The sequence below is a fragment of the Gymnogyps californianus genome, chromosome 10, assembly GCF_018139145.2.
Source record: "Gymnogyps californianus isolate 813 chromosome 10, ASM1813914v2, whole genome shotgun sequence".
NCBI classification, from domain to species: Eukaryota; Metazoa; Chordata; class Aves; order Accipitriformes; family Cathartidae; genus Gymnogyps; species Gymnogyps californianus.
In genome coordinates this window covers 2,986,751-3,047,698 of record NC_059480.1, presented here as the reverse complement: position 1 = coordinate 3,047,698, position 60,948 = coordinate 2,986,751, and the positions used below count along the sequence as shown (strand labels likewise).

At 45.7% G+C, this 60,948-nt stretch overlaps 2 protein-coding genes across 4 annotated transcripts in view; both read right to left on the bottom strand.

Annotated features, from left to right (window-relative positions):
• Positions 1 to 280: 280 nt before the first annotated feature.
• Positions 281 to 55,758, bottom strand: INPP5D (inositol polyphosphate-5-phosphatase D). Its single transcript, XM_050902899.1, is given in 27 exon segments — positions 281 to 741; positions 1,485 to 2,061; positions 3,647 to 3,916; positions 4,886 to 4,994; positions 5,761 to 5,910; positions 6,666 to 6,753; positions 7,805 to 7,887; positions 9,005 to 9,118; positions 9,282 to 9,371; positions 10,576 to 10,657; positions 10,893 to 10,981; positions 11,137 to 11,245; positions 11,924 to 12,062; positions 13,415 to 13,511; positions 14,019 to 14,136; positions 14,940 to 15,136; positions 15,968 to 16,070; positions 16,613 to 16,719; positions 17,814 to 17,937; positions 18,214 to 18,285; positions 18,464 to 18,544; positions 19,304 to 19,391; positions 24,258 to 24,398; positions 25,647 to 25,818; positions 27,940 to 28,090; positions 50,507 to 50,570; positions 55,625 to 55,758. Coding segments are annotated over 27 exon segments (3,552 nt in total). The 3' UTR covers positions 281 to 738.
• A 5,087-nt stretch (positions 55,759 to 60,845) lies between these two features.
• NEU2 (neuraminidase 2) overlaps positions 60,846 to 60,948 on the bottom strand; it is an 8,602-nt gene continuing 8,499 nt past the window's right edge. For all 3 annotated transcript variants that reach the window (XM_050902912.1, XM_050902911.1, XM_050902910.1), the window contains exon 3: positions 60,846 to 60,948. This exon is cut by the window's right edge and continues 1,001 nt beyond it. The gene's annotated coding sequence lies outside the window, so the exon portion shown is untranslated.

Genomic DNA, 60,948 nt, shown 5'->3' with positions numbered 1-60,948 from the left:
ACTCTAGGCTGCCTATGGACCCTGCCTATTCTCCCATTTCCGCATGTAGTTCTGATATTCCCCTTTGTTTGTTAGGGGTACAAAAGCACTACCTGCTAGAAAAAAAAAGAGCTACAGTGCCAAGGGCCAGCCCTCACACTCTGCATGAATAATGCATGTATGCAGCCTGGGAGCTCACGCTAGAGGCAAAGCTGGCTCCGTTGACAGTGTGTGACAGTCATCAGTATCTGCTATTCAAACTCTTTTCCCACCCTCCCCTAACTCCCTGCTCCATGGATAGAACATGCTTTTGGAGCTGTACCGCTTTCAAAATGCTTTCTTTTACATATCACTCTCTAATAGGAATTCTGTAACACAAAATAAAAATTTTGCTTTTGTAGAAAGGGGGTTCTTACACCCCTTCCATCTCCTAGTCCTTATACCGTACCTTCCTCTTTTTCAAAACATTTACTAATGCATGTACTTAACCACCTGCCTCTTAACAGAAGTACCAAAGTGACACTACAAAAGGCTAACTTGCATTTGGTATTGTGGTCTTGGCTCCTCTTGGTCTGAGCAACATAGGATAAACTTCTCAGCTAGAACATTTTCATAATCATAGAGAGGGATACACCCTCAAAAATAAAACCCCCCAGTCTTTTCAGAACCAGACCAGAGGACATCAGGGTGAACAAAGCAGTAATCTCCATCTTTCTTCCCATCAGGATTCCTCCTAGGGTGCCATCTGCCATGTCCTTTTCACTGTAGAGACAAGAGAAGACATCAGCTTGTCTATTGTCAATTCTAAAAGTTTTGATGGAGAAGGAAAAAAACCCTACAGCTTGCTCAATTGGGCTCTCTTTTTCTCCCAAGCCCACTTACTAAGACCTCCCCTACTCCTTCTCATCCAGCTCCTGATGCTCAGTGGGGAAAAAAAAAACCCAAACAAACAAACAACAAAAAACCCACCAGCCCAGAAAAGTGGATGTGTGATTATTTCTGCAGAGGGTTCAGTAATGTTTTTGGACACCACTGTTCTAAGTTGGTAAGTGTTTCCCGTAGATAACTACTTTTAATCATCTTTTTATTAATTACAGCAAAGCAAATCTATTAGCCAATACTGTAGATTTGTGCTGTCAGGCCAAGTTTGGACATTCTCAGAAACAATACAGTATGCACCAAATGAGTAATAACAAAGTAGCTGACTATTTGCATTCCTTTTCTGGCCATCAAGCTTAAACAGTCCAGAAGAAGTTAAAACTTCATACAAAACTAAGGCTGTGGTTTCACAACATGACATCTTCTGCAGCAATATTGCTTTAAGATACTCCCTTGCATCCCCTGCTCTGCAAGCCCTATTGGTTTGTGGGACAGTGCTCTGAGCTTGGCTAGGAAATACAGAGCAAGGGCACAGTGATTAAGCCAGTACTACTCTAGTAGTATTCTGCTGTGACACCACAGTCTAATAAAACTTCCACCCTGCCTTATTCCCACAAGTAACACACCGGTGTAGTTGTCCTGCCGACTGGTCCCTCTTCTGTCCGATGCTTCCCGGAGTGCGGCAGCTCTGAACTGTCCCGATAGTCTCGGCCCTTGGAGTTCTGCATGTCCAGCACTGCCCGGCTCTTCGAGGGAAGGGGTGGCTTGTTGTGCTGTCCCTGGGTGCTTGGGCTGACTTCAGACCTCAATGGCTTGACTAGTTTTTTGAGTGGTGCTGAGTTTTCTAATGATGTAGTCATCTTCGGTTTGCCTTGAGTCTTTTCACCTGTATTCTTTTCTTCAGATTGGCCGGAGCAGGTATAGGACCGAAATCGCTGTGTGGGGACCAGGAAAGGTGGTGATGGCTGTTTGCCAGAGGTCTTGTTGCTCTCAGGCTCCTGTGACTTTGTGAGATGACAGCTCTGATCAGGCAGTGGCGGCTGCTCTTTTCGCAAGGCCTTGGGGTAATCCTGCTCTTTCTTTGATGCCACCTTGCCCTTACAGCCCATAGAGCCATACAGTGGGTTCTCAAACATCTCTGGCTTTTGCTGTCCCTCCTCCTGAAGCAAAGGCTCTGCTGCGATTTTCCCCAGTTCAGGTGGCCTACAGTCATCAAAGCAGTGTAAAAAGGAGACTTGTAAAGAGCACGCAAGAGACACTGACTGATTTAAAGAGAAAATTAATAGGAAACGACCGTGATAAAATTAAACTGACTGTGCAAAGGGGTAACAGGATAATAATTAAACTCAGGGGGAGAGAACAGAATTGTGTATTGTTTTTACTTTGTTTAATCATTATTAACATGACAGCTGAGAGCAGATATGCATGGTACTCTATAAATTCCCTTCTGGACTACAGGCTTGTCAGAGTGATACTTGGCTTCTCTTTAAACAGAGATAAGCTACTGAGCCAAACTGTGCCAAGTGCTTTGATGGCTCTGCGACATGCACAAATCTGAATTTAAATATTAATAAGAATCCTCAGATCTGGCAGAGAGGATTGAAATGGCTGTCTGGACGGTTAATGTAAGAGCTCACATCACATTGTAGCATTTTATAACTAGGTCAATCTCCTCTTGCTACCAATGCCACATGGTATTCCTAGGGAAGGGATAAAACTCTTTAATGCACCCAAATGCACAATACATAAGTAATAGCTATATACTGTAGGGTGACAAAATCGTTGTGCGTTCACAGCTGAGCCCTTTGAATTGAGGCTCAGACTGGAATGACAGCACAGCTGTACAACGGGACAAGGGAGGTTTCGTGGTTTTTGTATGACTCGACCTGATTTGGCAAGGCTTTCATCTGGAGAACCGCCACGATACTGAAAAGATCAGCCACAATATCACTGAACAGAGTGGAACAGGGGTGAGCGGCACATGTTCTTTGAGTGTCTTCAAATGAGTTGTGTTCCCTGTTTCAAGTTACTTTCTGGAAATCAATACATGCAGGAGCAAAGAGCTGAGTGCATGATGAAGCGTTGTCAGGTACATAACAGATTGAGGCAGTGCTTGCAGCTCTGACTTCTGCAAGTTCTGGCTTAGAGAGTGCCACATACATTTACCAGTGAACTCTAGCCCAGACTCAGCAGCTGTCACTATGAAAAAAGAGGTCTGGAACGAGGACACTGATTGCATACACGCACTAGGGTGGAGTAGCCTCATCACTTTACTAAGTTGGGTAGGGACTGGATATTTTCAATTGCTAGATGGAAATTCTGCATCAAGACTTGTGATAGATGCAGCACATGGATGCTAACTCCTATAGCAAGCTGGACATTTGTATAGTAGTGTAAGTAGAAATTCAGTTAAAGTACTTCACACATGACATGTGAAGGAGCTCTCCTTCCCATGCAGTGGAAAGATCTATGCCACACTCTTCCCTTTTCTTCTTTGTTACTACAGTCAACTCTGTAGTCTTCTCCTTCTCTTCTCTTGGTAGAGAATTAAACTTATATGTATATTTTTGGCTTTCCTTTCACAAAAGTCTGAGGAACTACTAAACTAGTTTTCTTTGAGTATGTGATGTCTGCACTTGTGACCTTCACTTATCTTTTTCTAATTCTAGAGATAAAAGACTGAAAGAACACGCTGCACCTTGAACCCTCCATACAGATAATGAAACAGTGACTGTGCAGAATGACAGGAGAGAGGGGACTAGCCCCAGTGCAAAACTCAAAGACTCACAGGTACTCTTGACTCCGACTACAAATGCTTCTGTTTACTGTAGGCTGGAGGGATGTTTTTGGAGATAGAGGCGACACGGAGGGTGATGTGGAGGATGACTGACTCTGTCCCATTACGGAGGTAGTCTCTTTGGGCTGCTGCTCGTAGCTCCAGAGAGAAGGTGACTGGTCTGGTGAAGGTATCTGCTTAAGCTGGCTGGTTGCAGAGGGTTGCTGAGAGAAAGCAGCCATCCCCAGGTAGTTGGGGTTGCTGATGTCTGTGGGAGTGGAGCTGCTGAAGAGAAGAAATATTGTTAGGAAGATACATGCACAAATGCATTTATTTTTTTGTCTCCCTGCCAGCTACAAAGGAGTTAGTGCCCACTGACTGCTTAAATTCAATACCACCTACTTTTTGGTTTTTTTGTCACTGTTGTTTCAGAATCAGAGAATGAGTGGGAGTCCTGTTAGCGCCTCCCTCCCCTGGGTCACTGGAGAGGAAGCAGCTGGGTCAAGGCCACCTCCCCCAGCCCCAAAAAGTTCCTCTGGCTGTGGCAGACACCTCCATTTCCAGGCTGCAGAGAGCACTCAGCTTCTGCAGCCACATATCGGGGCTTTTACAGGTTTCTGGGCCCAGCAGTTCAGCTGGCAGCAGGACAGCTCCAAGCAAGAGGCAAATCGCAGCACTGGGCAACATTGCGCAGCATAGGAATATGCTGCTGGAAAAACAGGAGAGACATTTGGCCTTTTGAGGTGTACCCACATAGACTAGCAGGCAGAAGGCAGGAAGCTGTCTGCAAAGAAATGCACCTGTGAAACTGGAGTGAAAGGACAGCCTTACCCAGAAGCGTCCTATGACTCTTGGAAAGGAAAAGACAGGCAGTTTGAGCATAGCTTCCCCCCCAAGCTGGCAGAGGTAAAGCAGCGAGATTACCGTAACATATCCTCCTTTCCCGGGTTATCTGGAGAAGAGGAAGCGCTCCCCCAATAGCGAGCAATGGCTGCTGCCTCTCTGGCCATCAGATGAGTAGATTTTGACTTTCTGTTGGAAATAAAAGGGCCCTTTTTAAGCGAGGTGCAGGCACCCAGTCTGACTAATGCATTCTCAGCTTTTGAAGCTTTGGGCACAGAAGCACTGAGCAGCCCTGACCAGAGAGCCACAAAGGCAGCTTCCCAGTGCTCACCATGCCTATTAATACTGCTCCCACAGCAAGCCCAGCTTTGCGTTATTGAGCCAACTGGTTTTCTGTAACTGACTTACCCACTTGCCCTTTACCTGTTAGTCTGATCCCAGTCTTTGCTAGGCTCTAAATTGCTGATGTTCTTTGGTTTCTGCCCAGCGATTTCATCACGTTCAATCTTGACAAAATCTGAAGGAATGAAAAGGCATACAAGAGTGTTTTGGCAGCTTCAGAGTCTGATTCCCTAAGTTTTCTGTGTTACTGCTTGTATTAAGGCATCTCTCTTTGTCTATCAGAATGACAGTGAGACAGTTTTAAATAGTTGTTGCTATTATGTTTTCAACTGCCCACTAATACATATGTTTTGTTGACATAGGAAAAAGTGTGTATCTTGAAATACAAAGGTCACGATCCCCCAAACAGTCATATACAGGTCATTCTACCATTGATAATAGTAGTAAATGTCATGAGGCTGCTTTTGTACTCTGAAAGAGAACAACAGTAGCAAGGTGAAAATAAGCAAAGTTTGTGATCTTTTAGCTGCGGAACTGCTCCTTGAGAGCCTCACATGCTCTTTGCAGATGTTCCCCAGAGTGACTGGAGCAGGGACAGCTTCGGCACCTTGTCATATAGCCACTGCAAGTGGAAATAAGGTATCACCATTCAATAAAATCAGTATCAGTGACAGACAGGGGGCTCTCTCAGTCTGCCAAATTTACTTGAATGATGAAAAAGAAAAACCCAAATGGAATTGCTGTGTCTTTCTGAAAGACTACAGGTATACTCCTGAGAACTAACAATACTCACATCTCCTTGCAGCCAGCCTCAAAAGCTCTTGCCTCTTTGGGACTAAAAGCACTGCAAGGATAATTTTCAATTCCTTGACAGTTATCAGAAATCTTTTGAGATGGATATTCTCTAGAGCAAGCATTGCAGAGATGATCTCGCTCCTTACCATACAGTTTCTCTCTCTGTTTTCCTTGTGATGTTTGTAACTTGATTTCACCTTGGAAGACCCCTGTTTTCTCACCATGGTGTGTCAGCACAGTATGGATAGGAACTAAGGATTCTGTTGCTTCTATTCGCAGGGCAATGCAGCCTTCCCCTAGAGGATGACAAGGAGACAATGAGCCTGGGACTGAGAAAAAAAGCATTGAAATCTCTTTCTTGTGTCAGTCATCTACTACAACTGTGCCGACAGGGCTGAGATGACTGGAGAGAATCTGCTTTGGATCACAGGAAGGAGTGTAATATCTCTTGAGAAATCAAGGGCATTCATTTCACTTCTTCACATGTGTGTGAAGGATTTGGGCATTGGAGACACTCGCAGGTGACTACAGGGTTCTGAGCTTCCATTACTGGTAAGGAAAACATGATCCTGTGACTGCCATTTCAGTTAATGGGATTTCAGCAAAGAGCCTTCTGTGGGCAAGGACTGCAGTCTCTGGCTGGTTAGAATTTGGAAGCAAGCAGCACTGACAATGACTTTTCTGTAGCCAGGAGAAATGCATCAAGTAAGTGCAAGTGAAACAGGATTTGTACGTTCTGAGTAAACCCATTTAAACAGACTGACTCCTGATTTAATTCCTGTAAAGTACTTTCTTTTTAAGCCACTGCTCTTTTAGGGCTGGTAAAGCTCACACAGATTGTTGCTTCTAGTTCATATTCCTCTGATCATCATTACCTCACAAAATACTGCCCACAATGTATTTTTGTATGTATTGAGTTCTAAATCAGAAGTCAGAGCATCATAGATGTTCAGTCTATAAGAGTTACTTCTGTTCTCTCCCACTCTTTCAGCGGTTTGGAAAAATCTAAGTAGATTTTGACTCATCCAGAACTTTAGAGCTAAGCACTTACCATAAGATTCATCACTGTCTGATGACTTAATGCTGATTAGGATGTGTTGATCCAGTAGGTATTCTGGGTCTGAAATAATTGGAGTCAGCTGCAAAGACAAGTTAATGTGGGTCAACACAATAGGTGGTCTACATGAACACAGTTCTCCCTGTGCCTCAGTCCCAAATGAGCAAAACTCAGCTGAACAGACCCATGAGGGTATCATGTCACCCCCAGGATCAGCCTCTTCGATGACGTTTGGAGATCTGCGGTAGAAGGCTACACACTTTTAGAGTCCCCCCACTCTTGCTCCCAGCACAGCAGACAGAATGCTACACATCAAACACTCACAGTGGGCTGAGCTACAGTTTTTTCCTACAGTGCAGACTGAAAATTGCTCTAAGAGGAAGTGATCTGGACTCTGATTACAGTCTGTTCCCAAAAATCTGTTTGGCTGTTGTTACAATCATTTGTTGTAGAGTCTTTCCCCAATCTCTCAGTGTAAGGCACTCTTTCCAAAGTCAGCGGTTCTTCTTTTGGGCTATTCAGAAGGGTACTGACATGCATATTTGCTCCAAATCTAAGAGCTCTGATAGTTCTTCCAGCTCCCACCATGCCAGGAAATGGAGAACAGCTCTGATCTCAAGGATAGGACTTGTCTCTGACACTGACATGCAGAACACTACTTCTGGCCATTGATGGTCTTTTTAAAACAGGTCAAAAATACTTAGTCAACTTTTCTCAAAAATACCAAGAAAAAAAACTTTGTCTCACTGGGCAAAGAAACTCCAGCACAGCTGTTTTACCTTCCATCTAAAACAAACAAACAAAAAAAATGGGCCTGCTTAAGAGACTTGTCAGCATAGTTATGTTCACTAAAAAGGTGAGAAAAAAGTCACGCTCTTGAGTGATGTAATCAGGCCAGCAAAATTCCCGATACAGATGAAAGTATACTGGCAAGAAAGTCCCTTCCTGCTTATAATATACTCTGTTTAGCTTAAGCCCATCCTGCATTCTTACAGTCCCTTTTGAGTGTAAACAAGACCACAACCATGTTCCTGAAAGTAATGTTTATATAAGCAAAAGACATAATGTTGCTTATGGGATGCAAGTGGAAGGCTTCTCTTCCATATGGATATGGAAACATAGTCCCAGTTTACCTTTGGAAGAGCATCAGCGAACTTTACCACAAGCTCCCCTTCATTCCCATCCTCATTTTCTCCTTCCTGGCTCTTTACAAAACCTGCAAAGTGATGAGAAAGGAGTTCACCAGAAGAGAGAGAGCAAGAACTTGGCTACAAATCCTTTTCAGATGCTAGATCTCCAAAAGGCCTACAATTATTTTCCCATTTGGACACAAGTTTTAAAAGTATTAAGAAGCTTAAAGTCTGATCTTTGGGTGAATGTTTACACAGTAAATTTACAAGTGATTTTACTGGAGCATTGTTAAATGGTTTTATTTTACAGTTAAACTTGGCACTGAAAAGCTCAGTGCATACATGGACTGGAGGATAAGAACATGACAGCTCTTCCTACGCCACTCAAGATAGCACACTTTTGAAATTCTAATTTAAGATTCGTAATACACTGTTTCCATAGAAATTTATGCAAATTTTGATACAGCCAAAAAATAATCTTTTATGGAACTGTCTTTGACACAGCGCTCTGACATGCGATAATGTGATGAAGCATACACCGAAGGCATGCTGTCCCACTTACAGGAGCAGTCCTGTGATGGGGAATCGCTTAAAAAAAACCACAGCAAGGGCATGTAGGCTCGCATTACATAAACAGCTGAGACAGCCCTGCTGCACAGGGACAGAGAGTAAAATCTGCAGCACTGGTGGGTACACAGTCCCATTTACAGAATCAAATCACTATCTTTCCTTTCACTTTAAGTTGATCCTCTGACTTATTCTTTTTTAAGCCAGGGTAATTAAATTATTTTTATTAGCATAATGCAGATGCTTTATTTTGAAAGCACCTGATCATTTGTAGCAGGCACAATTAGAAATGTAATCAATCATGTGTTTGCTAAGTAGAGATTTTCTGTGTGACAAGCAAGAACATGTGTTGTTCTTCAAGAAAGAGATGATCAGATGATTGCCAAACAAGATAGAAGAAATAGTGGAAGGCTACATGTCTAAGCATGGATTACAGGTAAATGGCTGTGGGTTTTGGATTGTATTGCTGACAGTATAGGATGACTTGTAAACTACAACAAATCTCTAGGACATCCCTGTTTTGCACTGGAACAAGGGATCCACACAGCTATTTATTTAGAACAAAGCAAGAGGAATGGGAACTAATCCAAACAAGCAGGAAACCGACAGAAAGAATAAAGATAGGCAAAACCATACTTTCTAAGCAGCTAGAGTGAAACTCGATGTAGAACTTGGTCTGGGACTTGGTCTTCAGAGTAGCGTAGCAGTGCAGGAACTCTATCTCCCCTTGGGAATCCATGTACTTGGAATCTAGGAAAGAGGAAGGGAAAATAATGGCATTTTCAGTGGGAGATAAAGAGAGGGCGTTTTTGAGTGGATTCTTTAAGAATCAGCTTTTTCTTTCAACATATACAAAGCACTGCATTATATATTCAAAGGTGAAGACAGCACGCTTGCACCCAGCCTGACTAACCATTCTTTGAAACAAACTGTGAGGTGACTCCCACTTCAAAGGTGGCAAAGACAGGACTGTGGTCACTTGTCATGATGTCAGCGGTGCAGCCTGCCAACGACAAATGGAGGATAGTTACTGCCCTGCTCTTCTGCCCTGCTCCAGTGAGATCGCTACAATAGAAATATTATTCGGTACTTTTCCAGAAAACATAACTGTCGCTGTGGTAACTGTCTCTAGTCAAAGGTGTTTCTACATAATCTCATGTTATTATATAGGAATGTAACTCTCTTGTCAAAATACATAAAGATTTGGTTAATGGACACAACTTTACCATATAATTTTGCAAGCGACTGTCAGTGTTAGATTCCCCCCATACAAAAAGCACTTGCAGGCTTCCTGGTTGCCTCTGCGACATGCACAGCTAATTAAAGCTCTAATATGGCAGGAAATCACACAAAAATACACTGGTGCTACTTAAGTGCTACAGAGCAACTCCTGGCCCAAGATTAACAGCGAGTGAGCAAGGTCTTGACTTGACCTAAGTGCACACTGAGTTCCAGCAAGCCCAGTCCATTGAACAGAACAGTGTATAAAAGCAGATGCCAGACTTTCTAGAGGTGCTTATTTGACCACACACTTCATCATCATCGGCTCTGAGATCAGATCAGTCCACTTTATCCCCCAAGAGAATTCTACAGCCCTCTTCTCAATCCCATGAATAGGAAACCATCAACATCATACTCAGATGCTTGGTCCTACATCTAGTCGATGAAATTTCAGGAACTACTATCTGAGTCTTTTTTTAAACAGGTCTTGTGGGCTTCCTCTCTTCCCTGCACTGCACTTTTGTGACGCTTCTCAGCAAGAAAGGGAACAGGCTCTTGGTACCACACAGTCCTTCTGGAATATGATTTGATAGAAAAGAGATGTTTGCAGCTCCAGCCTCTGCAGACTGGACTGTGTACACAGGGTCTGCCCCGCTGGCACCATCAAGTAAGCAGCTCCTGGTGGTAACTGCACAGGAAAAGTGGTGGTTGTTGCCAAGAAATAACTGGTGTAAAGTGATCCTGCAGCGTGGCCTAAAGCTGGACAGCTGCAGCTGAGTGGTATTCTGCATATAAAAGAATAACAGAATTAATTCCCAACCTTGTAAGGTTACAGGCAGAGAGATTTGGCTCCACTCTGCCTGGTTTAACATCAGGTCCCTCTATGCTGAGTGCCTGGCAGTGCAGGGAGATCCTACAGACTCTGCTCTGAATCATTTCCGTTTCAGACTGATTGCTTTGCTATCTACAATCTGTTATCTACCCACCATAGGACTGACACACAACGTGCACCATGGGGTATGATTTCCAGAGCACTCGATCACACCAGGATGGCAAATTGTACTTCATCTGCAAACCAAAGGAGAAGTGATGTCAAGAAGGGAAAGGATCCGTTCACAAAAGAACAGGAAATTCACTTGCCCAAGCACCATCTATTTGTGTCAAATCTTTTTGGTTGTATTGACTCCTTTCAAAACACTACAAGGGCAGAAAACTCAGAGATTGGTTTAGGTCACTTTCTTCTGTAGGAGTTACTTTCCCTGCTCTGCCATATACTTCTGAAGGGAAATCAGTTTTCACCTACCCCTGTAGCTTTTTGCTTGGTGTAAGCATACTTCTCCCGGGTGCCTCTTTCAAAACGGTAGGTTGGAGCAAAAGTAATCTCTTCTTCCTCTAAAACAGAGAGATAGCTCTGTTACAGTTTGGCCCATTGAGAACCCTCATCTGGGCAAGACAGCCGAGCTCTGTACACCCTGCCCCACATCAAGTCTGGCAGAGAAAGTTGCTGGAAATGGGAGAGGAACCTGGCAACAAACTCAGAATCTTACCGAACTGCAGAAACACCTTTTGGTCCTTTCTCTCTATAAGCAGCTGGTCGAAAGCCAGCAGCTCCGGATACTGCTGCTGCCTGATCTTCTGGATAATATTCTCTGCTTCCTGCCAACAGGGAAACAGCAGAGCTGCAGATGATGCAAAACCTTCTTATAAATATTCCCTTCATTGGTGAGCTGGCAAGTGCTTCTGAACTGTTTCACAGAGCCATACCCCTTGCCACTTCCCCACCTTTCCCCTCACTGAAAGGCCCCAGTCTTTGCTGTGTGGCTGAATATTTGTCTATCAAAACAGGCATCAAAATGCCCACACATCCCCTACACAAGCATACACACACACACACCCCCCCCAGATGCACATCAACACCAGGCTTGCTGTTGTCTCCCGCCTACTGAAACCTACCCAGTATTTATTTATGGCTTGCCTGTTTCTGAAGGCCTGTTTTGAGCCATTAAAAGCTAACCAAATAGAGCAGAAAGGCAATCTCTGGATCAAGCTGTTCAGGGACAGATGCTTGCTCACATTGGGACGGAGAGTTGGGAGGTCTGGGGAAGCAATGCTGCCTGGAGCAGCAAAGTGTGCCAGTCGGCATTCCTGGTCCATTAATCCTTGGAGAGGGCAAAGGGAATTTCCTTACTTTCCCTCAACTGGTGTCACACTCATGCCCTGGGGATCCCTTCTGCCTCCCCTCTTTCTGCCATGTTGCCCTAGATTAGAAAAAGGTAGTGCTTCTATAGCAACACAGTGTTTTTTCTCTCCAGGGATTCACACAGAGTCCCTAACCGTTGGGGGCTGTTCCACGCGGTAGTTCAAGTCTCCCAGCCAGAAAAGATGAGTAAAGCGATGAGTGATGTTAAACGGACTCAGTTTCTTATCTCCCAGTGTCAGGAAGCGCAGGATGTTCATGTAGTTCTGGTTGCGTCTGTCAAGACAAGAAACATCTGCCTGACATACTAAATTGCCATGCAATTTCTAAATGCCTGGGCTGGCAGAGACTGCCGCTTTACCAGGCAAGAACCTATCTGGCTCAACATCTAGAGAAGAGCAGATCAGAAGCTGAGAGCTTGCCACCCCTGCCTCGCACTGCACCTCAGCAGACAGGCCCAGGTAACGTGCTCAGTGTCTCCCAGTGAGCCAACCTACTTCATGCAACCAGCAACGCAGCACAGCTCTCATGCTGCAGTTTGTATTGTGTGTGGGCTGGGGAGCAGGAGGGCAGCCTGCAGTGAGGAGGGGGCAGTGGCATTTACAGCAGCTCCGGGCTGCTCTACCTTGAGTGTCGGACTGTTTCCACCTGAATTGAAAGGCTGGAAAGCTGTCCTAAAGCCACTTCTGTTGCCTCCTGGGGCTGTGCTTTTCTGAGCTGCATGTCCTAGAAACCCAGCATTAGATTGTTGCCTTCAGATTTCAGCAGCAAACACATAACTAGATTTTGGCAGCTATTCCAGGCCCTGGGGAACCCTTCCATAGACGTTAACTCCATCAGTGGCAAAGACCTTGTGCAGAAATCCCACACCATCTGTTTTCTGGGTCCTGGACTGGGAAAGATGGCAAAGCCAACCTCTTCATTTCAAGTCCTCTTTGCTTTCAAAACTACTCCTTCCAACTGCTCCAGATCCTCCCAGTGTGGGCACAGATCTCCCACCAATGTCGGGATCTTTGCCTTCCAGTCCTGTGCTGCACAGAACCTGCCTAGACCATGGAAACTCATTTCACAGCTGGGTATAGAGAATTAGCCACTGCGGAGATATTTCTGTGCTACACGCCTCCCTCTTGGTATTCCTGACAGCATGCTCTGCCTAGCAGGATCTTTCTCAGCTGTGCCCCAGGGCGCACCACAGCTCCCATGCTTGAGCGCTGCGTACAGTGAGGAGGCAGACAGTCCCCTTCAGCACATTATTCTGGGATGGGAAGAGCCTTCCCACATCTCTCCAAAACACTGTAGATCAGGGAACTGTTTTCTTCATGTGCTGGGCTTGCATGACAGGTCACACAAGTGTTGTGCAAGACATTTACACTTGGCTCTGAAATCATTTTGCTGTCCATTTCAGCTGCACCCATGTGGTATGGCCATATAGCAGAAGTCCCTCATTTAAATGGTGACACAGTGAGCAGCGTCTTTAGCACAGGATGCCCTCCCAGGATACATTTAACAATTTTTTATGGTCCGGAAAACATGCTTGTGACTGTCTGGTGGGCCCTCCTTCCAAATATGGCCCAGAGAATTTCACCCTGGGTCAACATCCATTTTTGAGAGGGGAGGATGTATCTTACCTGTGTTTCTTTTCACTTCCTGAAGTCAAATGGCTGTTAACAAACCCAAAGGAGGTTCCATTAAACATGAATGACACCCCCACAGCTCCTTTATTACCTGGAAAAAGATAAGCCAAAAACGTCAAGAAATCAATCCACCTCCAGGCTGAGTCTAGCAAAGATAATAAAGCACCTAGCACATCTTAAGTGAAGTGAAGGATGGAGAAGAGAAATAACTTGACTTAATCAGCACAGAAAGAACTAGTACATACAGCAAAGACTGTGGTAACAAATGTTCTAAGGATGCTAAAAAAAATTAGCTGAAGGGAAAGAAGTGCAATTTCCTCATGAAAGCCAAGAAAGAGCAGTCCAATAGCCAAATCAAAGGTGTTTGCCGGGAATACAAATACACATATATATGCACTAAGTATACACACAAATAGATTTCCTTTCTTACAGGGTAAGATATAATCAGTGCTAGTGGGATATAACTTTAGTACCACTAGTGTCACATAAACGTAGTCAAAGAAGTCTTGTGGAGAAAGAGCTGTTCCATTTCAAGGACAGTATTGGCACAGACTGAACAGATCTCAGTCCTTTGGACAACACCGGGTCTGTTCCTCACCCAGTGTGTTTGCGATGCCTGTCTTCACGTTGTCTGTGCAGATGTGGCTGATGCGGTTCTCATGTTCTGGCTTGGCCAGTACAACAATCCTGATGTTCCAGAGGGTATGGATTGCTATCTGCAGGGATGGGAAGGTTAGAGGTTATCTTTCTGCACATACCTGCAGAGCTGTGCTGTAGCTGCAGCCTTCCTGATTCCTTCTGTAGTACTTCTCCTACACAAATTTTCTTCCTGTGCTCAGGATATGCTCTCAGTCATTTAAATCAAAGGTGGGAGGAAGGACCTAGCTATTTTCTAGTGCTATGTTTTAGTTAATCATTGGATTGCCTTGCTTGCACAAAATACAGTTTCCCAATCACCATGAGAGTCCTAAGTCCTGCTCTTCTGTGGCTTTCCAGATATGCTTAGATTTGTTTCTTGACATCACTGCAACTCAGGAATGCCCAAACCTGGTCTTAATAAGGTTCAGTTTCTTTTATGATTGTGCCTGTGTGTTGTTACATCCTATTCTGAAAGTGCAATAGCCTCGGGTGAGATCTAGGCTACAGCTGGCTCAGAAAGTTTTACAGTCTCCTCCTTTATGAAGGTCAAAATATCACCACCACTTGATTCAGGTGCTCAGCATCTGCCCCTTGCTCCCAGGCTGGCCAGCAGAGGAGCTTCATGGCAGGGTTCCTGCTTTGGCAGTTCGGGGGTCACGGTCCATCGCAGTATGCCCATCTAGCCAGCTCCAGGGGAGGATCTCGTGGAGTCCACAGACAGATTCAGTTCACTCTCCCTCATCCAAATGCAATGACAATAAAGGGAGGGAAGCAGAGGAGGTGTAGGCAAAATGCCACTTATTCCTCTGTCTCTTATTTGCACAACATGTACTCTCCTCATATGCCTGAGTTATGTGCAATAACTGGAATAACTTCTCACCACTTTGAAGCTGATACTGGTGATTTCCTGCAGGGATTGCCTCAGGGTCTCCAGCCATTCCTTCTCCCCTTGGGGATCCTCCTGGGTGCCAATCACATAGATGTCATGAGGAATGTAGTCAGCAGTGTCATCACGGGTCTTCCCCTGCCCCTTGGAGAGAAACCAGGAGGTGATCTTCTTTGGGGGAGGTGCAGCACCTTTTATTAACAGATCAAACACCAAAGTAAGTCAGAGTATGTTCCGTCAAACCCAGGATACAGACAACCCATGGGGACAGAACTAACAGGCTTCACATTCACTCTGTGCTGTATCAGTTTCATATCAGCCAGGGCACACTATTCTAAGATGACAAAGACGTTAACCCCACCTGACTCACTGATGAAGGAGTGACTCTGCTTTGACCATCTTCCTCTGTTCCATTAGCTTACCAAGGCCAAGGCTAGCCAAGTGTAAAGGTAGGGAGCTGTACTCCTGGCCTGCCACTGCCTTTACCTTACCCCTTAAGTATGACTGAGCATAGACAGCTCAGCTTACAGCAGTTGAACCAGGCTTTTCTCCCAAAGTGGGAAAAATAACTTAAATTCCACTATCCTCAACTACACCCTGTCCCCTTCTCTAAATATTGCAGATACTCAGCTCTCTTCCCAGGCTGGACATGAACAGTCCCTAGTCAGGTTCAGAAGCAGCTGACATGCAGTTATTGGAATTGCTCCTGCCCTTTCTGCAAGGTGGAGGATAGCATACACTGCTGCACCAGCTTTGTGCCAGCCACTACTCCCTGTCATTGGAGGAATCCTTCAGTACCCATCAGGGCCAACTTTATGGTCCTTTGACTGGAACCATGAAAAGTGTCAAACCGCATGCAAGAATAAGCCTAGAGATCAGCTCTTCCCCTGTCCCAGTGGAAGACAATCCTGGTATACAGATCTGCTACAGAACAAACACAGTGTCTGGAGCTCATCATGGCAGGTGAGCACACATTTTGGCAAGTGTCTGAAGGAACACCCATGTCAGAAGGGAGCCCATACCCATATTCCAGGTCCCAATGAAGATGGTGATCATATCAGGCTCTGGTTGCTCCGAGTGTTTATTCTTCATCTGCTGCAGAAGTTGGCAGAACCCTTCTCTCTTCTAGACACGGAGAAGCAGAGACAATTAATGAGATGCTTAACTCCTCCAACACCACCTCTTGAAAAACTAGCTGAACCAGGAAATTCCAAGCACACTGGAAGAGCAGATTAGCTCTCCACTATCCTGAAACCTTCGAAGAGGCTGTCTTTCCTATGGTACTTTCTTGGGCACTTAGCTTGTGGATTACTTTAACAAGTGCTGAGCCGGCCAGAAGAAAGTCTAGACTTCCCTCTTGTTTGTCTATATGAACCTTTTTGCAGCTACCCTCACACGACTCTCCTTGCCTCTTCTTACTGCTTGCTGACACTCTGTTCTCCTGCCTCAGTGACAGCACCTAGGTATGGTTGCCCTCTCCAATATCTCCCTTTACACAGTACACTTGTTCATTTTCCGGATGTTTCCAGAACAAAGGAGAAATTTCATTTTTGCAAAGCCAATTACTGTCCTTCAACAGTTCCTCTTTCTGCTAAGGAATGCCCCTTGTACCACTCCCACCCAGGTACCTGCTCTGGGCTGGCAGGAAGGAAACATTGTGTATGTACCTTGGAATCAGAAAAGACATATTCCTTCCGCTGCGTTTTTTCTTTTTCTGTTTCCAGCACAATCACCAGTTTGTTAGGGACCTTCTGGGACTTGATAAGCTGCAAGACTAAACAGAGACTGGGTGTCATGAGCTGCAGTCACTGAAACTAGAATCCCACCAAAACTAACAGGACCCTGCTCGCAGGCTCAGGACTTAGATGGTCTTTTATGTCTGAGGCTTACTTTGCCCCACATAACTACATTTTAATGAGGACCCCCAAAACTCATTCTGCCTGGAGCTGTTGTCCATACCAAGCCCTGCAGTCCGAAGTGAAGCCTTGGCTTCCTGCAGGCAATCTCTCTGTATCCTGAGGCAGCCTACATACATTCCTTCCCCATCTGTGAAAGAGGAGGTAAAACCTCATTTGGTGGTAAAGGTGATTCTTCCCCATCTAAAATAGCAGCTAAGTAATTATGAACACCAGCTGGAGAAAGCCATACATGAAAGCTAATCTTTTCAATCACTGCCAGCAACAGGTTGATTTTCTAGCAGGAGAGAGCCCAAGGGCATCGTTTACTCTCTGATAAATCCTACCCTGTTTGGCTCAATCTCAGTGAGCTGCCTGCCCAGAAACACAACAGAAAAAAAGGGAAGTTGTTTGAATTGGGCCTTCACAGACCAAACTGGCATTGCTCATCAGTAGAGATATTGATTCACATACCAAAAAAAAAAAAAAAAAAAAAAAAAAAAAAATCAAGGGGAAATTCACTGAAAAAATGTCACTGAAACTGAGTATCTGGCTTTTTACCATCAAAAATCATCACAGAAGTCAGTATGTTCCTGCAGAATGTTGGGGTTTTTTTCCAAGTGACATTGCTTTTCAGTAGAAAATGGGTCTATTGCAACCAGCTCTATGGGGAATCTTCTATCAAAACCTGCTCCCTTGCAGTCCTGCTACCACTGTCTTCATTTAGACCAGGAGGCCAGGTCTAAAACAATCTGTGCAAGTTGGTTACCCCAGTACTGACTCCTTGCTCTCTGCAGGCCGCTTTGGGGATAGGCAGTCTAGACTGACTGGAGCCTTGCACAACACCCAGGACCTAGCAGAAATATCTGCACTCTGGGCCAAACCTTGCCCTCAGTGGGGCCAAAGGGAACCCCTCCCCATCATCCAAGGGACCGAGAGTCTAGTCCTGCATTTGTGACCTGAAGCACCTTACTTTTCTTGTGGGTATAAAACTTGTCTTCTGGACCATCCTTAGCTCTCTTGATAATCAGTTTTCCCATTTCCACATCAACCTTGAGATGTATTTTTGAGAAAATTCCTAGGGAGTCAGCTTTCACCTATTGGAAAACAGAGAGATTTTTCATAAGTGATCTTCTACACTTCAGTCATGTGTATTACAAATGTAACACTTGCCTGAATTCATGGACACATATCGTCGTTATGCCAATCTCACTAGACATCTCTTAAGCATTTGCATGGTGCTAAACAGCATCCAGGAATAGCTGTTATCTCTGTGGCAGCACAGCAAAGTTCCCAGGAACTGAGATACCGACATAAATCTGCGTTACTGTCCTTCCACATTGTGATCACCATTGTTAAAGAAGTATGTTTACCTCGAAAGTGACAGGGGGGATAAGGGAGCGCCGGTGTGTTGAATCAGGGCCTTCAATCAACAGTGTTTTCACCTGTAAAAGAATTTATGCGTACCAAATTGCATTTGGTGATTCTGCACTACATTGAGAGTAATGAAGTCAGAGCAAAGACATCTTACTGTAGCAGAGGATTGCACTGATGATGAACAAGAAGCATAACTAGTGGCAAAAGATGACAAGAAGATAAGATAAAATAGCTTTAAAACTCTACCTTTTCTTCAATGGAAGACAGCAAAGAAATCAGCTGATTGAGTTTCAATACAATATTGACTGGACTAGCTTCACCGAGAATCTGATAACCGCAACATAGAAACAAAAAGAGAGAGAGAGATATGCATAATTACAAAACCCACAGACATGGCCTGGAAGCGCAGCAGTCTCGCCCCAGGAACAGCTCTCACACAGAGCAAGGAGCAGCACTTGTGCCTCTGCCACTCTAATCCATAACGGGCAGCACAAGAGCATGGAGTTTGGCTGAACATGCAGAAGTATGGGAGGGTGGAAGGACAAATTTGCAAACCTTGTCCATAGGTTAGAGGCAGCTGGGCATGCAAGGGAGTCAGCTTGCTGCTGGGGGACAGGTTTGCATGACCAGGTCCAGGGCTCAACATATAGAAGTCCTGGACTTCTGGTTTTCTGGGCTACTGGCAAGGAGAGGAAGGTCATGGGACTTACGTGGGCTGGAGGAAGGAAGGATTTGGCAGTGAAACACCCTGGAGTGAGTTTATGGAAAGACAAATGTGCAGTCCTAGCCCACAGGCTGAGGGAGGATGGGGAGACAAAAGTCCTCAGGCAGTTCGCTGCACTTTCCTCTTGGGCAGGACGGGGGAGCAGGCAGAGGGGACTATGGGATAAGTGAAACTGTGGGGATGTAACTCACTGTGTGCCCTCGGCACTGCAGCCAGAAAGAGGCTAGAGAGAACAGAAGTGGTAACTGACCACCTGAATCCCACTGGTCACTGCTGTGCAACCGGAACCCTTCCCTCCCCCTGTGCTGACAGCCACCCACACTCCTCTCTCTTCTCCTTTTCCTACCTTCCAGCCGACTTACTTGTGAGCGCTGATGGATACCAGGGTGCAGCTGCTGCTCAAACACCTTCTGGATGGATTCCAGAGATGGGAGAGTCCTAGAGGCTTCGCTGGGAACAGAGACATGGCAGAGGTCTAAGGCTGCGGTTGGGTCCCTGCGTAGGTTAGCACTTGGTCTCTTTGGACAAAGCCACGCAGCAGAGACTACGGGCACACATTCACACTAGGCCTGCTCTTGCCATGTGTCATGCTCTTGTCCTCTGCTGCTAACTGCCCTCTGAGTTGGTGGGATGGGTGATGAGAGCATTTCTGAGCTGCCTTAATGACATTGCCAACGAAGGCAGCTTAGACTTAGGCAACTGACTTTATCCGGCAATGGCTGAAGCATGGGCATACCGGCTGTTCCTCGGTTTTTGCTTTGGAGATGTTAACTTCCTAAATCTCCCCAGAAAGATGGCCCAGTCTGGGCCAAACCTGAGGACGCTGTGTAAAACCAGCATCAACCCAACTATGGCAACTCATAGATGAAAGTGCACTCAAAAATCTCAAAGCCCAGCGAAGTTTGGTGCCTATGAATGCCGCAGCGGCAGGAGCAGCTCGGTTTTGCACAGGTCTTGTGCAGCTGCTGAGGCTGATGCAGGGTGCTGGGGACACTGCACGAAGAGGAAACTAATTTTTAGATTTTTCAGCTCACATGACAAAGAGGGGCCAGGCGCAGCGAGGGGGTGGAAGAGCCAGCCTTTAATCTCTTGAACGGGAACCGTTTGCGGGTGACAACGAGATTCCTTCGGCATTTTCCAATTAGATTCCACAGGATGCTCATTTGTCAAAATGCTGTTGTATGAATTTGGCACAGAAGCCACGCTCCGATAATGACAAGACTTATCACGGAAAGAGCAGCCAGGGAGCGCAGGTCAAAAGGAAGGTGATGGTGGGGAGCAGCGCTAGGATGCTTGCATTGTGCCTAGTCAACAGTGGATATTAATGATTTCCCTCACTTTCCTAAGTCTGAACGGACCGGATTTTACTCCCTGTTTGGAGCACTGGGAAAGTGCTCCAAAGTGAAAGTATGCCTGACTGTCTGAAGCTTAGATATTTGTCTAGGTGCTGAACCATGGATGATTAATTGCCTAAATTAAGCATTCATGTTTCACATTTCGGTCTGAAAGACTTGCCATGGGGCACACAGAAGTACAAGACACTTGTAGGAACCTGGATCTGCTAAACTTAGTCCTCCAACACCACTATTCAGCTTTGGATCACCTAGGGCCAGTGTCGCTGCAAATGGTTCTGGCCCCAAACCCAAGACTCCCATTGATTTCTGCAGCCATGGAGTCAGGCCCCAGGAGGCTGCAGGCAGTTGCAGGAGCATTGGGTGAAGTTCAATTTGAAAAGAATGAAAGGATATTAACTGTGACCATGACTGCAGGACGTGTAGGCCACCTCTCGAAAACACAGAGCAGCAGCTGCTTGAAGCAGTTCAGAAACTATTTCTCATGGGAAAACTGCCCTCTGTTTACTGTACGGTGCAACGTGTAGCATGCGTGTGAGGATGGGGGAAGAGCATCTGCAGGCGTTCAAACTCAACAAAACCACAAAGTGGTTTTAATTGCACTTATAACTCCTTTTGTTTTCTTCTCTTGACAGCATAAAGGAAATATATGTAGTGATCTCCATTGAAGTGCCAGAAGCCTGTGTGTCCACATACGATTGCACAAGTACTGGTATCACAAGTGCTTGAAAAGCTGCCGTAAAAGCTCTATGTGCAAATTATCCAGTAAGGGAGAATAAATAGGAGCATGCAGAGCAGTGATCGATGACCAAATGATGGCTTCAGACAGTAGCAGGCTGAACAGGCCACTATTAGTGTTTTTCACTTAAAGCTGGTAGGAAACTCTGAACAAAGTCCACTCACATGGGTAGTCCCACTCTTAGCTGCACTGGCACCAAGCTCTCCATGAGTCAGCTTTCCAGCCCCTGGCAGATCCCCCTGACTAAGGAAACCCTTGTATGCCAATTTCTTTTAGCACTGAATGCTTCACAAAAGTACCCAGCAGCCTTACAAGTCTCTGTTTTGTTTCATTTTTAGTATATGGGCTGCCAGAGTGAACAGCCTCTCCCAAGAGTCGTTGCCCCACTGTCCCCCAGGCTCTGATAAGAAGACGTGCCATGGCTGTCCTGACCCCCTTGGCCACAGCTAGCCCTAGAAGGCAGCGGCAGCTTCCAGCAGAGTTAAAACCAGCTTTCAATGTCTCTAATGCACATTGGGGTCTGGTCCTTGCTGAATTAATCAGGGATCAGTGGTGAGGAGGGGGAGGGGAAGAGATCACAAACTCTGTGCTCCTGGTCTGCTGTGGCCCAGCTGTGCTTGAGCTCCTTGGTCAGAAATGGGTCCTGCACCTGTCCATGGATAATACACGAACTGCAAAAGGCACAGACTGTTCACAAACAGTTGGCCCAACTCCTTTCCCAACCCCATGGTTCACTATAAGCTCTTTTCTTCTCCTAATCACTGAGCAGCTCCAGTATGCATCCCCTCTACCTTGCTAACGTTGGCAGTCAGTGCTTACCCACAGCCCGGTATTAAAACACAGAAGTGAGTCAGCCAAAGGGCATCAGGATGCTAATTTTTCACAGTGACGGCAGTGCGTCTGAGAGTGACCCTGAAAGATGGCACAGCTGGGCTCTGGGAGCTCGGAAGAAGCCAGAATACAACATTGCAAAAACCTCAGATTCACAGCAAATTAGCGTGGCTCACAAACAGCTGGGGTCAGCCCAGCCACAGCGAGTGTCTGCCTGCACACTCTTAACCCTCGGCAGTGCCAGGAAATTCAGAGGAGCTTCAACTCCAGTGAAAGACCTCAAGCTGTGCCAATTAACATTTCTTGTTGTTTGTTTGGTTTTTTTAACCTATTCTCAAATATCGTAAAAATAATGAAATTGAACATTATTAAGAATAAGAGGACACAGCCACTGAGAAGCAGCCTAGGAATTACCTGTACATTCAGCTGGAATCCCTGCGCAGCTGAAGAAAGCTGAGGTAAATAAAAACCAAATTTTTTAAATTTATGGCAGGTTTAAATTATGGCAGGTAATGCCACCGATTAAATTTGAGTTCAGAAGTCTGATAAGGGAAGTAAGTTAAAACCTCAGACAACCTCGGAGATTAAGACTGCAGAAAAAAATAAGATACCCAAGCATCTGACTATTAGCCAGCTGAAGCTAAGCAAATAGTTTGGTTGGATGGTAGCGATTCATGGGACAATCTGAACAGAGGGGGAGAGGTTCCTCAGAGAGATCTGACTGGGACTGAAAACAGCCTGCAGTTCTGGACCTTCACGAAAAAACTGAGAAGGCAGCTCCATCCAACTGAAATAATGGAGGTAGGGGCAGAAAATGCTGAGGAAGGGGGGGAAGAACTGCATGAGGACATACCTTTCCATAGCTACATGCAGCCACCAGAAGGACAGAGGGGAGGCAGCTTGCCCTTTGCTATGTTTGCGGTGGTGCAGTGCCCCTGTGCTCAGCAGGCTTCCATCAGCAGAAGAACTCACCCAGCTCTGTTCTAAGATGACGCTTTTGCAAAGTCCAGTCACCAAAAAAATCTACAGAAAATCTGGAAATGTAAAAGGTGTCCTGGTACTTGAGAGGATTGTGGACCTGTTGCATCTCCTTTCTTGCCATCCCATCTCCATGAGGACTGAGGTTGTGAAACCCAGATAACGTGAAGTAGAATAAGAAGTTGGAAATGGAAAAAGCCAGCCATCATCAAAACAGCAGTACTGGAGGTATTTTAGTAACACAAAACTCTCACTTGTGATTTCATTAGATTCTAGTTTCCATTGTTCAGGTTTATTCTTAGCTAGCCACCTGGGTCTCCCCCTCTGTGGGCGTAGAGAAGCAAAACCCTCAAGCAGGGCGCAGAAGAAGGGCAGCTCTTTGCACAACCCGTCCTCGGTCCTGCCAGGGGCTTGTCTGTGGGCAGCTGGCTTCTGGCAGAAAGAGCAGGGCTGCATATTCCTCCCCCTTTGCCTGGTGAAACGTGCACAGTGCCCACCACTTCAGAGGAGTAATTGTGGTCCCAAGCAGCTGAGCCCCTCACTCACTCCCTGCCTTCCTTCCATGGGTTAAAGCCAAGCAAATCAGCAGTATCCATCCCTCATTTTAGCCCTTTCTTCAGCCTTGGTGAGCTCAAGGAGGGCAAGATCAGGCCAGTAGCACTACGAGCCTCTCTTCTAAATACACTGGAGAGAAGGATATTGCAAGCCACAGATACAAGTGTGGAAGTATGAGCCCTCTGCAACAGTGCTCTAAGATTTCTGCAGAAGCGTGGACTAATCTCCTCATCTGCTTACAAGCAGCAAGGGGGGAAAATCACGTCCTTCCACCAAAGAAAGAGGGAGCTCTGCAAGATTTTAGCTCCCTATCAGAGTTTTCCTATTTGGGACCTGGAAAGTCTATAAATAGGAATGGTAAAATTTATAGAGTCTAGGCTTGTTTCTCTTTTCATTTGAGCTGGACTTCACTGACATCAGTGGAACCACTCCAGGTTCACGGGGCATTAGTGGGAAGGAAAATCAGTGTTTAAAACATAGCTATACACCAATATGTGCTTGTTTCCATAAATGACTTGTGCTTGACAATTCTGTGGGTGTCATTTATGCATTACCAAATTATGCAGTTAATCAGTTAGTGCATTTTTTGTTTTGTTTCTTTCTAAACAAAGCATAAAAAATAATACTCCACTGACTGAAGCCGCCTACAGGGAAACTTCACTGTCAGAGCTATGTCTTTTATATAGATTTCACATCTTTGGACCAGAATCACAGGTCACGAGATCTAAATATAAAGTTTTTGAGGGTAAGCCAATTTCCTATGCCAGAAATGCAGGTTCTGAATGCATGCACGTGGAACCTACGTTAGACTACAGTGTTACAGCATTATACTCTGATCTCTGAAAACCAGCCTGTAGTTACCTGAAGAGTCCTTTGCAAAGAAGTGTAAGTAGTTTCTTCAGTTGAGGAAGATTGCTTGAGCCAGTCTGTACCATCTCAAAGTCACTGATGATGTGAACTCGCAGGTAATCCTGGATGAGTTTAAGATGCTCGTCGGAGACACTGTGAAAGAAACAGACAGGTCAAAAGCCAGCTCTTCTCTCTGCTCCCAAATATCAGACAGCTTTATTATTTTTCTGAAACTTCCACTGCCAGCACAACCAGATGGGGGCAGTTTGTCTTGGATTTCAGTGTAAATATGCAGTTCTCAGAATTGGACCATGGATCCCCCACCACACTGCTGACACCTTCTCCTCTTCCTCCTTCCCCACCCCAAATCCTCCCCTCTGTGACTGCTGAGCTGCCATGCCAGGGGAAGTCTTGTGATGCCTGGCTTTACCAAAGCCATGGTGGGATCATTAGCCTTGGTAGGTAAAGCCAGGCTGCTGTGAGGTCACTAATAGTCAGCAGCTCAGGGGCTCTGGGGAGATGAAAACTCCCTTTCACATCACCAAGTCCCACTTTGAAGGTTTTATTCCAAACAATCCAAAACAGTCTTAGGGGGGCCAAGACCACAGAGCTGTATGGGATGCTCCCCTCCTCCCTGTCTCTGTGGTGCCTGGACGCCAGCACCACAAGGAAGACTGTATGTGCTGTCTTGTGCCCTGACAAATGCAGAAAGTCCCAGCTGGCTGCTTAGCAGATGAAATGGTGCAGGCAAAACTGGGTTTCTCCCAGTCAGCCAGCTGCTACTGGGCCACCACAACAGGACCTGTACTGCCACGCACAACCACTGTTGGCTCACAGCCTCCCACTGCCCTGCCAACAGGCATGCCTTCTGATTTTATTTTTATTTTGTTTTTAAACTTTGCAGATCTGGTCATTAAATGTCATGCGGCTTCCTCTAAGGCTTCAGTGCATGTCCAGATTTGACACAGCTAGCACGTGGGACAATATGAGTCAGACCTGTAGCTAGAATAAATCAGTAAGTATGAGTACCTGGAAATCGACACACAAGTTTATTCTTTTTGAGGACTGGCTTGTGCTTTCTGATACAATCTGTAGTTTAGGCACGCGGCTAACACACCAAGTTCTCTCAGATATTACCATCCTTTATATTAGAAAACTATACCTCAGTGGAGAAAGTCTATTGGTGATTTTAATACTTCAGAAAGGTATTTTTTCTAGATGACAGCCAGACTGTAAAGAGTAGCCAATGCACTGTAGATCTGATTCTGTTCTTCATTTGATAGTATAAATGAGGAGTAGTTTTGCTGAATCAGATAGGTCCTCAGCTGTCCCAGAGAGGCCCAGAAAGCACAGAGCTGGGCTGAAGGCTGATTCTGCAGCCCTGTGACTTGCCATCCTCACCTGCTTGTGTCCTGGTACTGCAGTTGCTGGAGTAGTGTCTCAGAAAGGGAGAGTTTATTAACATCTGCCACCCTGGAGTTTTCAGGGAGAGAAGATACCTCCTTTGTCTCGCTGCTCGGCAATGCCATGAGGATGTTGCGTGGGGGCAGGATAGGAGGCGTGGGTACCAGGTCTGGCAAGGAGGAAGAGAAAGGCACAGTCATCCCAGCATGGCAATTTGACCTCCTCCCCCTCACCCACAGGCAGGGCAGAGTCTGCACCACACTGGCAGTCACTGCAGAAACCATCCCTTCTGAAGGGCCTCTGATTTCAGAGCTGGAAAGCTCAGGGCTTGATACTGGCCCAGCTCTGTTCTCAGGGATGTCAGTGGTGTGAGAACAGTGGGCTGAGCTGCCAGGCTTGGACCTCATATGCAGGCAGCGTATGCCTCTGCCTGGCAGTGTAACCTCATCGGAGTCAGTTTGACTGTCCCACCTGCAGAGCAGCTATGAAGGTTAATTAGTTACTTTGAATATAACGCTTAGAGAACATAGCTGTACCTCATCCATATCATTACCATTATCATGGAGATCTGCTACTGGGGCAGAATGGATGAAGGGGCATGACAGAAAGAGCACCAGAAGCTGCTAATGGAAAGAAGTGAACAGGTAAAGCAAGCAAACACAGATGGAGAAAATAGACCCCATAATCCAATACAGAGGGGCTGAGTATCCTGCCTTGTCTTGTGGGCATCAAGTTGAAAGCACAAACGGTTTTTCTGCTCTGTCATCCTGCTGCTCAGCATACCTCCCTCTCCTGGGAGAAGAGTGGGTTCATCTCCATTTATCCCAACCATGGTTGCCCTTCTTTCCATACCAGTTGCTCCAACACTTTGTGACACCTGTCATATGTAGCTGGTTGAGTTGTGAGGTTTTGTTTGATTACTTCCTAATGGTGGAATTTTCATTACAAAGAGATACCCAGAACTGATCCATTGCTCCTGGGCAGAAGCTGTGATTCACAGAGCAGCACTGACCAATGGCACAGCTGGGTGGTGTATCTGCAGGGTATCCAGGTGCTCATCTTCCACCTCTGCAATTCTACGTGTAAAATGGCCAGACATCTATAGGCCCTGCATGGCTCCAGCATGATGGCACCAAAGTGCCTTAACAAGATTAAATTCTGTATGTGAACAGCCCAGCCCCAGTGCTAATATCTCTTCATCTAAAGGCTCTTAGTCTTGGCTAGAACTTCATCCCCTGCTGCTCGCCTCTCTGTGTATTATTTTTACTGTAGTTCCCTCCCCCGCCCTGAGAGCTGGAGACTCAGTGCAGCTGGCCAAAAAACAGGAACATCTTTCCTGAGCAGCTTTGCAAAATTTTGTTCTGTTTCTTCATGAGAATTGCATACCAAAATCTTCCAGCTCCTATTAGACATCCATTGGATTGCATAAATGTACACAGGCACATCAATCTGCTTTAGTGCACATGCCTGTCTGTCTGTCACAGGGACTATGTCCTTCAGACAAGTTTTATTGTAATGCTCATCATTTCCGGACAGACGTCAGAAAGGACAGGAAGGATGGCTCTGTGGGCATGACCTTCCCCTGGGATTCAGGAGAACAATGACAGATCCAAGGGATGATCCAGGAAAAATTCAAGGAATGATCCAAGACCAGTGAGTGTCAGGAACCCACAGTGACATTTCATATATAATAGTTGGGATGATGCCAATCACACCTCTTCAGCATACATCTGCCGCTATACACAGAGTTAGACTGTCTGCCACTGCAGGATCTGAGTCCTCTGGTTATGACTGTTAGAAATGTCCTCTAGATCAGAGCAGATAAGGGGACCTAAGTTTCAGATGACCCAAGACCCACAGCAGCTGCAGGTGCGTGGCACTGCAGAGAGATGTGCTCCAAGTCTCTAGGGGAGCATCTCTGCTGCTGAAACAGTGGCCCTACAGATGCAGTGCAGGGAGGGGGATGCAGAGACACGTGAGATGGCTGGACATAAACCAGCTTGAGCCCAGATGAAGGACAACAGATTAGTCAGCCCTGCACCTGATACAATATACTTCTGCAGAGAGTCTCAACGTATTCCCTCAGGTGAGATAAATGGTGCTCCAGATGCGGTACCGCCCCAGAGCCATGATGACTCACTGCCTCAAGGTCTTGCCAGCTCAGGTCTCTCTATGCCCTGCTCCATTTTATTGCATGACATGCTCTAATCCCCCTGCCTACACTGCATATCTCCAGTCCAGAGTAAGTGTCAAGGCTCTGCATCACCAAGTCACATCATGGGTTTCTTACCAGCATCCTCCTCCGGTTCATCTGCAGCCTCCTCTTCTTCCCGCGGCACTGGATATTTGAGGTGCCATACCAGACCCATGTTCTCCTTCTTGTAAAATTCTATCAGTTCCTCCAAGTTCTCAAAATACTTCACGGGAACACCCTCTGATGCCTGAAACAAAACACAGAGGCTGTCACGGTCTGGGATTTCCTACCACAGAAACACTGCTCCTGACAGAAGGAAAAACAAAGTCATAGAGAAAGAAAAACCCACTACTGCTGTCCAGAGAATGCCAGCCCAGCTCTCACTGCCCATCTGACCACAGGCTCTGTGCAGAACGACTCCTGCAGCACAAACAGAAACAGATATGCACACACGTTTCAGCCAATGTCAGCAAAAATGGCAACCTCAAAGATTCACTGAAGCCAAATGGAAGAGCTCTCTCATTTGATTCAGTGTGCTTGGCTTCAAAGCAAAGGAAGACTTTAAAAACAAAGAATTCTCCCGGATTAATTTTTGCATTCCCTCATTTACTGAGCACAAAACCCCTGGACTATGTTATATTTTGTGGTATCCAGGAAGAATTTCTCTGTGAAATTGCAAGATAAACATGTCTAAATCTAGATGTTAGCATCCCTTCCAGGATTCAAGGGTTCAGAACTAGATTCAAATGAAACAAGCTAGCAAGGTATTATGTAAAAAAATGCTCGGATGAAGATTTAGGAAGCTGAGGCTCAGGACACAGGACTGTGAATGCGTCAGGCATGACACCGAGCTTGCCAGCTGAATTTTAACTGTGACTAAACCTGTTTCTAGCACAGCCCTGGCCACTAATCTCAGGAAATGCATACTTGCAGAGGGCAAACACAGAGATAAGGTTTTAGAGGTCTTCAGAGGCAAAGCTTTAGAGCAATTATATCTACGCATTGGTGTGAATAGTAAATCTGCCGGATTCACCAGGCAGGAACAGCTGCCATCCCTGCAGCTCTGCCCTGTTGCTTCAACCAATGGCCCTACCAAAGACAGAGAAATGATTTGTCATGGCTCAGCACAGACCTCCTGACCAAAAGAGTGAGCTCTGCATTACCTCCAGAACTGTGCTTAAGTACCATCCAAACCCAAGGCAACACCAACATGTAACAGAAGCTCTGATCACTCTTCACGAGGGGTGCTCTTCCTGGTAGGGTGCTCTCTTTCTGGACGAGAGGTTTTCCCACAGAAACCAACCCAAGAAGGCCCTGTCTACACATGCAGCAAAACATCAAGGAGCAGGGGCCGAATGGTGCAGAGTAGATGTTTTTCAGGCCACAAGACTGTTGTTCTTGACTTAAAAGAGCAACACTTGGAACAGTTCACATCTGGGGATACAGCAGCAGTGGGCAATCAAAAGGAAGACCTGATCACCCTAATGGCAGGCTTGACTTGTACTATTTTACATGCACAAAACTAGATTTTGCACAGGAAACATGGTTAGTTAATAATGAATTAAAGCTTTGCCTCCAATTTGAAATAACTTGTTACGCAGCCACACTTCAGACATTCTGCCTCTGACTAACTGGCAGGATGTTTTAATTTCTTTTTGGATTGCAATTATTAGCTGTAAAAATTAACACACACAAAGTTTTAATACAAGTTTGAACAAGCTTATTTAGCTGCCATTTGTGTTTGCCCACTTTCTTATTATCTGTGAACTTTTTTGTTTAAAAGGCAAATATAGCAAAACCAAGAGGTTAAACAGGAGAAATGCTGGCATAAACCCCAGTGAGCACAGCACAGAAAAATGTCTTCAGTGAGTCCTAGCAGCAATAAGATTTATTCTTAATTTTCCTGAAGAACAAAATCTCAGGCCAGAAATTAGGACAGTGCTTTCAATACTGAACCACATTTGAAGCCTTCTGTGCCCTCAGGCCTGACATCAAAAATACCTTTCATTTTTAACTACACCTGCATGTCCTTAAAGGCACAGCAAGACAGATTTTCATAACAAACGTGTATGATGTTTGAGCGCTCTGCCTGGACAGCCTCCTTTTCTGTCTCCCAGGTGTTCCTGCATTTATCAAGATTTATTATTCTCATACACTGGAAAATGTCGCATTCAGCATGAAAGCGGTGCTTGGGCAAACACTGGATTATGTTTTTGTGAGGCCAGAGGTGTTAAAAGAAATCGCTGGTTAAAACTTCACAGGACCATAACACTGTAGGCCAGATCCTGCTCTGCTAGAGCAGCACAAACTCAGCATAATCAGAATGACTTCTGATTTACACCAGTCAATGCAAATAGTGTATTGGTCCTCCCAGACTCTTCTGTTTCTTGATGCCAGCTGTGAAGGCTGGGAATCAGGGAAAACTGTCAAGGAAAAAAAGCACACCGCTCTAATCCATTATATGAAAGGATCCTGAACTCACAGTGCTGCACTGGGACAGACCTGGAATAGTTGAGCCAGTTGCTTCCATGTTTCTCTGTTCATATTCCCTGCAGTACCTTCCTCTGCTCCGAAATCCCTGTTTTTGTGATTATTTATGGAGCTGTGATCAGCAGTCCCCCCTGGCAGCCCAGAGCGCACTGTTAGCAGCACTGCTGCAGGATGGCAGCACACTCAGCCTTTGCGCCCAGCCCACGGCAGTGTTCATCCTCTGGATTTAATCTGCCTGGACTGCCTTCTGCCCACCACCTGGGCTGGAGGTCATGAGAGACGAGGTTTGTGATGGTTTGCTTTGCCCGCAGCTACCCCAAAGGGCACCTGCAAAAAGGCATCAGCCCCATCAGAGTGCACGCTCAGACCCTAAAACACATTGAGGGTAAACAGGATGGTCAGGGTGTGCCAACTGCATCTTTGCAGGAGGAAAGCTTTGCCATCAGTGCTTTTTCCCACCTCTTGAATTACTGCAGCCTACCCTGCTCCTCCTCTTTCCAAAGTCATCTTCACACTCCTACTTCACTTTCAAAGACCTCGCTGTCTGCCCGCTTCCCCAGAACCCCCTGACTGATGACTGTGTCCCCGTAGCTCCCCATCCTGCCCCCACACAGCATCCCTCCCACCCCCAGTGCCCAAACACTGTCTTCTCAGCCTTGTTTTGCCTCTCAGCTCCTGCTCTCCCAGGGTGCCTGCAAGAAGATGGATTGCCCTGCACCGCTCTTTTCAGGCCAAATGGAGCCTTGATGTAAGTGGGAGGAAAGGCTGAATTAGCACTTTTTGCTGCCAAGGATAGTTCAGTCTCTGAAACCGTGCTGGTCTCTGTGGTAACCAGATGAAGCAGCATTTTGTAACAGGCCTCCTTCCTCTAATTCATTGCACCGCATTTCAAGAGTGGACTGAAGCCTGTGGGCCAGCTCAAATTCCCCAGAGTGGCCATAAGCCCTGGCTCACATGCAGGCTAGCTGGATGCACGCCTTCTACCCTGGTAGCTTGGCTGGCTGGCCAGGCAGCCAGCCCACCACCCACCTCCAGCCACCTTTCTTGATGAACCCCACCATCTCCTCTCTCAAGGATAACTGGTATTTGTGGCCACGTCAAGGAGCTGGGCTTTGCACGCACCCAAATCCAGCCACTCATTCCCAAAGAGAGGCAGTCTCCATCCCAGCGGTGCCAGCTCGTCCGACAGCCCACGTTCCCCAAGCCCATTCAGGATAAAAAGGACCAACTCCCCACAGCACACAGTAAAAATAAAGGACGGCACTTTCATATGTTAAGACAGAATTCAGCAGGGAGCTAAACATGTGTCCCGAGCACCTGCACAGAGACAGCGAGAGCTGCAATAAGGAAATGGGGAACTGGTGGGGCTGGGAGCTCCAACCAGCCGTGGCCAAGCACAGAGGGAAGGATGGGGGAGCCTCAAACCTGCGCAGCGCCCGCTCACAGCGGGGGAACTCGAGGGCCCTCCCCCGCGCCACGAAAGCCACAGCGGCGGCACCGCCTCGCTACACATCAGCTTTGCCATCACGAGAGTGAAAGCAAAGATCGCTGGATTATTCTCACTCATTTTCTTTTGTATTATAATTGTTATTATTTGCAAGGACCTCAACAGAGGAAGCGTGCGGGAAGGGCTGTGCCCCTCCAGCACAAAGCAGTGCCCAACAACCCTCTCTGCCTGTTTGCCTGCACTACGAAATGAGCTCCTCTCGCTTCAAGGCACCCCCCAAATATCCCCACTCCCCCCGAGAGAGCACGGCATGCTGCTTTGTGCTGCCTCCCTCTGCACAGAGGCACAACAAAAACTATATGGTGTTTGAATTGGGAAAGAGAACAGTAAAAGCAAGACCTCACTGCACTTGCTTCTCCCCTTAGGGAAAGGATGAGAATAAAGCCTGCGTGACAGACGTTAGTCACGTTGTTCGACACACAACTGCAAGGCGCTTGCATACCACTGGTGACGAGTGCCGTGTGAGCCCCTCCAAATCCAACAGCCCGTAACTTTGCTACCAGCCGCAGGGCAATAGGACCATCCCCCAGGCTGTGGTGTGTTCCCAGCCCAGCAGTGCCCAGGACTGCAGGTATGACGCCTGCGTAGCATCAGTTTAACACAGAAAACCTGGTTCAGTAATGTTGCAGCTAGCGTTCAGGTTGCTAGATGACCTACCTGAAGGCTGGTCAAACAATTTTCACTGCCAGCAAGCAAGGAAAGCAGCATGTAGCTGGGACATATGTTTTCTTCACACTTGAACTTGTGGCAAAGGTTTATAGGTTGGGAAGGAAAAGCAGTGGTGGATAGTAAAATACTGGCATTGAGTCGGTCCGCATCTGGTTGCAGAGCACATTAGCAAAAACTGGACTGATGGTGCACTCTGAATAAATGTCCTCGAGGCAACCACATTGGATGACAGGAGAGAGGCAAAAGAGAGCCTAAACTTTACGCAAACTTGCTCTGGTTTTTGAGACAGGGAGCAGACGCGGAACGGGGTGCTGCAAAGAAAACCGAGCAGGACAGGGCAGCGCAGAGCAAGCTGGAGCCACGGGAGCAGAGCGCAACAATGAAATCCACTTCCCGCCCCCCCGCCTTCATTTAGTAAGTAACTATTTCCTCGGGGTTATCACAGGATAGATCTTGTTTTAATTGTGAAGTGAACTGTTTCAAGTCATTAGAAACATGGATGGCAACTGTCATCTCCATGGCAACACACCACATCCCCAGAAATGTGCTCACACAGCTCACAGGACACGGGAGTAGCATGGAGGGCAGGCTCTCCTTCCATGGGCGACTCCTCCAGCATCACCGCCAGTACCTCAGCTTTGTGCTGATGACAGCCATAACTTACAGAAACATCTAGTGAACATACGCAATACAGGGAACAGCCCATAAAATAGCAGAATTGCACAAAGGAATCTGGATAATAGCGAATCAGAGACTGCATAGCAATTTTACAGTGGGAAACAGCATCAGAAAAAGCCTGTCTTTCTAACATGTATTAATGGGAGTGTCATGTGAGATGCAAGACGAAACTCTTCTGCTGTACTTGGTGCCGTAAGACCTTAGCTGGACTGCTGTGTCCAGCTTGGGGCACCACTTTTTAAGGAACGTGTAAAAATACCATAGAGAGTCCCAAGGAAAAATTACGAGGATGGCTTAAGAGTTGGAAAATGTGATTTATAAGTAAAGCTCAGAAGAAAGGGACTGGTACAGTCTGGCAAAGGAACAGCCTGGAGAGATCACAGCAGCAGTCTTACAAGTTTTAAATTCTCTTATAAAGAAGATGGCGACCAGCTGTGCTGCAAGTCCCCCAAGGACAGCAGATGTGGCTGGCTTGCTCTGCAGCAGAGGAGGTTCAGATTAGATCCCAGGGAACCTCGCCAGGCAGAGAGAGTGAAGTCAGGCTACACAGGGAGAGTGTGTGTCCACGTCTCTGGAAGCATCACAGTGCAGAGTACCCAGGCATTCCTCACAGCTGGCTAGCGAGCACCTAATCCTCCCTCAGCCTGAAAACAGGGCAAACGCTGGGCTCAGATGCCTTGCGAGGCCTCCTGCCGCCCCTAATTCTGTGACTGCAGGAAGCCCTCTGCAAATCTGCCTGCTGCCTCTTTGTCCAGATCCTGCTATATCCTTGAAGACGACGGGTAAAACTGAACACTCCCATGCTTGTCATGGCCAGCCCAGCCATTTCAACCACATCCCAAACCACGGACTCTCAGATCTTCCACATGTCCTTCTCACTCCAGCCCTTTTGGCTGGAAACCTCCTTTTCCACAGGATGTCTTGGTGTCTCCTGTCCTCCAGAAACTACCCTCAATTCTGCAGGTCCTTCCAGTTATCAATTTCCCTTCCATCTTCTGTACACACACTGTACAATGGTTTAACACAACTAGCTACAACTTGTTCCTGCCTTCATGCTGAATAGGCTTCTGGGCTCTTCATTTAATGAAAACAGGTATGACTAAAGCCTTTAATCACTGGTCTTTGGTTAAATCTTGTGATCCCCTTTCCAAATTCATCCACCTAAACTTTTCAACAGGTTTTTGTATGGCTGAGATCATCTAATCCTCCTTTGCATCTGGTGTAAGAAGGCCAACAGGGCCCAACCTAAGTCTCCTCTTCCTCCTTATTTCCAAGGAATGCCATCTGGCCAACAGAACACCTTGGCAAAGGTACTCCAAATATGGGTTTGCTGAGAAGCAGCTCTGCACACACCTTTAAGAGAAGTTACAAGTGGAGTATAAAGACATAAAGTGAGAAGAGATTTAAAAGACGTAAAGCCAACACTAAGACAGGCAAGGAAGTGGTTAATTTGGGGTTCATTACAACAATTGTATAAATAGATGGCACAGGAAGTCTGGGGCCCTCAGAAGGAAGAGGAAGTGTTTTCCTTTCCTGAGCCAAGGCGCAAGGAGGAACTAGGAAACTGGTCATCTGGTTATATTGCTTAAGGCCAATCTTTTCTAACCAGAGTGCCTTAAAACAGGTATTTAAACCCATATATAGGCATTTCAGTAAGAGTCAATAAGTTTTCAAAGTTATAAAATTCTTGCAATACCCACCAGCTTAAACGGAAGCTGAAAATCAGGTCACCTCTACTTTGGTGCGAAAGGCTGGCAGGAACTTTTTTCCTTTTAGATTTGAAAAAAAAATTCTTAGGCTTCCTGGTTTGGAAAAAAGTTGTCTTCAAGACTGTCTTGTTAGCTAGGAAGTCTAGGTGGCATTTTTAAATTTACTTTTGGCTGTCATGTAGGCAAGCTTTTATATTTCACTAAAGAGCTAACCTAAGAGCTAAGAAATTCCTGGTAAATTATTTTTTTAAAGCATTTTAAAGCAACCTGGTTGTGTTTTGTTTTGTTAGAAAACATTTCTTATTTTTAGATCAAATCTTGTGCTAAGAAATTTCAGGAGCATTTCACAGGAATGGGATCATAGACAGGAATCACAGCTGGGAGAAACAGCTACTTCCCAAAATACAAGCCACCCAGAAACGTACTCTATTTTGAATGCAACAGCCGGGGCTGGGAAGAAATGGGGCTGATTAGGAGAACGAAGGGAGAGGAGCAAGTGCGTGGCTGAGGAAAAGGGGGATCCTGTGACCCAGAGGGTCGCTAAGGGAATGGACTTTAATAAATGATGGGAATCTGCAAGCTGGCAGGGGAGTTCGGATGCTGGGTAAAGCTCAGCGAGAAGGTCTCCGGCAGGGGAACTGAGCACAAGAGAAGAGGCAAGGGGAGGAATCCAGTGAACCTGGGCAGAGGATGCCGGTGGGTGGCCGGAGCAGCGCCTCCTCACCTGGAAAAAATCATATGAATTTTTGGGAGAATGGCACAGTGTAAGTGCAGCTGTAAATTATATAACTTGAATGATGTTGGAGAGAATGGAAGGTGAATAGTCCCTGTCTCCTCTGAGATGAGAGATGATGAAGGCTTTCTTGTCTCATTCTGCATACGGTTTGGTCCTGATGCTCAAGTTTGCTTATTCATGTCACTTTTGCTACAGCGGCCTTTTACATTTAAGACTTTGGGTGAAAATCATGGAAATCAAAGAGATTATTCATGGAAGGAAACAAGGACTTGCAATTTAACAACAACTAAGTATGTATTACTTCTAGCTTGTGTTCCTGGCTGAAAAATCAGACATCCAAACAAAAAAACCCTAAGTTAAAAGAGGAAAAAATAAAGAAAATTACTGTGTTGTCAATCCTATAAAATTCCTTCTGTTCCTCAAATGCAACTAAAGGATACCATTACATACTGCCTCTACCACAAGCTCCATTTCTTTAAGCATAATACTGATTTAAGAGACACTGTATATGAGTTACTGGCACTGCATCACAATTCCTTTCTTATTAGACGTACAAAAAATGGGAATGCTAAACAATTTTCACTCTTACACTAGTGTGCGCAGAACATTTGTTAAAGTTCAGCACTTCCTTCCTTGCTTGCAATATGTGCATGAAATATGAATCCTATTGCTGCTAGCTGGAAACAAGTCAATCAGGTGCAAATAAGCGTTCTTGCCTCCATTGCTATATGGGCAGCAGGGCACATCATGACTTCACTTCCAAATTGTCTGGTACAGTGCAAATCTAGATTAAAACCTGAACTCCCTCCTGATCCAATTTTGGCCAAAATGGCCATCTCACTTTTTCCTATCTGCAATGTCACAGAAAAAACTTGGGAAGCACAATGCATTTTGTTCATGCTCAGTTTCAAATGCTTAACACGTTCTGTGTGTGGAACGCGAGCCCAGTTTGAGTTAATCTTAAAAAGATCCTGACTGTCATGTCTGCCACTTCTGATCTCTTCTGGCCCTGCAAGAGTTCTCTATGTGATCCCACTCAGGCTTCGTTCTGGCAGCCTGAAGATTGGTCATGTTCACAGGTAGGAAGTGCTCCCATGGCAGAACTGGGACATTTGCAAATTAAGAGAGTCTGTTGAAGAGAAGGAATATCGAAAGGAGTTCTCAGCAGAGTATAGCTGGCTGCCAAATTTTTATCTCAAGTTCCTTGTTAAAATTCTATATCCTAAAGAATAACATATTAGACATCCTTTACCTTCCAGAACTTCTACAGAAGTCTTTTGAACCAGCATTCTCCCACACAAGATAAAGACACAGGTCATGAAAATAATGTACTCAGATCCTGCTTAAGGACCCCATTCCACTCTGCTCCGGCACTCCACGATTCACATAAAAAGTATGTTAATTGCCAAATATCTAACTAATATAGTTAGACAGAAGCCAGTTAGAACACCAAACAATTATAGAAAGCACGAACACCACGTACTTGAGGTAGTCCCTCACACTAAATAAACCGTTCAAACTCTAGCCATCAAAAAAGATTTTACCAACACAGCATATAATGATCCAACTCACAACACCAAGAGAAACCTCCTGAGCAACCAACCCTTTCAGCATGTCTCTGTGTTATAATAAATAAGATTTACATCAACAACAAGCAAACAACAGTACGGTTCCATGACAGAACATGAGGGACTGGTATTAAATTTAGCTACAGGGTGCAAGTCAGATGAGTTGGTGATGAATGAGCAAGGACTGCAGATCCATGGGGATCTGATGCAATTTTTTTAGCACTTCTGTAGTGTGTGGGTAGAATTTAAATAAAAGTTTTGGAGTACGGTACTTCTAACAACTTTTGTAATTTTGTCACAAGCCTTGTGCTTTTTGGTTTTCCACTGAAAAGCTTCAGCAGTTGAAGTCAAATGAAAATTTCCATTTTCATTTCTTCATAAAGTATCTAGCTCTAGCGATTACCAAGACAAGCTTGAAAACACAGGTCCTCAAGAGCTAGCGAGGCAACGAAGGCAGCAAATGTAACATTGTCATCATTTCTGAAGGCAGTTTGTGGAGGTCATCGTTCTGATTTTGTCAGCGCTCACTGCTGACAGTAACTGAGCTGGGGAAACTATTGCAGGTCACAGATACTTGCTTCTTGGTGGAAATTCCCAAGCGCCCTTCAGCTTTTCCCCTCTATAGAAGGCAATAAATACATCCCCAGGCAACAGTGTGTGGGTTTTGAAGTCCTACGAGAAAGAACTTTTCCCCGAGACAGGTGAAGGCGTGCCTACAATGGCTCTGCCTGCACAGCAGGGCAGGACCCCTTGGCTCAGATCGGTCCTACACTACATTTCTGGGGGTTTCCTCTGACCTGTGCAGGCAGACAGTGGAGGATCCATAATCAGCTCTCTGCTTTCCCTATTATCTTCTGCGCTGAATGAATCCCAGTTTCAACAGACACCAAGCACTAAATATGCATGAATTACATAAAATATCCAGTGGAAAAGAGAAAAGGTAAGATTAAAGAAGTTACACTTATTGAAGATACACTGCTGAAGCAAAGCAATGCAGGCAGAAGGTGCATGTAGAATAGCTGCATTCACCACATTATACGTCATAACTTTCTGGGATTGCACAATTAAAAACCATAAGCAATGCACAGATAAGGGTGAGCACCTTAGTGTTACAATTTCCTGTCTTCAGCCTGCAAAATTTCTCAGGCTTTAAGCTACAGTAACTGTTTTCTATTTTTGTGACACTAAGGGTGACCACTTGTCCTTTCTTTCAAGGGACTGTCCCTTATTTCATTCATTTACTGCATGAGTAAGATAAACCCTTACTCAATTAGAAGTAAGCACCAAGCCATACCTGCTAATTAAACAGATACAGAATCCAGCCTGAAGAAGCACCGTCATTTAACAAAACTAACCACAAAACTAAAACCAAACAAAAAACATCCTTCAAACCCTCTCCTTTTATGTTCTCCCCTGAACTGCACCTCTGGAATAAAAATAGCAGATGTGGTGTTACAAATTTTTTGTTAAACTTTGCCCCCTACAATTGGACCCAACGCAAGGTTTCTGGTTTCGCATGTACAGGGACGTGGCATACAATGAAGACAAACTTCTGGAAAGGCTACCTAGTGCCTCTGTGAACAACCAGTGCTTGCTGCACGTGGGTTCTACCACGTTCGATCACAAAGAATACTTTATACTAAGACTTTTAAACAACACAGGTCACTACATCCCTGTCAAGTTTTGGACAATGAGGTCTAATACAGAGTTATCTGGAAATTTTAATTCAGGCTTAACAGCCTGCTAACACAGAGCAACCCCAGCTCATAGAGTGCTTTGCTATACTTTGCCCATGGGGTCTGCTGAAACCAACTGTGCTGCGTTATCTTTTAAAATACTGGAAAAACTGTAGAGCCTTGGGATGGAACAGAAGGGAACCAACTTAGACTTTCAGAGGAGAACCAAGATGGAAAACTCTGTCAGAAGTTACGAATTGAAGACAAAAGAAGTCAGGCAGCAGGGCAAAGACCTGGGAACACCCGAAAGCTGCATTGTGACTTCATTCTCTCAGAGGGACTCTGAAATGACTGAATCTGAGCTATCTTTGCTAAAGTATGTTTCGTTTCCCTAAAAAATTTTGTCATTTGAAATGAAGTCCTGTGTGCTTTGCATTTATGCAGCAATTTGAAAACTAAAGGATTCTAAATTTCTTTTAAAACTTCATGAAATAGCTTCAACCCCCAAAAGGTAAATTTGAAAAGTATTGGTGGAACAGACCTCATTTACCCAGAACAAGTGCAACCAGGACAATACTTTAAATTGAACATGTTGTTATTTAAAGGTGATTGTATCTTTATATTTTATATTTATATCAGCAAAAAGCTGCAGCACACGTAGTGTCTATTGGTCCCATTCCCTAAGGCTGCAGAGCACATCAAGTGAGCAAGATCTAACTGGAGCCTAAGTATTACTTGTGACCTGCCGGATGAGTTACATCTCTGCATGGGGGACACAGCCTGCAATGATACATCTCATCAGCAAATCAAGATGCATCTCTAAAGAAGAAAGGCCATCACCCTGTCAGTAACAAGTGCAGAAACAATCTTGTACAGATGGTGATGTTTGCCATAAGACTCATTGTAAACAAATTCAATAGCAATGTTTTCCAAGACTCATTCCTATCTTAAATGATCAGGACAAAAAGCCTCATATAACACCACCAGTATATTAGCTTCTCTTTCTTTGAGAAAACAACTCAAGACTTGCCTGAAAATGAGTACTTTTCTCTGTGACCCATCATGCCTCAAAGCACAGAAGCAATAAAACATAGTGCTTCATTACCACACAGCTGAAAGGAAAATCTTCTGCTGTCTCCCTGAATATTTTAAATTTAGTTATGAAGCTTCATCAGAAGTCTTTGGAAATACAAAATATAAAAAGGATGAGACAATCAAATGGTTTAAACACTACGTGACTGATAATATTAAAGCTAACATCCATCAAATTACTGAAAAACGAGAATATTTTCTCATTGATAATGTTGATGGCGTAAGTTTTCAATTATTTTTTCTCATCTGCCAGAAAAGGTTTAGAATTTCAGGAAAATTTTCATTTTGCTAGTCCTGGAGATGTTGAGGTGTGCGTCCCCAAGGTGCTCATCTCAATTAGGATTACACATTTGGCTTCTCAAGCACGGACTGTAGCTAATTTGAAAAGTCTATTTAAAAAAAAAAACAAAACAAAAAACCTTCTTATAGTCCTCAGTCCATGAGCAGAGGTTACTACCCCTTCCTTTAAAACATGCCCACAGAAACGGTTGATTTGGGATGCAAATGTCTGCAGGGGGGTGAGGGGAGAGCAAGAACTTCCTAAAGTGTATTTGCTGCTGGAGAAAGTTTCCGTGCCGTTGGAGGCTGAGGCTCCCACCACCTTCCAGTCGCTCGTTCCTGTCCTCCAGCCAAAGTCTCTGCCCCACTTTTGTGCCAAGAGCAAACTCGATTGTTTGTGCACTCGAGCTCTCGTAGCGGGAACTGAAAGATCCAGCGGGGTAGGAAAGAGCTGCTGGGTATGTGGTTGTGGGTGGTCAAAGCCTTTCGAAAGGATAATACGGTGAAACAATTCTTCTTCTGAAACAGTAATTGTTAAACTGGTTACTGTTTAACAGCCCTAATCTTTGTCTTCTGAATCTTAAAGTATTTTGCAGCGCCTGGAAGTTGCTTTTGTACATCCAGTGAGGACTGCCTATTTGCAATTTTCAATTGTTTCAGCGTGATGAAGGCTTTATGACATAACACATTTATTGGAAGGCAAACTATAAGAGAAATTGATGACATTCTTTGGCATTTCACTCTATGGAGTGAAATTTTATCTGAAAGCACATCCAGATAAAAGAAAAAGGGATTTCACTTCATGGCATGCATTAGCTTTCAAATATTTAATTTCATTTTTTGAAGCTTGAAATACAAAATAATAATACCACTTTAACCTGATTTAAGTCATCTTCTCTGAACTTTTTTTTTATATTTTCAGGAAACTGGAAACATTCTGGAAGGGTTCAAACTAGACAAAAGCTGGATATGGTTTGTTTGTATGAAGAATTTTGTATACCGAGAGATTCAGCAGAAGGAATGTGCATGTTTCAGGAAATACCTAGTTCTCTTATTAAATCCTGCTTCTTTCAGTTTTTCAAAACCTGTGAAATGCATTATGTTTATTCCTACCTCAGACGCCACAGCGGAAAAAACATTTTCCTTGTATAAACAGATTTGGATAGTTTGCAGAAACATGAAGTACACAGATTTTGCTAAGCCCTGACTGCAAATTATTTTCAGTCCTACATGTAAAGACTGTAAAGAGTTTTACAAACTGATTTAAATCAACATTAAATTATACTGAAAAATATTCAAATTGGAATATCTACCATTTTCAGTAATAAAATAAAGCTTAATATAATTAAATTACGTATTTGGGCATACTAGAAATGTGTTTCCCTAACCATGTTTCAAGACTTTGCTCCTAAGTATTATCTGGTTGTCCACTTGTCCCTTGTTTCTATCCAAGAAAAGTAATCATCCTAATTATACCTCAGCCCTTCAGTGCCAACGGAGTAGCACAAGCACAGCAAGTTTTCTGTGATAGTAACTAACTCAGGTGAAATCAATTCCATTCTCAGCATTAACTTTTCTTGAAATTTACTGTTATGCATAAAACCCACTTTCCCACAGAGGCTCTGCGGTTCTGCACACCGATGAGCTCTTGACTCTTCAGTGGGGTCCCCAACTCCAAAGCTTTGCTGGGACCACTCAGTTTCACCTTAAGACTGGGCTGCACTTCCTGGCTTTCCCTTCCCCTTGGTGACCCCCTCTCTGCTTCCTACTGAAACACTCCCTCCAAGCCCCCTGTGCCCCTCTGTCCTTCGTGCAACGCTGCTGTCCCTTCCCCTCCCTTGCAGCAATGCAGGTGCTGATTGTCCCCCTGTAACTCCTAGGAACACTGGCATGCATCGCATGCACCAGCCCAAATACACGCACCCCTGCCCGCCGGCGTACGCCTGCCTGGAGGGGATGGCTGTCCAGCCGGTGTTTCCCAGCCCACCAAGCATCCTCCTTGGTGGGACACTTGGTCTCCTCCTGCCTTTCAACACAGTGGGAGGCCAACGGTGCCCGATGCCTCTCGGCTGCAAGCAGACTATGGATGACTTACAGTCTCCATGCAGCCTGCGAGTGATATTTTGGGCAGGCCTGTGCCTGCCCTGTCCTCACTGGAGACTATGAGGTTTTGACATCAATTTGAGCAAGTACAAAACCCTTACACAGCTGTCTGACAGAAGCTGTAAGCGGCTGCAATGTTGTGAATGGGTGAGCGTCGCCCAAAGGATTTTGCTTTGCATTATCTCCCACTGAAACCAGCTCAAGTACAATTTCCTAGCAGAAGGGTTTTGATCAGATATAGATAGATCCGCAAAATCAAAGTCAAATCACAAAATCCTTACTATAGAAAATCTTTTCTTGGCCACATGTGTCAGAGCAGCATAGCAAATTGGGATTACAGTGCAGTATCAAAGCGAATGACAAAAACTTTGCATCTCTCTGCAAAGGGCTCACAAAGGACTTGGTACTGCATGTGCCACAGCCAGACACTGCCTCTGACGTTGGTGACAACAGCAGTGACACCAGGAATGCAGGAACTGACCTGAACTCACGCTCTTATCAGATCATGCTGGCAGGATGGGCAGCTGTACGTCTGTGCTCTGAGAGCAGGTTAGCATGCCGGATGAAGCTTTTACGCCAAGCTCCACCCTGTAGGACTCAAACAGAAGCCAGAACAAATTCTGCCTAGAGGCAGGGGCAATCCTGCCGACTGGCTGATGCGAACAGGCAGCCCTCTCATTGTATGTCTTGCCCATCCCGGGACAGAGGATTTTGGTCTTTCTGGCATATTTAGCCAACCCATATGCAGACAGAGTACAAATCTAAATGTTTCCCCCAAAATGTGTTTCTAGAAGTGTGTCAGAGAGGGAGGGTTTCAGCAGGAAACCCTATACACAGTATTTATCGACTCTCCTGCCTTCTGGGAGCCAGTGCTGCAAGTACACTGGTAACCTACAGTTCAGTGTCAGTTGATACAGTGATTCACAGCTGCTGGCCTGCTTTCTAACTGCTCACATAGCACCATTTGTTTCCTGTTGCACACAGCCTCGTATCAGACTAGAAAAAATTACCAGAAAAAAAAAAAAAAAAGCTAGGCGATCACTCAATGTAAAACAGTGCTGCCAAGGCATCTATAATTTTCACTGAAGTCAGCAAAACCTACAAGTAAATAGGGTCAGGCCCTCCCTTTGCAACAAGTAGTAAGTATAAATACAAGTCATTTTTAAAAAGCCCTTGCAGCCATGGTGAATTTCAGCACGAATGCAAGCAGGGCTCATGCTCACAGAAATGATGATCTGGCACCAGAACTGCAAAATTAATGTCTCCCACGTTTACCCACGGAGCACAGCGCAGGAAGATGCACACACACCACTACTTTCTGTCAAGGAGCTGGGCTGCTAGGACAGCCCGGGAAGGTAAAGCGGAAAGAAAAAGACAGGCAGTAACTTTAAAAATATTCATGTTTTCCATAGTGTAATACAGTCTGTTACGCAGCATGAGAAGGCGGCAGCATTTCGTGATTCCTTCTCACAAGGTAATCCACAGAGATTGCCAAACTCTGGAGCTGGTCAAACAGTTTTGCTCAAAGCAAAGAAAAAAAAAAAAGTTTATTAAAAAAAATGAAGTGGGTTGGAGCATGTGCTACACAAGGCATGGTCTTCATTCAACCCCCCTCTCCCCCATTCATTAAAAAAAAAAAAAAAGGGGGTGTATGTGAAAAGTTCAAAATTGCTTATCTGGACTTTTTCAAAAGGATGATCCAGTTTTTCCATCTGATATAACATTTTTCTTCAACATCCTGGCAACACTGTGATAACTTCTGAAAAGCTCAAAATCAAAATGAAACATTTCACCTGAATGCATTTTTTTAAATTTTCCAGTTTGCTTGAAAATGTAAAGCAGTTCCTACTCCTGCTCAAGCCAAGCTCTATTTCTGCCCTCTCCTGCAGGGCAGCCAAAAGATACAAACACTACTCAAGCCACTGTGGGTGGCTGGAGCCTCGATCTTTGGCAGCCTGCAACATTTCAAGGCAGGTACACAACTTGAAGCAAGAGCTCAGCCAGTGGCACAAATGGGAGAGCAGACTTAAGGGTAATACAAGAAAAAAAAAAACAGGTTGGCAAGAAGGAGAAGGAAAGAGCACGCTTGCCAGAAGGAAGCAGCAGTGGTCGGGCAAGGCCTGAGCCCTGAGGTGGCGGACAAATGTGTCTGGTTCAAGTTCTGGGTCGCAGGATGGGAACGTTACGTGCCTGAGCTCAAGCATCAGGTCATGCCCACAGGAAAGCACTGAGAGGCTGCGCCTTCCTCAAACTCAGAGGCCAGACTGTGCCACACAGCACAGGAGGATACAGCACACGCTTATAAATTCTGTCCATGGCACTGAGCTACCAAAAGCCTGCTCTGCAGATGCCCCAGTTTCTTAAGGAGACTCCACCTTTAGCAACAAGCTAAAGCTGCTCCTGTAACTACTAGGTTGACTCTCTCTCAGTGGCTTTTACCAAGGGCATCTTTGGTGACAGCCCCATTTGCGCCATGTTGACATCTGTCCATCAGGATATCTCCCCCCAGCCTTCACACAGAGTGGCACAAGGTAAGTGCCTGATGCTGCAAACAACCTATGAAGTGTTATCTGATAGACTATGAGCATAAACGAAGATGCAATCTAGCTGCCACTGAGAAATGACTGATTGCACTGCAGCTAGATTGCCAAACAGCCATCAGATAATACAAGCTGTGAACTCCTATTTGAGATGAACCAGAAATCTAGAGAGATCAAACTCCATAGATTTAGCGATGGTACCACACTACCCTGTACCAATCCATATTCACTCACCAGCCAACGCCAGTGCCTTCTTCCTTCTCACCACCTCTTTCAAGCATCCTCACTCATGAGGCAGGTTATACTCTTGACAGTGACTTTTTAAAATTGCAGTATATAAAGGCAATACAGGCTAAAGCATTAGGCAAAGGCAGTACCACAGTTTTTCAACAGCAGCTTTTGGCCTCAGCGCCTTCTCACGCTGAACAAGAGTCAGCTGTAATGGGAATCTCCTTACCTGACTGAGCCTGCCAAGTCTGGCGGTTTAAGAGGGTTCTCCGGGCTCTTTAGGCAACAGAGACAGGACCTGCCAAGGACAGTTTAGCCCACCCAGATCAGAAACCTGTTTCTTCCCCGCTGACTACAGAGATACAACTCAGCTTTGACCACGTGACAGCTTCGACTGCACATCTAAAATGAGGGGGGATGAATATCGATGTATCACACACATCCTCTGATCCTGGTAAGGTCAGCAAGGGACAGCTATTTAAAATTATTTTTGGTAACCCAATCCTCAGACTGGGACTGAGTTCCCTGTTCGTAAAATGAGAACAAGAGCACCTCCCCTCATTGAGGAGATGCTAAGATCACAAGGAATTCAGATTGCGCAGTGATGAGGATCCTATTGACACCTCAGCTAGTTGTATAAATGAGATGCTTTAAGTGACAGCATAGGAGAGTTTTATCTTCTGTGAATCTGGATGGCAAGAACCGGCCACAGATGCCTGGCTTAGAAAGACAGTTTTAGTGCTTTAGCTTGTCCCTAGTGTTTAGTTTGATCTTGTGATTCCCGAGGACTCCTTTGCTGCTCCGCCCCTCTTTGAACAAACATGATTACACTCAGTCCCCAAACTTTCAACAACTCCATATTAATTATGCCTCCCCATTTGAGCAAGGGAAAAAATCATGTATGTTTTTACAGAGAAGAAAGTTAAGTACCCCAGCTGTGACTTGCCCAACAGGCAGGCAGCAGCTAAGCTAACTCTGGAGCAGTTGATTTCCAGCCTCGTGCCCCTGCTCCTGGATCTCTGTGTAACTGTTTTTTGCTCTCTTCCTGTCTCAGCTTCTCAGTTCTCAGTGTTTTACTACAGTGAGAGTCTGCAGGCTAATGCAGATATCTTGATGACTAATTGTTCTCAGCCTAAGGACAAAGATCTCTACTCGCTGTTACAGATCCTGTGTTTCAAGGGGGTTTTTTTACTCCTCCCCCCTTCCTTAAATATGTTTACATCAGCAGGATGCAAGTTTGATTCATCCAAGCCACGGATTTCTTTGCCTGTATTTTGAAGTCTCAGGTAACGGAAGGAGAAAATGCAGCAGTCCCAGAAAAGAAGGGAAAGAATTTCTATTTGTGTTTAAAGAAAAAAGTCTATGACTGTAACCACAATGGCCTGGTATGTTTTGGGGGGATACCAGTTTGATTCCAGATATAGCAGGCAAGAGGGATTCCTGACTATGCTAACTGCTGTAGAGCTGCTGCAGATGCAGAAACCCAATGGCAGATCACGTAGCACGCCACAAAATGCTGGAAGGACATATGCAAATATTTTTTTTCTTCAGCCTGAATGCAAAAATGTGCATCTCTGAATGCAAAAATATGCACCTCCCTTTCTGCCACCTGTACTGGACCAGTTAATTTAACCATGCAAAAAATGACACTGAGTATCATTCCACTAGTGTGGGACCAGGCTCTAATTAAAAAAAAAGAAAAATGAAATCTACTCTCTAAGACTCAAAAAAATGTGAAGCAACTTGCAGCTTTAAAGGTGAAAAAACACCACAGAGTGGCAGAGGGAGAGCTGCCATGTCACAAGTGCTGTATAGGTAGCTGTGATATTACACATCTTCTGAACCTGCTGTCATCATGAAAAATGCCTGACAGACAACAGCCCAGATCTGGGCAGGAAGGCAACTTTGTTAGCTTCAGGAAGGAGCACTGCGCAGGCAAAAAAGGTCACACTGCACGATCAGGGCTCATAGTTGTTAACTAATACAGGCTAATCTCAGGATTCAGTATTGAATCTTTCCTATGTCTTTTTTTTTTTTTTTAATAAACCCAGAAATGAGAAGCATCTACTGGTTGCTGTATTAATTTAACACCTGTTCTAATTCCATAGGATTAGTAGACTCTTTCCTTTTCAATGGGATTTTTTTGAATGTCAAAACTCCTTCCTGTTCAACAGCTTTTATGGCCTTGCACAGGAGAACTATACTTTTCAAAAATCTGATCTTTTAATACACACGAAGTAGTTTTTGTTTTATCCAAAAGTCAACAGACAAGCAACCAAAAAAGTCTGGCCCAGCTGGAACGACGTACCAACAACAGCAGCCAACAACATGAGACTGTTTTGCTCTGAGCCTCAATTACAACTCTCACTGCGTCTCTCCCTTGCCAGAAGCAGCCAGCCCCCTTCTTCTGCCTCTCCCACAGAACTGGAATAAAGCAGCACAAAACGGGAGGTGGTGTGTCTTCAAAACATGAGTTAACACCACACTTTTTTTAGCCTACTCCTGATATTCAACCTACAACTCCTGGCAACCCAGCACACAAAGGTATTCCACCACAGTCCCTCTGCATCCCACAACATATAAACAAGAGAAATCCTTCACAATCACAACACAGATCCCAAGAGAATCTTACAAATTGGTTTGGGTGTACTTCTAGTAGATCATATTTGCTTAACAGATCTAGTAGATTTCAAAAGATTTCATTCAGAAGATCCCATGGAGTCCTAATAACACTGTCTGGATCCAGCAGTAGTCCAATAATCCCTCCCCAGAGAGGAAGAGGACATATTTATTTGTAAATAATACCATGCAGAATTCTCTACGGAGAACTAGAAGGTGAGGAGGTGAAGGTGTGTGTGGTGGGGAAAGCCTGAGATGACAGACATCAGTCACACCTTCTGCTTGAGCTTGAGAGCTGCTTGATCCAGCATGAGAGCTGCCCATTGCTGCAGCAGAGAGAAATACTGATTTCTTATGGCTGCAGTGGTCTGATCTGTGGACAACTGGAATAGTTGTACACAAAAACAGGCCCTTTGTCATGGCAGAAACAATTACAGATGCAGTACAAACTGGGAAACGTAACTCGCATCTTCCCGGGTTGTAATGTACAGAACTACATGCCAAGTCTGCACCATACCTTAGCTGCCGGGTCCTGGGAGCAGCCTGCAGCCCAGCACTCTCTGGAGAGCTGCCTGCGCACAGGCACAGTGCTCTGAACTCAGATTTCAAACCCTCTTGTAACTTGTGGCATCTGTACCCTTCTAGAAAAGGCTGCAGGCCAGGCTGCGTGTTCAGCATCACTCACACGACATGCCAGCAGGGCAGCTGAGATACGAGGAGGGGGCCAGGGCTTGCCCAGGGTGCCGAGGCCCATCCAGGGCACGTAAGGGCAAAGTGTGGGGTTGTGTAGCTGCCTTTGCAGGTAACCTCTGGCCTTTCTTCCTCTCCCTCAGGTGAAAAGCCAACATATGATCATTTCTGTGCTTGTTTTCTAAAAGACAAAGCAGCTGCCAAACTCATACCCCAAACCCATTCAGAGTTAGGGTTCCACAAGTTCCCTTCCTCATCACAGTGCCAGTGCAAAGAGCAAGGACACCATTAGCAGTGCCAGGCTCCCACCCTGGCTCTGCCACAGAGCTGCTGTGGGACTTGAACAGTTGTACCCGTTGCCTGGGCCCCAGGTCTCCCCAACACTCTCCCTGCCTAGGGTGCTTCACTTGTGAGCTATCTGGCACAATGAGACCCTGATCTCTGCAGCTGCTCTAGGTACTGTAAATAATGATAAACACCGTATCACCTTCTGGACACCTGTCTTACCATCACAACACATCATCACACCAGCACAATATGCCAAAACACATTATTTAGGACAATAAGGCTGAGATATATCAGATGGTAGGGAAAAGTCAAGTATTACTACAAACAGCCTGCAGCATACTGTGTGGAGCCAGATCAGAATGACAGGTTATTTGTTCCAGCTGAGTGCTGGCCCTACGCTCGCAGCCTGCAGAGCCTGCACAGGTTCCTCTGCACAGTATTGCCCAGTGCTCTGGGAAGGTGGATTAGCTTTGGTGACATGCCATAGTAACGCGTCAGGTCAAGTCTGGCACAGTGTCCTGCTGCCAGTTCCTCCTCAGAAACAGAAGGGCTGTGGCAAGCAAGGCAGAGGTATCTCAACAGCTCTGGGGAAACCAGCTGTAGCTGGCGAGGCCAACTGGGACACTGCGCTGATGCTGGTGGCTGGCCTTAGGCAGACAGTCCTCTGGAGCACAGCACCGAGCACCTGGAATTGGCCTTGGTGGCAATACAGCTGTGTTTGCGGAGAGCTGCGTCTGAGTGGGGCTCCTAAGAACAGCCAGAGCCTGAGCCACCCAAAAGTGGCTCTTGAGGGAGCTAGGCTGAGTGTGTGCACCCAGGACACACAATCCACAATTCTTATTAACAGCCCAGAGCTGAAAGCAAGCTGCCAGCACTCAACTGTTCTCACTAACCTGATCACTCTAGTTTTGGATATGCTGCCTCTTTGGTGCAGGTCTCAAAGAAAAACTGATGCCCCTAAAGCACATCAGGAAATACATAAGTTATATGGTGCACGTGAGCTGCACATGGAGTTGGTAGAAATCTGTATTTCTAGTGTGGGGAGCTAATTGTCATCTGAAATGGGAAGCAACAAATGTAGACCCACTCTGAATAGCAGGGCAGACTGGGGTACATGGGTAGCACGGGCATTTCCATTTCATTTTACAGGGAATGCCCATGCAGCACTGGCTGTGCTAAGAGGATAGGTAGGCTACAGCCCCCACTGCCTCCTAGTAAATCCATGCCCACTTCTTGGGGCTGTAAGAGACCATGCTTCCCTCCCCACCCCAAGTTTCATGATCTATATTGAGAAAACAAGGGCTGAGAGGTGGTACAGGAAGGGGAAGTGGCTTGTTCAGGATCCTAAAGCAGAATAGGAATAAACAGAAGGTCTGAAACTCCTGCTCTCAATCCTGGTACTTTCTGGATCCTGAGACCACAACTTAATTTACATTCTCTGGGTGTAGGTAAATTGTGCTGCAATTTTGGATTGAAAAGATCCATGATGTATTGATAAGAAGCTGGCTTCAGAGTAAAAGGTATTCCATGGGCTGAGGTTCTCAGTATGTAAAACATGGCAGTGCCACTGAATTGAAGGCACACGTTAAAGAGTGTGCCGACAGCCATAGCAGCGGACCAGAGACTAAAATCTCCATAGCAGTGGACTGGAGACTAGCACTGTGCTGGCCGGGGGCATTAGTTTAACTCCTTATATCCTTTTTCTCTTGGTGTTAGAACTACTTTGGAAAAAAGCAATGAGCAGTCTTAGGTGCATCTTTGTGGGACCGAATGGTACACAGCATGGCTTACCTGGACAATTAGCTTATTTTCTTTATCAGGCAGAATTCGGTAGGTATAAACGCAATTCCGGAACCTGGAACAGATCAGAGGAGATATGGTTAGACCATCTTCAGAAGGGAATCGCACCATGTGCCCTCCCCGTGAGAAAAGGTATTGGAAGATCCCAAGACACATAGATGGCTTCATGCACAAGGGTTTTAAACATTTCTCTTTATTTCTTTCCCTGGAGTCTGTGAACTAACACAAACCTGAAGTGTTCCTGGTCACTGAGACATGTTTGCAGATGTCACTGCAGAAAGCGATATCAGCATCAGCCTCAGAGTGAGTTATTCAACTCTTCTTCTGGCCGGAAAGAAAGAAAACACCAAATGGCTCTAGCTGTCAGTAGAGTGGGCGTCTCAGGAAGGAATGAAAAAGCAGAAATCCAAAAGACACAGGGCCAAAATCAGCAATGAATGAGTAAATTGAAGGACTAGTATGTGCACTGACTTGTATTGGAAAAAAACAAATAATAGATTTCAGCTAAATCACCAGTAAGACAGCTGATTGCTAGGCACATTTTCATGCACAAATCCTAAACAACAGCCTAAATGAAAACCCATCTCGCTATCCTGGTGCGGATGCATACTGTACATGTGTATCTGTAGATCAGCCATAACGAACATTTTGTCCCAGCTAAATTCAATTAGATTCTTATTTAAGGGGGGATGGAGGAGTCTTTTGCCCAGTGGAGGGCCACATTAATGCACAAGAGCCCAAGGGAAGCCCGAGCAGTGCTGTAACGTGGTATGTGGGAAGCATGACCTTCCTCAGCAGCTGCTGAGCTTTGTGGAGCTTGCCCAAGAAGTGTTGACTAAAAAAAAAAATATATTTTTACCTTTCTCCCAAGTGAACAAGAGATTGATCAAATCTTTTAAGTCACCTGCAAAGCACTCTGTTAAAACATACAATATGGCTTTAAGCCAGCAAACGACGCTGGTTTCAACCCCTTCCTCTCAAAGGAAAAAACAGAATCCACTCTCAGAGCTTCCTTGGCTGTAACAGAAACACTGCATTACCTGTGGAATCATCATGAAATGGGGGCTGAGGTCAGTCCCCCAGCTGGGGAGATCAGGCAGATCAATAAAACATCCTCATCTCTTTTACAACTATGTTGTGAGTTTATTCATCATATGTCTTTCAGAATCACTCCACGCAGGAGAGAGAGAGAGATCGCCAGGATTTTAGGCAGCCTTATACAAAGAGTGACAAAGAGCAATTGGAAATGAAAAGAAATTACTTATAAATCATAGCTGAGTTTTTCCAGGGTATTTGGAGGATTTTGTCATGTATCCACATGAACCTGTATCTTTTGATGGCATTAATGCAAAGGACACAGAAGAATTAGAACTGCTCCCAGAGCTCAGTACCACTTCACTAAGCAATGTAAGACCATTTCACAAGCACCTATTCATTCACACATCTGAGGATCTGGTACAGAGTTGGAAGTCACAGACATGATTCCCAACTGCTTTGGATTGCCAGAACACTGCTAATTTCACCAAGCCCAGGGCAATCAACGCCAGATGAGGATATGCCCCAAGGAAGGGTATGAGTTTTGTTTTTATCTGTCAATGCAGTTCTCTTACACCATTTCCTCCTGCTGATATGCAAACAGGGCTAAGCAGAACTGCTCATGCAGCTGATGAGAGAAAATTTATGTGTGTGGAGATTATGAAACTGATAAACAAACCAGCTCAATGGCTCTTGCATCACAAGAGGACCTTCTTTGTTACCTTCACAGAAAGTGCCCCATCACACAGGCCTTATGAGGCTGCTGTCATAATACTTGTAAAGAGGTTTAAGCAGAGGACAGGTAAGATCAGTGGAAGAGCAAGGAAAGAAGGGCTGTTGGGTGAGACAGGAGCAGGGAGAAGCACTTCCTAGGATCAAAAGTAGGAATCCTCTTTAGCAGTCCCCTAATTTAGTGCATGTGGATGGAAAAGACTGGGACTCTTACTCCATTCCTACCCTTAGGCTTTCTCTCGTCAGCATCCTGACAGTCAAGTTATGTGGTCCCAATTACTGTCACATTCCAGGTCCTCCCTAAAAACTGGGTTGAGTTCAGAATTGCTCAACCACTGTTCAGGCTGTCTATGTGGGGGGTAAATGTAACATCAGCCTCAGCTTAAACATGACATGTCTCCATGTCATCCCTCTGTCCTCTCAACCAACCAGAGGAGGAAAGGGGGCAAGGCTTGTATTTTCTCTGTCTTCTCCTGCTGTACATGTGTTTATGCACAGGTGATGATGTGCATATTGGGAGCGCCTGGAAATCCTAAAGAGGACTGCCATGCTAGGCATGGTGCTAAGTGCACCATGAGAGAGGCTGTCCCCCCAGGGGGTTGGAAATGGCATCTCACAGGCAGTGTCCTCTGAGAGGGATCCCAAAGCTGCAGCTAGCCTTTGAGGGTCATCTCTAGAAGTGTTAATCCTGCAGCCATTCACACACGAACCACCAACAGAAGATCCCCTGGAGGAATGACACCAGTTCAGGTGCAGCAGGCTGTGAACACTAAGCAGGCTCTTTTTGATTTCAGGATCCAGGCATTCCCCTCCAGGTAAGTTAAAAAGCCCATTTCTTGTCAATGAACTGGCAGATCAAATGATCCAGGCACAGAGAAAGGAGGAGGAAAATGGCTTTGCTTCTTGCCTTTTATGGGGCAGTGTGGCCAGTAGAGCAGAGGACAGCAGTGCAGGGGGAGGAGCGTTCCCTCTGCATTTGCTGACTGTTTCAGCTCTCTGGTAAGTTAAATGCTGCTGCTCTAAGTTTCAGAAAAGGAGGGGAGGCACTCTTAAAAGGCCCTGCAAATACACCTCCCTTACTTGTCTGTATTTATACAAACCCTATTTTCCTAAAGCAGTGCTTCAAGAAAATCACTCTTTCATTCTATGATATAATAATAATAATAAGTGCTTTTGCTGGATTTTGACTGATCTGCCCAATAAATATTAGAGCTTTGCAGAATATGACACTTTTTCAGAGCAAATTTAATGGGTTTTTGTTTTCCTTATCTATACACAGTTGACACTTTCTCACTTTCAACATAATTCTCTTTTTGTGAATTCTCGCCTTTTACAGTCAGGCTTTCAATTCCCCTCTCATTCTTTGCCTCCAGCCTCTCTGTTTTTTAAACAGAAGTAACTGAAGATCTCAAACTTCACACACCTTCCAGTCAATAACACAGCTGAAACTGATACATCTCTGAGGAAGTTTTCAGCTTCAGCAAAGCTGCCCATTTTGTCAAGATGACATTCAGAGGGAAAGACTTATTCACCACCTTTAACCCTTTCTCTTCACAAAATAACTGCAAACCAGCATAAGCTGAAAGCTTGTTAGGTACTTTGACAGGAGGTTTTGTGAAATTTCTCAGACTGTAATTAACGCCAGCCCTTTGCACCACAGATCCGGCTGCTCTTGGCTTACGAGGCTGGGTACTCCCCATTTCTTTAATCAAGCCATTCATGTTAGCCACCTCAAAGTGGATTTAAGAACATAACCTTTGGCTCCCGGTTCAGAAAATCCTGGTCATGATATTGTTTCTATTTCCTGATCCCATGTCTCTCAAGTCACAAAAGGCTTTCAAAGTTGGCTGCGTAAACATTTACAGTGGAAAAACTTATGCAAATGCATGTTGTTAGACATTTTTACAGCACCTTCCCTTTCTAGAATCCCCACCATGACTCCGTAAAAATATTTTGTGTACATACTGGTTACAAGGAAAATCAAAGGGGTCATACTAAAAAACACTCAATGGAAGCAACAGTCTATTCTAGTAAAATGTTCCCTGACTTGCAACTTGGGCCCTCAGCCCATGCTACATGATTGCCCCTCCTTCCTCCTGGTTGTCCTGGCTATTCATCTGCAGCTGCCCTTCTTTCTCTGCTCCCTCCAGAAAGATAAAACTCTACCCGATGTTATTACAAACATCTTAACAGGCAGGCACAGAGGCTTTCTGCACTTTGTGAACACCCCCATTACCCAGCCACCGATCTCTGACAGTCCAACACCTACGCTTACAGGGCAGTTACCCAGCCCCACGCTTTTCTGCAGATGAATCCTCTGCAGCAGACTGTGTTGTCACCAGAAGTCTGACCTCAGAGACAAGCAGTTAGACCAGTTATAAACAGCAGCACCACCTTTACCACTGCAAGAAATATACTTTCAGAAAGAAACTACACTGAGAAACCTGCTTGTAATTTAATGTGGGGTAAGGATGAATAAGTTTTATTAATCTGCTGCACGATGGCAGCAAAGAGGATCTGACAGGCAGAACATGGTCCCACAGAGGCTCTCTTGATCTCTCCTAAGCAGAGAGCAACTGTCTTATCTCTCTGTAATGCAAAGTCAAATGTGTCAGACTTCACCTACTGACTTCTATCTCCTCTTGCCCCTGCACTTCTGCCTCCGGGAATAACACCTGCCCCTCACAAACCCAGGGCAGGAGGCCTTGCTCTCTGGTCCCCAGCCCCAACCCAGAACGGAGGTGTCAGGGCTGCCAGCACATCTCTCCTCTCCCTATTTCCCACATGAAATATTTACCCCGTGAGCCACATTAATGATGCAGGTAGAATCACCGCTGTGCCGGGTGTATCATGCACAGCTCCAGGAACTATTTCAAGCCTTTTGCTGAATGGGATATGGCATTGTACAAGCAGGTGAGTCAAACACATACTGAACCAGAGCAAGAAAAGTGCCTGGGAGGGTACCAAGCTCAGTACTTGGGCTGTTAAATGTAAATACAGACCCAAGTTGTTAACAGGCTCAAAGAGGTCAAGAGGTTATTTTCTCTCAGAGCACAGCCACAGGATCTTTGATTATTGTCTCCTTTTGAATCAGGGGCAAGAGTAGCGTGAGCAGTACAGCAGTAAAAGAATATGGGTTTGTTCAGCCTGGCCCTGCTCCCAACCCTTCCCTACCCTGTGGCCCAGTCAGGTGAAACCAGCCATGCTCTCACGTGGGCTGCACCTTCCCAGTGGGTACAGTGGCTGTTTGCCTCTGTGCTGGAGAGGGTGCAGGGGGTAACACCCTGCGCAAGCGGGGACGAAAGTGTCCGCGTGAAGCGCGAAGTTGAAAGCTGTACTTACAGCACGCAGAGTGCATATGCCGAAGCAATTGACTCACTGGCCCGCACAAGGAAGCTGCCATCCTTGCCTACTTTGGAGAGCAGGTCTTCAGCTCTGGAGCGAGTGATGTTGCCGTGGTACCAGCACTGATCCATCGCTGGAGCTGGAGGAAACCTGAATGCCAATACAGGAGCTGCCAGAGCTGCCTGTGTGTCTGTGTGTAACGATCAGGCAGCTTCAGCTCACCAGCTTCCTGTTTCAATAGTACAGAGAGGGAAAGGAAACTCAGCCGCGGACAACTTCCTCAACTCAAACAGCTCAGAGAGTGAGCGTGACATGTTCCTGCAGCCCCCGCTCTCCCTCTTCATGCTGCAGCTGAAGTGAATAGCAAGCCCATGTTCCCTGCCTTTCCCTCCCCCTTCATGTCCTAATACTCCATATCAAAAAGTTCCAGCTGGGGATCTCTTCTGCTCCCCCACCGATTCAGTCCCCCAGGCTTTGGTGGCCTGCCGTCCCATTTACAATCTCTTGCCAGACCCTTTGAGTTTCCATCTTTTTCCTGTCTGTCCTACCCACTACAGGTCTCCATGAGGAATAAATAAATCTCAGACTGATCAGAAGCACACTGTGCATTAGGATACTTAGCACTGACTGCCCCATTCCTGCCTTCTCTAGTCCTCACATCCTGCTAGGTGTGAGGAGGGGACTTCAAAGAACCGAAAAAAAAATTACCCCTCCATGTTGCCATGCACAGAAGCAGACTTAGAGGCTGATTTGCTCTGGGGATTTGTGACCAAAGCTCCCTGTCAGCTACTGTGAGATGGATTCAAAGATCTTTCCTACTCTAAATCCCCAAAGGTGGGATGGAGCAAAGCCATGTCTGGCAACCTGCGTCAGAGAGGGGAGAACTGGAGCTTTCACTTCCCTTTTCTTTGTCTGTACATCTGCCCCTTGACTGTGCTGTATGGCATGCTCAGTGCTGCATCTCCAAGGCAGAGCAAAGAGGGGCATGTTTGCAGCAAGCAAGGACATTGCTACAGGGGCACTGCCTGCATGGCAAATTTGGTTGCCTATCCCGTACCTCCAACCAACTCTGCCTTTGAAGGCAGCACTTCTGCACATCCACGTTTGAGCTATACCTAAAAGCAGCAGCTGAGCTGGGACTCTGCCTGGGACTCAGAGTGCAGAGGAAGAGTTCCCAGGAAAGGCACAGACGCTGCTAGCCCTATGCAACCCGCACCTCCCAGAGCCAGGAAAAGTGCTGGAACCACGGTACTTGGATCATGTATGGAGTGCTGCCCCTGTACACAGCATGGACAGCAAGGCAGGAGAGAGCAGCCTATCACCAGAGAGACTAGAATTTATCGGTATGGAGAGGGAGAGCGAACCAGTATAGCCCAGCATTCGTCCCTGCCGGCCTTCCTGGTGCTTTCAGTTATCCAGACATCTGCTCTGCAGTGCCCAGCTTCATCTCTGCCACTGAGATTAAACTGTGGGCACCAGCAATTCAAAATTGTGTGGCCAGCATAGGACGCTGCTAAATGGGCAGAACTGCGATGTTCAGGGCTTCCTGTCCACGCTGAGCAAGCGCTGTCTACAGACCAAAATTAGCTCAGCTGGACCTGCCCTTCAGCTTCACCCAGATCCACATAGGGCTTTAGGAGCCAAACTCCCATGGATTCAGGTGCCTAAATGGAGTCAGATGCTGAATGCCATGAAGTGGCTCTGCATGGGCAGTAGCTGTAAGCTCTTGTAAGCTACGGAGTGGTTACAAACACTATTCACCCCACTGAGAAGAGTGTCTGCATATGGCAAAGGGACTGTGCAGCTCCTTTGACAGTCCTGCCTGGCCATAGTGTGCTGCTAGCCTCACCTGTACCAGCTCCTTGGGATTTCTGATACTTACAGTAGCTTCTCCGGAGCATAGCTGCAGCAGGAAGCAGAACAGCTCTGAACGTCAAACCACTGCTTGACCTCACAGTGCTCTCCATGCAACGGACCCATATGTGGATGCAGAGTGGAGAGAGCTGCTGCACAACATGAGTTTTGTTGGAATGAAACTGTGTTTGGAGAGCTTCTCCAAGAGGTACAAGCCCTGGTTAGACATCTGAGACAAATTAACTGTATACTTAACACTTAAGTCCTATCCATCCCACCACCAACTTCAGTTTTTAGCAAGCTGCTGCTCTTTCCTTCAAATGTGTGAATCCTCTGTCCAGCCACACACAACTCCTTGACTTAGAGACACAAACAAGGGGATGGGATCCAAACACGTGCCGTGATTGTGGCAATAAGATGTGCACGCTGGTTTCTGTGAGAATTTCTTGGTCCTAAAAGAAAGCACAGTACAGCTCCAGCTGCTCAAAAGGTGAATCCCAATCCCCTAACATAAACAGATCTGTGATGCCTAATGGCTCAGTCACAACGCTGCCTGAAGAGGAAATGGCGTCTGTTTTACTTCTCATGGTGCTGGCATGCGAACTCTGCGGCACTGGAGAAAGACCGATCCCTGCATGGTCAGCACACAAGTGTGTGCATATCCTGAACTACCTGATTCCCAAAGGACAGCGGTAACTTCTTCGGTCCCACACAGAGACAAGAGGATGTTCTGCAGGAGATACTTATACCATTCATTTTCTTTCCATTCGTGCTGGTGTCAGAGAAGGCTAGTGAGCAGATCTGAGGAAGAAGAGATTAGAGAAGTTATCTAGAGGGGAGCCAAAGTGTTTGCCATAGAGGGGGAGTGCAGTGATCAGCCTGCACCAGTTACATGCCAGGTGATACTACAAATGTAGCTAGCACAGCCCTAAGGTTTTCCACAAGGAATAGGATGTGCTTCGAATAGTGCATCCCACAGTCAGGACAAAGCACTGTGTAAGAGCTACCCTTGTAAAACAAAAGAATAACGGGTACATCTGTCAGACAAATCCAACTCAGACTCAACAGAAGCTTTTAGATAACTGCAGCAGCAGCAGCATTTCATTTAAACTTACTTGAGATAATGAAGTCACAGACAAAGAACTGGGACACGTTTTGATGTTGGATAATCAAAAAATGCAGCCCTGGCAGTCTATGGACAAAGCAAACATTATTTTTCCCCACGTTAGGGTATTATTCCAAGCTGTCTCTCACATATTGCAATAAACACTTTATCTAAACTGGGTTTGCTACAGATGTCTAGGTAGTATTGTACCAGCTAGCTGTGAACTCACCAGCCTGTCCAGAACCACTGGATAAATACTGTCTGTAGCACCATTCAAGATGCACAGTGGTCACCCAAATCCCCTACATATATCCAGCCTGTGCACTGCATCAGCACGGGTACTGCTAGGCTTGGTCAGATGAAAAGTTCTCGAATATGCATTTTCATGTCATGAAACAAAAGTATTTCATAGCATGCCTGATGAGAGGGGTTAAGTCTATAGGACAGCAGTTAGCTTTGCTGAAGTCTAAATACGACATTCCCTCATTAGGCATCAGTAACAGGCTATTGGCCACAAAGGTATATTTAGACTCTGGCCCGCATCTAAAGCGCAAATGAGTAATACCCACAAAGTACTGGTTAGCTCAGCCACTCTGTGCTACTCCAGCCCAGCATGTTACTGACCTGCTGCTTGGGAAAGGCTTGGCAAATTACAGGTGCATTTGTGAAGGCCGTGAGATCTCTTCACTTCCTTGGTACCTGCAGCCTCCAGGTACCCTGAAACAAACCTAGATAGCGAGAAAAATCAGGGCCCCCTCTCCCACTACCCCTGAAAGCTGTCAGCAATAAAAGGCAAGGGTGGGGACACTGAGCAAGCGGAGACTCACAGACCTAAGCAGTGACAGTGCAAAGGATCCTATGGGACCTGGCAGCATTCCCCAAAGGGGATGCATTCTGGGAGCACTCTGGAAAGCAGGTATTTTTCTTCACCAACAGAGCAAACAAACATATTTTCCTTGGAGCCATTCCACACGTGCACACACAGAGAATACAGCACACAGCAAACAAGCACAGACTGGTTCATAAAGCAGAATTTTGTCCAGAGGCATGGGCAAAGCTTTCCTAGCTTCATCTGCTCTGACGTGTCTCCCTTGGTACCCATTCATTTCTGGTCACTCCCCTTGTCTACTCACTGCATAATGCCTCCTTTCAAACCACACCATAGCCTCAGAATAGTCTCTCTCTCATGAAAATGGGGGCTGTTTCCTTCAGAAACCTGCTGAAAATCTGTCTACATTGGAAAGCCTTCCAGCTTGAGCACTGTCATGCTGCTCTGGGCTTGGTCAGGTCCCCTTCCTCTGACACCTGTGCCTTTGCAATTTGCTGGAAGTGGGGCAATGTTATTTGTTTGACACACTGCCTCATACACCAATAATAGTCTGTAATAACAACAGCCATGCTTGCAAGACATTGGGTTGTCAGCGATAAGAGCAGTTGCTGTGTGGATCATAGCTTAGCACTTGCGTTAGGAAGACCAGCAAGTATTTCCCCTCCTGACTATAAATTGGGAGCTCCCTCTGCAGACCTGTCCTGATCCTGCAGTTTCAATACAGGCAAAATGCCATTTCTGCCACTTGCCCTGTCCCCAAACATGTGGGGGTCCTAGTGTCCTGCATGGGTCCTGGTGTCGCTGCCCAGGGAGAGGCAACAGTTGGAGCACATGAGGCTGTGGTTTTCTTACACATGAGAAACTGCAGCTTCTCAGTGCAGTGTAAGCAAAAGGGCAAATAAGCAAGAACAAACAGTATGGGAAGTAAGGCAAAGGCTAAGATAGACCTGGGGGGGCCTGGGAACTCAGCAAGGCAACCCCAAATCCACTGCAGAAGTGGGCAAGGAATATCCCAAGAGCAAGGCATCCCGTGGCCTTGCTGAAATGAGAAGACAGCAAGCCCTGAAAGCTAGAGTTGCCAGCAAGTGCTACACTGACTGCAAGAAGCAGCGCACCTAATGAGAGCCAAAGCAGTTTTCTGAAGAAGGTAGCTGCAGATATAGGGCATTAAGCCCAGTGTCCTCTCTTGCACTTTCTCCACATCTTACTAAACACAGCTCAGCATAAAATTGCTGCCCTCTGTTCCCACGCAGTCCCTACGCTGTCAGCGTGCGCATCCCCAATCAAGTCTATCGGAGGCCTCAAGGCGAGAGGCCCTATACAAAGGTCATGCTTGTTTTGAGCATGTGATGTGTAAGATGGCAGCCAAAGGGAAAGGTGAGAAGGGAGAACAGGCAACAGAAAACAAAACCAAACACATGTTCTGTTTCAGTATGTTTAATAGACTTCGTAATCTATAGACGCCACAAGCCAATGCCAAACTAAGGGTGCAGGAGGAATACAAAAAACCTTTTGCTGAAAGATGAGAAGTGA